At 35.2% G+C, this 64,572-nt stretch overlaps 4 protein-coding genes across 9 annotated transcripts; 1 reads left to right on the top strand and 3 right to left on the bottom strand.

Moving 5' to 3' along the window:
- Positions 1–6,479: 6,479 nt before the first annotated feature.
- Positions 6,480–16,771, bottom strand: LOC104234830 (amino-acid permease BAT1 homolog). Of its 3 annotated transcripts, XM_070160335.1 has the most exons (10): positions 16,566–16,771; positions 14,634–14,894; positions 10,620–10,751; positions 10,253–10,513; positions 8,584–8,602; positions 8,254–8,473; positions 7,984–8,165; positions 7,596–7,885; positions 7,391–7,520; positions 6,480–7,010 (listed from the first exon to the last, which is right to left on the bottom strand). In XM_070160335.1, exons 1-10 carry the CDS (start codon positions 16,727–16,729, stop codon positions 6,648–6,650), a joined length of 2,022 nt encoding a protein of 673 aa, XP_070016436.1. In that variant the 5' UTR covers positions 16,730–16,771; the 3' UTR covers positions 6,480–6,647. The 3 variants fall into 3 exon arrangements, with proteins under 3 accessions (XP_070016436.1, XP_070016437.1, XP_009786770.1); XM_070160336.1 differs by lacking the exon at positions 10,253–10,513; XM_009788468.2 differs by lacking the exons at positions 10,253–10,513; positions 10,620–10,751.
- Positions 16,772–22,593: 5,822 nt separating this feature from the next.
- On the bottom strand, positions 22,594–36,990 carry LOC104234829 (uncharacterized). Of its 3 annotated transcripts, XM_009788464.2 has the most exons (13): positions 36,779–36,990; positions 32,256–34,379; positions 30,942–31,145; positions 29,919–30,227; positions 28,711–29,019; positions 26,791–27,090; positions 25,415–25,874; positions 25,170–25,328; positions 24,882–25,061; positions 24,465–24,659; positions 23,978–24,076; positions 23,313–23,900; positions 22,594–23,186 (listed from the first exon to the last, which is right to left on the bottom strand). In XM_009788464.2, the coding sequence occupies exons 2-13, from the start codon at positions 34,376–34,378 to the stop codon at positions 22,827–22,829; spliced, it is 5,286 nt and encodes a 1,761-aa protein (XP_009786766.1). In that variant the 5' UTR covers position 34,379; positions 36,779–36,990; the 3' UTR covers positions 22,594–22,826. The 3 variants fall into 3 exon arrangements, with proteins under 3 accessions (XP_009786766.1, XP_009786767.1, XP_009786768.1); XM_009788465.2 differs by lacking the exon at positions 29,919–30,227; XM_009788466.2 differs by lacking the exons at positions 29,919–30,227; positions 30,942–31,145.
- Positions 36,991–42,137: 5,147 nt separating this feature from the next.
- On the top strand, positions 42,138–50,118 carry LOC104234828 (ceramide kinase). Of its 2 annotated transcripts, none has more exons than XM_009788463.2 (13): positions 42,138–42,455; positions 43,870–44,031; positions 44,113–44,280; positions 44,397–44,489; positions 45,685–45,777; positions 46,529–46,733; positions 46,830–46,856; positions 46,996–47,080; positions 47,344–47,493; positions 48,331–48,432; positions 48,836–49,213; positions 49,635–49,701; positions 49,791–50,118. In XM_009788463.2, the coding sequence occupies exons 1-13, from the start codon at positions 42,279–42,281 to the stop codon at positions 49,926–49,928; spliced, it is 1,845 nt and encodes a 614-aa protein (XP_009786765.1). In that variant the 5' UTR covers positions 42,138–42,278; the 3' UTR covers positions 49,929–50,118. The 2 variants fall into 2 exon arrangements, with proteins under 2 accessions (XP_009786765.1, XP_009786764.1); XM_009788462.2 differs by having other exon boundaries at positions 46,993–47,080.
- Positions 50,119–53,487: 3,369 nt separating this feature from the next.
- Positions 53,488–58,885, bottom strand: LOC104234827 (lipid phosphate phosphatase 2). Its single transcript, XM_009788461.2, has 8 exons — positions 58,600–58,885; positions 56,831–57,055; positions 56,628–56,715; positions 56,425–56,534; positions 56,240–56,333; positions 55,377–55,565; positions 55,214–55,273; positions 53,488–53,891 (listed from the first exon to the last, which is right to left on the bottom strand). The coding sequence occupies exons 2-8, from the start codon at positions 57,044–57,046 to the stop codon at positions 53,677–53,679; spliced, it is 972 nt and encodes a 323-aa protein (XP_009786763.1). The 5' UTR covers positions 57,047–57,055; positions 58,600–58,885; the 3' UTR covers positions 53,488–53,676.
- Positions 58,886–64,572: the final 5,687 nt, after the last annotated feature.

The raw sequence follows: 64,572 nt of genomic DNA, 5'->3' as shown, positions 1-64,572 counted from the left end.
TTATTTTTTATTTCTTTTTTTGCATTTTCTAAGGAAAGATTTATAAAGAAGGAACTAAAGGAAAATATTTTTGGATATTTTTTGAAAATTGGGGTCGAAACCGATGAGGTTTGCCTACGTATCTCACATTCGGTGAGAATCAGACCCGCGTAGTTCGGTCAAATTAACCGAATTAATTTAGAACAAAATTCTTTCCTTTTATTTTTCAACAAACAACTTCCCAAAAATAAAAGACTATTTTTCTATCTTTTTGTTTTTCTTTTTCTTAGTAAATAAAACATTTTCCCCTTTTATTATCGCAAAATTTCGGCAGAGTTTTGACAGTAATTGCGCATTGCTATTTTTCAAAGTAGAAAATTAGCCTTATACACTCTTATTTTTTATTATTTTTTTTTTGTTTATATTTTTCAAATACTCCAAAGTCAGGCAGCATGCATGTCCGAGACAAATAAATGCACGGAAATAAATAGGATGCAACAGGATGGTCTTTTCATTTCAGGTTGCTAGTCCTAGACGGACCCAACCCCTGTGTTGAGTCCCCTAAGTCAAATGCAACATGATGCAAATAAGCATTCCTACTAGGGATCCGGCATGAAGTCAAGTTATTCTAGGTTCGTAACCTGGGTATTTGTTCTAGACTGTGTACCTGAGCGGACAACTCGAGTCGAGGAGGGGGCTACGTACCGGGGACCCGCGAGATCGTCCGGCTTTGTAACTTGTACGGCCTCTTTCTTATTTCAGGTATTGACACTAACAGAATAGGGAGTCTCGACCAGCGAGCTTCTCCCCGGAGGTAAGAAGAGAAAGGTTTCGGCACGGTTTATATACAGTTCAGATAATATCAAAGTGGTAAAAGACAACATTTAGCACGTTATGCAAAAACCTGTAATAAAGATCAGATAATAAAGCCAAATATAACAATTATTCTAAGCTCGAATTCTTGAACCCTGAACCAGTGGTTCTAGGAGCTAATCCCCAGCGGAGTTGCCAGAGCTGTCACACCTCCTTTTTGCGCGCCCGGCCCGAAGGATAAATGCGCGAGGGAGTTTTTCCAATTTAAGTGACAATATTCGAAATGGGATTATTTATTTAATTCAGAGTCGCCACTTGGGAAAGGTTTGGCTTTTGGTGTTCCAAGTCACCAGTTTATCTTGAATCTCAAATCGAGGAAATTTTCGACTTTCCAAATGAAGTCTGCGAACCAGAAATTCTAAGTAAGGAATTCTGTTGACCCGAGGGAAGGTGTTAGGCACCCACGGATCCCGTGGTTCTAGCACGGTCGCTTAAATTGTTATAATGGCTAAATATTTGATTTTAATACATGTTATAACTTGTGTGCTTTTATTAAGTTTAAACCGCTTTTATTATTATTTTTTAATAGAATTGCAACGTCGTGAAAATGCATCTCGAACCACGTCGCAATCAATGCACCCGTGGTTGTTAATACATTCTGACTCCATTGAGATTTGGATTTGGGTCACATAAATGCGCACCCGAATTTAAGAATGTAATTTAATTAAAATCGCGCCTAAAGAGTCTAACGCGTTATTATCTTTGAGGAAGGCTGCGAAATTCGCTGAACAGCCCATCCCAAATTCTGAGTATTTTTAGTATATACATTTATGAGGGCCCCGCAGTTTGTGCATTTTATTGGGCGAGGCTCGACCCATTTTATTTTTAAAAGGGCAAGCCTAAAAGCAACTATGATTTTTATTTTTATTTTGTTTTGTCTCTATCAAAAAAAAATAATCCTAATTTATTCACTAAGATTATCTAGAGCCATTATAATCGGGTTACATGAGATGCACCCCCGAAATTTAGAAATTAAGCATCACAACTACGTCACGGGAACCGTACCCGTAATCACAATGATTTATTAATTGCACCTAATCAACGAAACTTGATTAATAACATCTACCAATTCAAACAAATCTAGCTTTCATTTAGTGACTTGAGAAAATAATTCTAATCAAACACACATAAATCAAAACAGAAACAAAAGAAACAATAGTAAAACATTTAGACAGATCTAAATCAAAATTGAAACATTCATCTAATGCAAACAAGAAATTAGAGGAAATGAACCTTTGATATGAATATTCTATCAATAGACTGAGAAGACAACCTTCTTCATGAAATGGATACAGCTCAACAATCGTTACTCCAAAACGAAATAAAGCCAAGCAAAACCATACGGACTAGAAGGAGACTCAAACGGAAACCTGGACTAGCGACTTTGACCGGCGACGAAAATCCAAACGCATCTGTTCCGATTTCTTTTAGCCGATTTCAGCAGATCTTTTGGCTCATTTTTTGGTGGTGTTAGGGGTGGATTTTATGGCTGTTTGCAACAGGTTTTTGCTGCTATTTTAGAGGTCGTTTTGACTGAAGAAACGGAGCTATTTTCAAGCTTGTTTTGATGTGTTTTGAACTGATTTTGATGGCTGAAATACTGGAGCTTCAAGGCTGGTTTTGATGGTGAAAAGTTCGTTGTTTTCTAATTTGAGAAGAAAGAAAGAAGGAGATACGTTAGGGAGGGGGTGTTCTGCCCGTGTATATCCGCGGTATATTGAGTGTATATCGAAGGTATACTCTGTCCGCGTTTTTGGGAGGGGGGTGTTCTTTTTCCAGAAAAATGGGTAGTGGTTGGGTGGTTTGAAGAAAATGAAGAGAGGAGAGGGGGCTGGTGTCTAAGGTCCTCTCCCGTGTGTGTTTTTGTTTGGGTTTTAATGGAGAATATTGAAGACCATGTGTGTGTTGTGTGTTGTGTGCATGTGCTAGCATGTGTGAGTTGTGTGTTGTGTTCATGTGCTAGCATGTGTGAGTTGTGTGTTGTGTTCATGTGCTAGCATGTGTGAGTTATGTGTTGTGTTCATGTGCTAGCATGTGTGAGTTATGTGTTGTCATGTGCATCTCGGCTGAAAATATTTTGGGCTATGTCCGAAAATTAGGCCTAAAATGAGTCGTTTGAACCCAAATATTATTCTTTCCTGGCAACCGAGAATAAAAACACGACCTTATTTAATTAATCCTACGTAAGCAGAATAATTATTAAAACAAACTAACAATTAAAACAAAAATATATATATATTTTTTGTATTTTTAAATTTATATAAAATAAAAATAAAGTACTATTTTTGTATTTTTTTCAAAATTTATGAGAAATAAATAAACTAAAATTTATATATCTTTTTTTTGTAATTTTTATTTTTGTGACGAAAATAAAGTAAAAAGAGTCAAAATAAGCTGAAATAACTACATTAAGGCTAAATTAAATATTTACGTGCTAAAAATGTGAAAGATTTGGGGAGGGACAAAAATCACATGTCAACACATAGAACTATCACATCTATAAAAGAATTAAAGTTTTCACTTTCAATGATATCCTAATTCCTAGCAGATCTTTTGACATTGGAGTGTAATTAAATTCTTTAATTGAAGGCACTAATAATGTATTGAGAGTCTTGTAAGGTGGAATATATATATTTTGTAAACAAAATTTGTGTAGGTAAGGTAATTTATTAAACATGAACATTTAGGGTAATAAAGTTTCCAATAATATATAGGCATAAACCTCTCGAATTTCTGTATCATGATGGCGACTCTATATCATAAAGACATAAACCTCTCGAATTTCTAAGTCGTAGCGTTTAAGTGCCTTTTTATGTTTCTTTGTTCATATTTTGAAAAATAAAAAATAGGCAAAATACATAAGTTAGCACCTTAACTATGAACTAAATCCCTGTTACACATTTTTTGTGGACGAAAATAACTTTACACACTCAACCTTTCCAGAGTGTGTCTAATATACACTACTTTTATATTTAAGCATTTCAAAAAAAGTGAGGTCTGTCACGCACCAATAATATAGTACTACGTGGCATTAATTTTGAAATAAAATAAATTAATGAAATTACAAATATACCCCTAAACTATTCTCCCTTCCATCCCTTTCTCTTCTGCACCGAATCTCCATTGACGCCAACACCATAAAAAATCCACAACTATCACCTTTCGATTATAAAGCAAAATTAGAACTCAAGTACATTAATCACGAGTTTGTGAGTCCAGATTCAAATCTAACACAAGAAATAGGATGCAAAACTCAAAACTTCATTAAAGTTGGTTATGGTCAAATCCATGGTTGCTCGATTCATGGTCATCTTCTCCGATAAAATAAAAGACTAAGTGTTTTGACAGTTGATTATGGCCAGAATCTGTGGCATTATTTAGTGCAAATAAGTAACCAAAGTGATGAAAGCGCAAGCAACAAACAACAACTTTATGAAAATGGCATGTAAATAACAAATAGAATCAATTAATTCTCGGCATCTTTTGGCTCATCTCTAATATCCCTCAACACCAAATTAATATTTTACCACATTAAATTTGTGTTCTTAATTTGTTACTACTTAATTATGATTCAAACCCAGATCTATAAAATTCTCTTAGATATAGATTTCTTTTAACTTTCTTTATCAATTTCTTCCAAAGCCCTTTTATATTATTGTTATTCTTAAAATGGTGGACAGAGAAGATGGTGGAAAAGAGGTGGGGAAGAAGATGAAAATGGGAAAGGAGGAAGGTCAGCAACATATTGATAGGGGCGGGGTTATGGGGAAGAAGAACAGGGAGGGGTGAGTTAAAGTGAAAGGAAACAAAATAATTTTAAAAAGCAAAAATTTAAAATTTTGACACGTGTCCTTTAAGTAAGAATTGGGATAAAAATTTCTACAGTTTAACGCGCTTATAATTTTTGTTAAACACGCGCGTGTCACGTAGCAAAAGTAGTGTGTATTCTGAAAAGGTTGAGTGTGTAAAGTTATTTTCGTCCACAAAAAATATATAATAGGGATTTGGTTCATAGTTAAGGTACTAATTTATAAATTTTGCCTAAAAAATAATACTCTTACACCAAAAAGAAAAAAGAATTACAAAAATGTGAATGAGCATAATGGAATTAACAAAAGTGGAACACCTGGAGAAAGAAGAAGCAGAGCACCAAAAAAAGAAGCAAATAGGCCAAAGTTACTCCCAAGACAATTGACACTTCGATAGCACAACCCTGCTCCATTGTAAAAATAGCACGGTATAGCCAGTTTTTGAACTGGTCATTCAAAAATAACCAGTGTTTATGAAGTCAATAAAAAATAGCCACTATTTTGCTGCAATAGAGACCGGTCCAGCATAATATACTAGAGTTCGGTGTACCTGTGTATAAACTCCAGCATATTATGCTGGAGCGGTATACTTTGCTGACTCCAGTATAATATACTGGAGACTGGAGCACCGGTGCTCCAAACTCCAGTATGTTATACTGGACAATTATACTTGCTGGAACTCCAGTATATTATGCTGGAGTTCTAGTGTACTTATGCTGGAACTCCATCATATTATGCTGGAGTTCCAGCATACTTATCTTGGAACTCCAGTATAATATGCTGGAGTTCAAGCATACTTATGCTGGAACTCGAGTATAATATACTGGCGTATTTTCGGGGTTTTGAACAGTGTTTTCGCTCAGATTTATCTTTACATGAAAAGTGGCTAAATTTCGATTACTTTTGAAACTGGGTTATTTTTGAACGACCAGTTGTAAATCTAGCTATTTTTAAATTTCTCCCTGCTCAATTTGGGCGAGGGATTTTTACAGAAATAGCCAATTGAATTTACGGTTTACTTTTTGTAGCTAATATTATACACATATTATACAAAAACTATACATGTAGTATATATCCACCAGCTATTTTAAGTCCAAGTGCTTGGGTAGGCAGCTATTTAAGTTAATTCTTGTTTGGGTACTCCCAAAAACCATTACATCATTTTCATTTCGCGAAAACTACACAATATAACCGCTCCCAAAAATTATAGCCGACAAAAATATATATATTTTGCGTATGTTAATAAGTATTATGGATATATATACATTTTATATTTTTTTTTGTATGTTAGTATTTTTAACCGACCGACCAAATATGTAACTCGCCTTAACATTTCGTCCCAAGAAAATATGCAAAACATCCAAAATGGTAAAAAAAAAAAAGGAAATTTGTGCTTGTCCTGAAATTTTCGGTAAATTTTGATTTTGGTCTCTATAGTATTTGTTCAAGCATATTTAACCTTCATTTATTTGAAATATGTACTTTTGATCCTTCTACTTGTCAAACGTCACAAATTAAACGAATTAAAATTGTTAAATCATTTAATTATTCCTGTGTTATGTTAAATTAGTGTTGTTACTCCAAATTTGAGGACTAATATAGTCATAAAAATAATATAAATATAACATATGTAAAGAGACAAAAAAAAATAGAATTTAATTAATTCAAGGTAAATATGCTTATAGAAGTATCACAACAACAACAACAGCAACAATATACTCAGTATTATCCCACACCGTGGGGTTTGGGGCTAATAGAAGTATCATAAGGACCAAATTAATATGTACTCTCAACCGAGGGATCAAAAGTGCAATTATCTATGAAAATGTCTGCTTTCATAAATGGTTTTCATACTTAATCTTCATTGGAGGAATTTAGTCCAAAAATGCAAAGTATTGTAGCAAAAAATATCACAGCAACAAAAAAGAAAATCTAGAGAGTATGATGCACACATCAACATTGTCTAATTACAAAGAATTCTAGTTTCTATGCTTCCTCACTAGAGTTTCCTATATTAGTAATAGGACCTTTAAACCAATGTCTAGCACTGAAGATCCATGAAGAAACAACAAGAATGAGAAGGCCACCGACCGCGACAGGAGTATAGTTGAGAGTTTGATCTGTAATAGGATAGGCAACGGGCAAAGAGAAGAGTACAGAAATGAGCGCGACCCAAAATATTGCAACCCAACCTACAACGAGCCCGTAGTTTCCCAGGTTAAAAGGACCTGGAGTGAAAGACTTTCGAGCTAGAGTCACTCGAAATAGGATTGGCAAGGCATAAGCAATATAGAGCCCGATTGTTGCTATTGATGTCATCGCTTGAAATGCTACCAAGCTTCCAAGAGACTATAATTCAAAGAGACCAAAAAAAAAATATTAGTAACTGGAAGGGCGCGAAACAAACTTACTTATGAATCAAGAAAGCATATTGAAGGGGAGCCTTGGAGCAACAATGAACGATAGGTCATGGGTTCGAGCCGTGAAAACAGCCACTAATGTTTACATTAGGATAGGCTGTCTACATCACACCCTTGGGGTGCGGCTTTTTCCGGACTCTGTGTGAATGCAGGATGCTTTGTGCACCGGGCTGCCTATGTATGTAAAGCATATTAAGTAATAGTAATGTTAATTCTTATATGAATTGTTTGTTCTTGTTTAACTCGGTTATCTTTTTGAAGGGTTCTGTGTGGTTTTTCAAGATGCAAAAAAATATGAAAAATTTGTACCGTCAATGCCATGCAAAATGCTATGAAGGCCGACATCCAGACTGCATTGAGCGGAACCTCCTGCTTGTTTACTTTATGCCAGAACGACGAATATGGCATCGCTCCATCTCTGGAGAATGCATAAGCCATCCTGCAAAAAAATCATCAGTGGCTTTTCTACAGAATCTGAGCTAAACAAGGAGAATCTCTGATCGAGTATATTTACCTTGAGTTGCTAGTTAGTGAGCTCATGCCACAAAAGAATACGGCAACAGCAATTATACCTAAGCAAACGATTCCACCAGTACCACTACCGTATCTACTCTTGAACGCATCATAAAAGATTTGCGCAATAGCATAACCGCCAGAATCATTGTTTTTATTCAACAGATGCGGGATATCTGTAACTGCAAAGGTTATACCAAGTATGTAAGCCCAGCCAGCAAGAACTGATATGCCAATAGCACTTACAATTCCTTTTGGCCCATTCTTATCTGCATTTTTCGTTTCTTCTGTCTGCAAAACAAAGTCAATAGAGAAGAACAAAATTTAAAATCTACTCGCAATCACTTCGAACAAATAGTTCCTAAGAAGGAAAAATAAGCAGAACCCACCATATGGGCAGAAGCGTCATAACCTGTCAACGTATACTGGCTCATGAGAAGTCCGAGGACGAAGATGTAGAGGTTATTGTTAATTCCATCTCCATTGTCAGTATTGAAATTAGTAAACACAAATTTAGCACTGGCTCTTTCTGTGGCGACCATTGGGATCAAAATCATAAGAAGAAAGACACCTGTAATAATCATTTATGCAGAGCTGAGAGAACACACAATTCCGTATTAAGAGGTTGAATAGAGAAAAGAAGGTCTACTTTAATGTACCTAAAACATTCCATGCAGCGGCTAGTTGTCCAAAGAAGGACAACCATGAGATAGGAAGACTGTTTAATATAGCATGTAAAAGCAGAATTCCGCCGTGGAGTGCGATAACAACGTATTTAGAGCCTTGGTATCCACCTCCATTTAATCCACCGGTGCTAAGGAGAATTATCACCTGAACTAACTGTGCCAGTGAAAAGTCTACACTTGCTGTGACAGCCCACTGCAATCAGATTTTCCGTTGTTGATTAGAGTTGTTTTATATGGTGAAGCAGCTAAATCCAGTTAGACACTCAAAATTGTGAATAGTGTATTAGTAATTCTTCATGATACCTGACCAACAATGTTAAACCTGCAACATGAAAATGAAAGGAATTTTACTGAGAAGGGGGCAATATGAACATAGAAGCCATCATTTTTATCAAAAAAATAACTTATGACTACTGAATATGAATGATCTCAAATTCCATTAAGTTTAATGTTGAAAGCCAGTAGATAATAGAAGGTACCGAGTCACAAATAAAACAGAGGTCAAAATCCAGGAGAATTCAGTATCCTCATATTTCATTTTTCTGTCTTTCCTCCTGATTTATTTATTGTCTTCTTTCCCTCCTAGCCAATGAATCCTCCTCCTGAGAAATTTAATGGCTAGCGGCGTTGAACTGAAACTACTAACTAGCACATACGGTTAAGGAACTTATTGACAATCTAGGCCCTAGAGCAGCTGCGATTTTTCAGGAACATTCACTCGTTGGCAAAAATCAAAACCATATTTGAATTGTGCATTTCTCACACTATGGATTGCAGAACAGCGTTTTGCTGAACTCAAGCATAACTATGGACTGAGTTACTATTTCCAAAATGAAAAGTGTGCTAATCAAATCATCAACCAATCGATCAATCAATCATATGTGCCTCAAACCTAAACTAGTCGGAGTCAGCAACATGAATCCTCTATGTATTCGGCTCCATTTGGACCCATTTTATCCCAATACACAGAGGATTCAATTACTATGATATGTCTCATTATTTGACTACTTCAACGTTGATTGTCAACTTACCACAACTCTCCTCCTTTATCCGCACTTGGGACCAGTTTTGTGGAGCTCACATACAAGTCCACATACTTGTATGATTAATAAAACCAAACTAAAACAAAAGGCCTGAGCTTCAATCAACACAAAAAGCTTGTTTTTGCTAGCCTACCCCCGCTAAGAGTGGAATGCCAGTGCCATGCTTTACTTTTTTTCATTTATAATGTAGAAATCCCCGAGAACCAGTGGTGCACGGTTCAAAACTAGGCGGATAATGTGTCCACGCTTGATTAACACTAAGAATACTTGTAAGAACAGTGAAACTATGCCCTTCTAAACAGTAAGCACACAAACAAGTTAAAAACTTCATAATCTAATGTACTAAGAAAATTGCAACTTGCTCTCCACCACATTGTGTTTAACATCAGATAAATTCTCCTCTATACACCAGACAATTTAAAATTGATAACTCCAAGATATCAACAAGCTGAATCCTACTAGAATTTAGGAAGTCGAAGAACTGAAAGCTATATGATCATAGAACCAGAGAAAGGCCAAAAATGGTACTCCCCCTGTCCCAGTTTATGTGACACTATTCTGTATCTATCAATCTGTTCCTGAAAGAATAACACATTTCTATATTTGGAAACAAGTTAACTTTGAACTTCTTGTTATACCCTTAACAAGAAGTTTTAATATCCACGCAAATATTATAGCATGTTAAGACCACAAGTTTCAACAATCGCGAAAAACACTATCGGATTTCAAAGTAGCACGATCTAATTCAAAAATTTCACCCAATTGAGCACGTCTAGCATATTTTTTTCACAGTAGCAGGATCACTGTAACTGACGCCAGTGAGTTCACATTATTTTCTTCTTAAACTTCATGCTGAGTCAGATTACGTCACATAAATTGAATATGAAAAATGTAAAGACTAAACAGGAAAACTAAAAAATAATAATTACCAGCCAGTGATCCAAGAAGCAAAAGGTGCCCAACTTGGACCAGCAAGCTTAGCACTCCAATAATAAAGACCCCCAGAAGTAGGATAAGAAGAACAAATCTCAGCCATTGATAATCCAACAAACATAGTAAAAGCACCAGCAATTAGCCATCCATAAACATAAGAAATTGGCCCACCAAAATTCAAACCAGTTCCCATCAATGTGTTCAAACCAGTAAGCACTGATACAACAGAAAACGAAAACGCAAAATTCGATAACACCCTAAAAAACCAAAAAAACAAACAAACCAGTAAGTAAAAATGTCTAAAAAATCAAAAAAATCGAAAATTTTAGTATTTTGGTTAAAAATCTGAAAGTGGGTATTTACGAAAGATTGCGGTTGAGTTCTTGTTTGTATCCTAGCTCGTGAAGACGTGCATGGCCTGAATCAATTTCTGCTTTTTCCACTTCGACACCCATTGTTATTTTTTTCCACTGCAACTTTGCCTTCTTCAAATTCCTTTTAATTTTGAGAAATAATCTATAAATGGTAGCTGGATTTTCAGTTATATATAGAAAGAGCCAAAGATTTACAGTTACATAGCAAATCAGAACTGTGTAAATAATTTTTTGTTTATTTTATTTTGGAATTTTTAGTGGTTTGTTGTGAAGTGTGAAGAGGGTGGTATGGTCAAAGAACGAAAACGGAAAGTGCAATAAATATAGGGAAAGATTTGAACGTTCTTTATGTTTTTGGTGACGTAAGTTGACAGTAGAGACCCATGCTGTATTTCCAAGATAGGAAATCATCTGAATTATTGGAAGCAATGATTTTCTTTGGTAAGAATATTCTCAAATCCTAGCGGGATCTGGATAGGGTAGTGTGTACGCAGACCTTACCCCTACCTTGGGGTAGAGAGGTTGTTTCCAAATAGACCCCCGACATCCTTCCCTCCAAGAACTCCCCACCTTGCTCTTGGGATGACTCGAACTCACAATCTCTTGGTTGGAAGTGGAGGTTGCTTACCGTCAGAGCAACCCCTCTTGTCACAAGCAAACAAACAAATACACTAAATCTCACAAGTAGGGTCTGGAAAGGGTAATATGTACACAAACCTTACCCCTATGTTATGAAGGTAGAGAGGTTATTTTCGAAAAACATTCGGCTCAAGAACAGTAAAAATGAAGCAACAGAGAAATAATTGCAACGACAAGGTAATAAGACAATGAGTAATAACAGAGATCCAGGGATACGAAACTACAAAAAAAGTACCAATACTACTGAAAATAATGACACATCGTATAAAAACAAGGGACTAGGAATAGGAAAATGCGTGACTAGTACTACTACTATTACTGGTATTCGGTTATATTTTTTTTTTTTGAACCAATGGTCTATTAGAAACAGTCTCTCTATCTTCACAAGGTATAAGTAAGATTTGCGTACATACTATTCTCCCCAGACCTCACTTGTGGGATTATACTGGATATATTATTATTGTATTCGGTATCCGCATTGAGGTTTGACTAAATTTGAATTCGCGCTGAAAATCCCATATTGGGGATAACCTGGATTCGCGCCAAAAAATCTCACATTAGGGATAAAATAATTCCTAGTAAAGACGACTCAATACTCAAAGCGCGAACCTGAGATCTCTTATTAACGATGGAGGACTACTTACTGCTCCGCTACAATCTTTATTGTGATCAAATTTTATAATTATAAATTCATAATTGTTCTGAATTTACATTCTAGTCGTTGTATGCAAAACAATATAATTTACTTTGTCCTGCATTTAAGGTAATTTGTTGAATTTCCTCTACAGGATAAATTTTGTTAATCTCACTATAAATAATTTTAAGTTACTAATGATATAAAATCTAAATTGGGGGTTGTTGGCAATTGGAAAAGTCAAGAGGGACTGTATATACTGCTGCTTCTCGCTTTGCAAAATTATAGGAGTATTTTTTTCAACGGCACGAGCAAAATTGTCAGATTCAAGACAAATGGAATTTTAAAGATTCCTTCAAATCTAATTAACCTTTTTTTTTTTTTTTTTCATAAAGGAGCTTTATTTTATTATTTTAATCTTTTGAGTACATCAATAAATATGACTATCAAATTAAAGAGTAAAGGCTCGTTTGGTATAAGGAACAAGGAAAATTAATTCCGGGACTAAATTTAAGAAGAGCTTATTTTATATTTGGTTGGGAGATTGTGGTATAATTAATCCCGGAATTAATTAATTCGGTATTATAGTGTTTTTTTATTTCCATAAAAATGTGAAATAACTAATCCCGGAATAATATCTTTCCAACCAAACGATCCCTAAAAGATAAACATTTTCCTCAAACCTTATCCTATACAATTACCATATATTATCAACCTTTTTATAGAGTTAAATCATATATGAAATTAGTCGAACTTTAGTTTTGGCATATACCTCGTATATGTGTAAAAAAAAATTAAATATAGAATCTAAAAGCTCAAATGGTCTTAGTCGAACTCAATAATTTTGACGTGTACCTCATATATGTGCAAAGAATATATATATATATATATATATATATATATATATATATATTAAAATATAGAACCCAAAAATCCAACGGTATTAGTCGAACTCAATAGTTTTGACATACACCTCGTATATGTGAAAGCATTCTACTAAATATATACAAATATTAAATTTACAAACCCAAAAAAAAACTCAAATGATCAGTATATTTAATAGAATTCCAAATTCATAAAATTTAAATTATAGATCTGTCAATTAGTGGGGCTAAAAATAAAGCATGGCCTTTATCTTATTACCGGTACAAATTCAAAACATAAAAGTTCTTTTTTTTTTAGTTGAAGAAATTCCAATCATTTAACTTTAATACTCCTAATAATAGTTACCTTAAAGTCTATATTTCAGGTCATTCTATTTTTGGCTAGACCTAAAATTGGGACTTAACTATACATTAGGCCACGTCACTTCCTTCTTGGTCTCTACATAGAAAAATTGGAGTAAGGGGAGTAGTGGCGGAGGCAGGATCTTCACGAAGGGGGTTCAAAAAAAAATAGCATCTAGTGGGAATTAAACTCATGACCTTATGTATATTTTGAACCCCGTTAACCACTAAACTACACTTTTGGATTGTGTTAAGGGGGTTCAAAACTTAATATATAGAGGTAAAAAACAGATTTTGCCTTATATATACAGTGTATTTTTTCGGCGAAGGGGGTTCACAGATTTTGCCTTATGTTTATACAGTGTATATAAACAGATTTCCGCCCCTGAAGGGGAGTTTGCTTTATTTAGTTATACCTGAAGTACAAATTGTGTTTTTGAGAAATTTAGTATCGAATAAGAATTTAGGGTACTAAAATAGTATTAAGTGAAGTATTCAAACTATTCTCGATATGTTAAACACATTCTAATAATTATTTCATTAATAAAATTAGCTTTCAAACGGATATAGGACAAATTTTGTAGGTTCAACTGAATTCATTATTTTCGACTTTATTATGTATACATATGTTAAAAAATCGCAGTTATTCCAAAGAGCTTGTCCTGACAAATAGACAGCAACTAATTTAAATATATTAATACACGTCAAAAAAAATATTACCAGATTAAATCAACTAATCCTGTGTATCAAAATTTTGTGTTAATTAAGATGAACATATCATATCTGACTTTTCTAACTCAAGATTGCATGGTTGAATGAATTACACTTTCATGCATCAAAGTATCAATTCATACATAATTCCTACACGAGCCATCAACTTTTAATCACATACTAAGCATCTAGAATACTACTACGACGACGACGATGGTGGCGACAACAACAACAATAATAAAAGCAATTACATCTCAATCTCAAATAAGTTGGGTCGGTTATATAAAACTTCGGTAAACATGTTTTTCGATTAAAATTCATCTCAGGCAAGCATTATCAACAACAATAAACCCAGAGTAATTTCATATGTGGGGTCTGGGGAGAATAGTGTATTACGCAGTCCTACCCTTACCCTTGAGAAAGTAGAGATGCTATTTCTGAAAAGATGAAGAGAAAAAAAAAGTAACAATAACAAGATAATAAAAACACCAAAGTGAAAGAAACAACAACTAGTAATAGAAATCTAAGAATAAAAAAAAATACAAGACTAACACTAATATTACTGGTAGGGTAAAGAAAAACGCTCAACTACCTACTAATCTTCTACCCTAATTAATTCTCGACTTCCACAACCTCCTTTCAGGCTGGCATTATACAAAATAAAAATTAAGAGCATTAAAAATTCTTTATATTTCCTATTAGCATAAAAATTTCTAAAATATGATTTTTTTTATTTTATTTTTTTTTTGCGCAAAAATAGAACAACAAGAGAGGAAAAGAAAAGCACACATACCAGCCAGTAATCCAAGAAGCAAATGGGCCGAAGTAATTTCCAGACAATTTAGCACTCCAATAGTAAAGCCCAGCTGAAGTTGGATAAGCTGAACATATTTCAGCCAAGGCCAGGCCCACAATAAGTGTCATTAATCCAACTATGGGCCAACCGTAAACAAGAGTTATAGGCCCACCAAAAGCTAAGGCCTGGTTGTATAATGTGGATATGCCCGTAAGAACTGATACAATGGTGAATGTAATAGAGAAGTTGGCAATGAACCTGTTTAGACAGATATCTCGAAAATTAAGATCATCTCGAAATTCTATAAATTCATAAAATATTTATAAAGATATAAAATTTTCAAGAAAATTTACATCATTCAACGTTCGAGAAATACACTGTTTAAGTCATCGAATTACGAAGAATAAACCAGAGAGAAGAATCAAGAGAGCAAAACAATTGTAATCACAAAGATTCACCAATAAAATTACTTTTCTCTTTAAAAAAACATGTTCAAACATAACAGGTGCGATGGTTATCACCTATTGTATTGTATTGTATCGTTACTTTAAATACAATGTTTGTTTTGATTGTTACTTTAATTTTATTGTATAATATCGTTAAATTCGTCGTTATGTAACAACGAAAAATGTCACTTTATATGACAACAGATTTGGTATAGTAACATCGTTACCTTACTTTTTTCTCTCATCTTGCCTTTTTTATTATTAAATAATTATATTTTATCCTTTATCTTACTTTTTTTTAATATAATAATACTACTATGTATCCTACTTTTTTTAATAATGTTGCAAGTTTATTCTTCATATTATTGGTGCATGACATCATCAAACAATGACAAACGATATATTATGAAACGACATATAACAACCATCCAAACAACCTATAGGTCAATTTTTCTAATTTGCATAAACTTCTATAAATAGAGTTACTGAGAACATGATGTATTAGTGAAAGATAGTAAGTAGTCGGTAAGTTAGTTGAGATGCGCGCAAGTTGATCTGAAATACTTAATAATAAATAAAACAAAAAAAATAAAAATAAAGAAGAAACTACAGACAAATTAGATTTACATTTTGCAATCTATATCATGTTCTAAGATTTTAATTTTTATTAGCCCCTGTCACTATCAGAGGAACTTTGTCAAGGACTCAAGGTTCAAGAAAATATCTATCTGCCCTTTCATTGTCAAGGTTCAAGAACTAAATATTTAAAAAAAAAATCATTAAAACTAAATAAAATATTTGCACAATCATACACCAAGGGAATCAATTGGAGCCAATCAAACTAATTTTTGAATAAAACTTAAATTTTAAATCTATGGAAATTCAGAATAATTACCCCTTGATATATGGCCAAGGAAGAAGAGAAAAACCTGTTTCTATGGATCCACTGAGATATTGGTTTCCACTCGAATTATGTATTAATTATACGAAGAAAATATCACATTCATTCTAAATTTGCGGACTCTATATTTTGCCAGAAAATGTATACTCCCTCCGTTTCAATTTATGTGAATCTGTTTGATTGGGCACGGAATTTAAGAAAAATAAAAACAACAACAACAACTCAGTATAATCCCACTTAGTGGGGTCTGGGGAGGGTAGTGTGTACGCAGACCTTACCCCTACCCTGAGGTAGAGAGACTGTTTCCAAATAGACCCCCGGCATCCTTCCCTCCAAGAACTTTCCACCTTGCTCTTGGGGAGACTCGAACTCACAATCTCTTGGTTGGAAGTGGAGGTTCCCACCTTGCTCTTGGTTGGGGAGATTGTAAGTTTACGTTAAATTGTTACCAAATTTAGAAATTGGTCATTTTTTTTTTGGAATGGACCAAAAAGAAAATACGTTCACGTAAATTGAAACAAAGAGTAAAGAAACCATAGAAAGAAGAGATTTTTTTATTTTTTTTAAAAAAAAAGAACTTACGAAAGGCCACGATAGAGTTCTTGTTTGTAACCCAACTGTCTGAGACGAGAGTCATCTGAATCACTCGTAAAAATTTTGTTTGAAATATCATCATTAATAACTTCATAATCATCAAGTCGATGATAAGAACCAGCTGCTGATGATGTTGAGGCTTCTGTTTTCATCTTTTTTTCCTCTATCTTTAATTTGCTTTAGTTTCTTGAACCAAATGATCACCCAATTCTGTCTATATATATAGTTTAATTCGCATGTGCCAATTAACTTAGTTGTCAAAAGTTTTGGGGGACCAATAAGTTTGGTATATCTGACAGTCTAACAGAAAAGTCGTCCGGAAAATAGAGAGTGTAATAGTTTGTTTGGTTGGTTGTTAATGATACAGTAACATATGTCATTTCATAAAGTATCGTATTGTATTGTATTAATTTATATATCTGATAGTCTAAGAGAAAAGTGGTCCGTGACGAAAAATGGCGAGTGTAACGTCTTGTTTGGATGGTTGTTATATGTCATTAATTTATGTTATACGTCATTTCATAAAGTATCGTATTGTACTGTATTAAATTATATATCTGATAGTCTAAGAGAAAAGTGGTCCGTGACGAAAAATGGCGAGTGTAACGTCTTGTTTGGATGGTTGTTATATGTCATTAATTTATGTTATACGTCATTTCATAAAGTATCGTATTGTACTGTATTAAATTATATATCTGATAGTCTAAGAGAAAAGTGGCCCGTGACGAAAAATGGAGTGTAACAGCTTGTTTGGGCGGTTGTTATACGTCATTAATTTATGTTATACGTCATTTCATAAAGTATCGTATTGTACTGCATTGTATATATCTGACAGGTCCGTGATGAAAAATGGAGAGTGTAACAGCTTGTTTGGATGGTTGTTATACGTCATTTCATAAAGTATCGTATTATACTGCATCGTATGGTATATCTGACAGTCGAAGAAAAGTGGTTCGTGATGAAAATGGAGAGTGTAACAGCTTGTTTGGATAATTGTTATACGTCGTTTCATAAAGTATCGTATTGAACTACATTGTATTGTATTGTTTGATGAATATGATGTTTGGATAAATTATATCGTACCATATCGTTTCATGATGTCACGCACCAATAATATGAAGAATAAACTTGCAATATTGCTAAGTAAAAATAGGATACGGAATAGAATTATTATATAAAAAACTAGGGTAAAGGATAAAATATGAGTATTTAATGTAACTGGTATCTATAAACGTGTGTTGCACGATAATAATGACACATGATGGTTTAAATATTTATTTATACAATATAATTTAATTAATGAGAGAAATTTTATATATAACACTGCAACAATCATATAAATGCCGAAAAGATATTGTTACATTAGCATAATACGTAAACTCAAAATAAAAGGACATCATTAGAACTTACATAAATGATCAATTTTAGTCATATTAAGTAGATAATTATGTATTGTAGTTTAAAGGTATCTAATGTGATGGTATCTTACGGAACACTTCTTTATAGACGGTGTTTTTTTATATATGTTTCCTTCTAATGTTTTGGTTACTCTGCCATAACCAGATCTATTGTTGTCGATATTGATATCTTTCTTGAAAGTGCAACAAATAATTATTCGTGTAAGAAAATATATTATGGTAAATATAGTCTAATATTTAGGATGTTTGTCCTTATGCTTTATTTATTATAACTACAAAACATAAACATACTGAAAATTATTTTCACACAAATTTAAAAATATATTCTTTAGTTTCGGAAGACGAAAGTTGAATTCGGGGATAAACACTTACTTAGAAGCACATTGACCAGTATCATAAGTTCTGCATGTATGACGTTATTGTCAAAACTTCTATATACTATATGTATACTATTACACAAGCTATTATGCGGATCTAAGTTTTCAGTAGCATGACGAGCATATGTTTCTTCAAAATCAACCTATATGCAATGGAAGATAAATTTTAACTTAGTCTATTATATATATGGTGACATTAACATACGTAAGAAATAATAAACTTGACAACAAACATGTATGGTAGAAGGCCATTTGATACTAACGTATTTAAATATTCTTCTTGGTAGTAATTGTTGGTATCATCTTCTGCTGAGTCAAACTGAAAAATATTTTGCTTTTACTTAGCATGATCCTTTTATTTAGTTGATCAACATATTCATTTCTACTAGCTAAGATAGCTCTTTAATTTCTATCATGTAATTTGCACAAATTGCATTTTAAACTAACGATGAAAATATTTTCCTTATTAAATGCACTACTATTATCAGTGGAGTTGATAACCAAGTGTTCTAGAATAACCAAATCATCTTTTATTGGGTGTTCTTCTTCGTTTCCGACACGAAGCAAGAAGTCATTGAATGCTGGATATGTTATTTCTTGTCATTTGAATATTTTCATTTGAAGTCATAAGTATAGTTTTGGCAAGCTAGCTTTTATAGTTTCTGCTTTGGTCAATTTTGGAACTACTGATCGTACTTGACAGAAATCACCTTCCAAGCTATTACTTTTCCACCAAACGGTTCATCGATATCCAATATATCTCTAAAACTCTGGGCGATTGTTTCGATTGTTTGACGCTTAGTCAAAAGCGCTTCATCTCATATTATCAATATCCAATATATCCAATATTGGTTCATCGATATCCAATATATCTCTAAAACTCTGGGCGATTGTTTCGATTGTTTGACGCTTAGTCATCGATATCGCGCTTCATCTCATATTATCACATTTGATTTCCTTATAAACTTAGTATTATTGCTCTACTTTGATATATTTGTGATGGTTATTTCAATTATTTGAAGAGGTATATCAAATCTAAAGTGAGTTGTATGACCTCATAATAAAATCGTCATCGGTACACCACTTGTTCTTATTGCTAACAATATCATGCCTCTTGATCTGACATTTGTAAGTAATGCATGACATATGAATATTATTTCGATTCCGCCGGAGGCATCTACAAAGGATAATCTCGCTATACTAGAGTCGGCTTTTTATAATATAGTCTTGAAAGCTTATTCTTGTCTAGTATTTAGCTTTGATTGTGCTTCCTCAAACACTTGTATGGCATTCTTAATATTATACTAATTTTTTTACTTTGTGATCTATTTTTTAATCTCTACCACTTTTTCTTTGGAATAAATTTATGTACCCTAAGATTTTTTTTAAGTTGAGAAATAATTTTACTCATATGATGAATTTAAAAATAATTTAATTGAATTATCTTACTAAATAATTAATTGAAAGATTTGATTGTTTGGTTTTAACATAAAATATAATTTATTTTCTGTTGATTTAGATTCTTAATATTAGTTCATCTCATATTTGAATATTTAACCATAATTATAATTTGTCCATCACAAATTTTATTTTCAAAGAGTAAAAAGATCGATCTGACATTCCACTTTTAGATCTTTATGTTTGCAAAATCATTAGTGGTATTGGCTCTTACCAATCTCTTCCTTTTTTCTCACACATTTATATTCTTAAAAATTTTCTTAGCTATTCTTTAATAATTGGCTATATATTTTTATATTACACAAAAAAATTAATTTTAAAAAATAATTATTTTAGTAGGAAAGCAGTTCAAATATAATATAATATAATAATATATTATCGTGGGGATTTGTTCTCAATTTCAACACTTTATGCAGTCCGTTTAGCATTACTTTTTTTTGGTATTGAATATTATAGAGTAATAAAGTATTACCAATATAGAGGATTCTTATGAAAATGATTTTATTAAACCTTCCTACATATTTTTAATAAGAATTCAAAAGACAAGATTGTATTAAATTTAAAATCTTAAATATTAAAAAAATTACCATAGAAGTTATTATAGTCCAAAAAAAAAGTTATTACAGCTATGTCTTTTCCCTGTGAGTTCTCCTGTTTAATATTTTAGAGTTATTTTGTTCTATGAATATTATATTCATGCTTTTATAATAATATAGATTCTCCTGTTTCTTAATGGATTTGGACAATATAATAAGTTTTTAAATTAAATTAATAATAGAATTTTTAAGAAGTATATCCTAAAAGTAATAGTATTACATGGCTAAAAATGTGCCAATAAAATAATTATACTAATAGAATTCCTAAAGGTAATCATGTAGGATTGCTAACATGCATGTAGTATTATATCCTAAAACTAATAGAATTGCAAGGCTAATGTCTAGAATTCCGATTATGTCCTTTTACTGTGAGTTATTATGCTTAATATCAAAAGGTTATTTTTGTAATCCAACATTTTATTCACGCTTTTATAATAATATAGATAAAGACGGGCAATATAAGAGAAAAGAGCAAGGTAACAATGCCACCATAGCAAATCCGTCGTTATATAAAGTGACACATTTCATCGTTACGTAACGATGAATTTAATGATACAATAAAATAAAATTTAATTAACAGTCAAAACAAATATTACATCTAAATAACGGTACAACACAATAACTAAAAACCATCTAAAACGATATTCTAGTATGTTATAAAAAATAACAAAAGATTTTTTTCTTTTGGTGTGTAGGGGTCATTTGAATATTTTACTCGAGGCTACAAGTGTAAAATTTCTTATTATGATCGATATCATTTGTTCCTCTCAGACTGTGATTCTTTCCTCTGTTAAAAAAAATCGCATTAAAATTTTAGTATCATTATCACTCTTTTTATTCTTATTGATTCTCGTATCTTGGTGCTTCACCTTTATTGATGTTATACACCTTAAATATTAATTCGATGGGTTACTTTTTCTAATAGAATGGAGTTGTGGATGCATATCAATTATCATCTATTATGAGCTTATCCGAATTCAATAGTTTTAGCTTAAATTTTGTATGTATATTAAAAATATCTCACTAAATGAGTACAAATAATATACCTTGAATCTAGTTAATTGAAAATTTGAACTCGAACATATAAAATTTAAATCGGGAATTCGCCTTTGAATTAATACTTCTAAATTTCTAATTTAGCTAACATATATATATTCTTCTGCTCTACCTTCCATTCCTTTGTCTTTTATATTTTTTTGATTTTTTGTTCTGACATATGTGAGGAAGATATATTTGTAGAAATATCATGTGGGGGGGGGGGGAGGGGGGTTGATAGTGCACCAAACCACCACCATGATCCAATAAAAGAAAAGGAAACAAAATATAGAACAATATATCTTTAGATTCCCATTAAATGAAAAATTTTGTGGAACAAGATATTTTGATGACCACCCGTTTAGTTTAGAATGACAACTTTGAAGACTAATTCGAGTATGTAAATTTTTTTCTAACCTTTCTAGAAACTGAACTAAAACCAAAACTAGATGACATCTCTAAAAGTTGATGATAGTTGACAAATGATTTGCTGTAAAGTGGATTTATTAAGTTTATTACTCTCTCTAAGGAATAAGAAAACTTTTTAGGAATATGTACATAAGGGTAATTTTGTAAAAATAAATTAAATTTTTTCTTGATTATATAAATTGACACTTATTTTGAACCAAAATAAGAAAATAAATTAGTCACTTATTTTGGGTGTCCATGTTCATCCGAAGACAAGCATAGCATGTTTTCTTTTTCTTTTTCTTTTTTTGGTATGAGACGGCATTTGTTATTAGAAGATGAAAAATGAAAAGGACAGGAAACAATCTAATGTTCTTGACCATGGAATTGCAAATTCATTTGTTGTACATATTGATTACAACCCCTAAAATTTTGATGCAATGCTTTACAATGTAAACAAGATAACCAGATCCATTTTGGAAATCACCTCAGGTCTTAACAATTAACATGGTATATAACGAAAACAAATCATAATCTACCAATAAATTACTAAAGAGGCTAGAATTATAGCAGTAAATCTTAGCATGCCACGATTTTGGAGCATCAAATTTGGTTTACACTTCGATACCAACAAATAAAGTCTGAGGAGGATAGTGTGTACGCAGACGTTACCCTGCCGATACCACTTTACCATTAAACTCAGTACTAGCATTTAGCAGGATAATTAAGCAAGCAAGGCAATCAATAGGATTATTACACATATGTTTTGCAATGAATACCAATATGAAAATGTTATATCTGTTGTTTTAAAACGTCTTATCACTACTAATAAGAACCAAAAATGTTCCAAACTATGATGAACCAACGCTATATGTATAGAGTAAAAGAATGGCCTATTCCATCTGTAAAATAAAGCAATCTGTCTCGCTCCAAGCCAAAACCAACAAGGTTAAGGCACTAAAATCTCGGGCTTCCTCGCTGCTTCAAATTGGTGAAGAAGCCAATGTTTCCTAGACAAAATAGAGCAATAACAACCAAGCAAGAAATAGTTAACCAAATCCACTGCTGCAATTTCCTTCTGCTTCTGTTGCGAAGCGGGGGAGGAATGGTGGATTTTGTCTTGATCTGCTTTGTGTATTGAGATGGTTTCTGAGGTTTCTTAGTGTTCGCTTGAGGATTCTCAGTAGCCTCGGGCTCCTTGACAGTTTCTCTCAGGCTGGTGGAAATCAGAGCAGTTTCACCATCATTAGTTTCGGTCTCTGTTTCACCTACAGCACCCTTCTTCCGTTCCTTCTTACGCAGTCTTTTCTCCTTCTCCTGTATTAAACAAGATATGATTTAAACTTCGTACATAAACAATGATAATTTATAGAGACGGTCCTATTACTTAATAGAATATGTGAAAGAAAACCAAATTCTGCTTTGAATTAACTGAAGATTTACCTTCAGTCTTTGTTCTTCTTCCTTCTGGGCTCGTAATTCAGCCCTCAGTTGGGCCTTTTCTGCATTGCGTCTTTTCCTTTCTAATGCCTCCTTAGCCTTTGCAATCTCCTCCAACCGCCGTTGCTCTTTCAACCTGGCTGCTTCCTCACGCTTCCTCTGTTCCTCCTCCTTTCTAGCAGCCTCCAGCTCCTGAGCAGTTTGCAGTTGCTCGGCCTCTTTTGGCTCATCAACCACACTCATCTCTCTTTGAATTGGTTTCGGAGCTTCTTTCGTTTTCTCAATCGGGTTCATTTTTTCTGCTGCTTGCAGCTTGATATTGTCATCCTTACTTTCATCCTTTAAAACTACTGCTTGATTTTCTTGCTGAGAGACCGGAGCTTGTGATACAAAATTAACTTTATCTACACGAGTAACCAGCCTAGCAGCTCTTTGCTCCACGTAACTGGGAAGTACAGTTGGCTCCTCATCAGGGCCAAGTGTACGACCATCCAAGGTCCCAAATCTCCTCAACGTACTCCTTGTATTACACCTGATGTACTCCTTTCTGAACTCATCATTCTTATTCCAAAGTTCCATGTACCTTTCGACCTGACAGAGCAACTATTAGAGAGAAGCGAGAGTGGAATTTCACTGGAAGACAACTCTAAAGAATAAGTTGCTGATACCTGATTCACACAGAGATGATTAAGAGCCTCCATTTCTCTGTTTCGTGCATGATCACTAGCCAAAGTCGCTTCATCCTTGTATGTCCGGAAATGAACATTCTGCATTTTCAGGCATTGTGAGATTCGCTAAAATTTTGCTAGTCAAATATGGTTTTTGTTTTTCAGTTGAACGGTAAATTATCTAACCTCTAGAATTATGCAACCATAGAAAATAAATAAATAAATAACAGGACCAGAGAACTTGTACTACCAACAAAATTGCACATAAAAGAAAGAAAGTCAAAAGCCCGCCACCTTCAAGCATTAACTAACCCAGTGTAGGCATAACTTGGGAAGCAAAAACATTTGTGGTTGTATTGTGAAGTAAAAACTGTAGAAATAAGTTTCTCTATCATCGGAGCCCAGAGGTCAGAGGATGAAGAGTATCGGATCCTGAGAACAGATTATAACAGTTCAAGGTCCAATCTACTCGGATGTGGTTACAAACCTTCTCATAGAATCCCTTTTTTAAATTCCGCAATTCTTCATATGCTTCTTGTCGGATATCATCTGCAGCTTTAAACTGCGCTTGCAATTCTTTGAGCTTTCGACTCTCATCTTCATATTTCCGGCTAGCTGCCATCGCAATTGTTTCAGCTTTTGAGGCCTTGACTTTAAGGTTATCAAGCTCTTTCTTCAAGATCTGCACACATTTGTCTCTAGGTTAACGCAAATTAAGAGGAAAAGAAAATCATAACACTAAGTATCAAAAAGTGACAGCTTGACCAAAAAATTGCTGCTGTCAGGCATCCAATATTACTCTTCAATGCGCAATGTTAATGACACCACTTGATATCAATTATGTTTACGATAAGCAGTAGAAGGTTGTATTCAGCGGAACATTAAAGCATCTTAGTGGCCCCACCCTCAATTGCTCTTCGTTTACAACTCTCTCATCCAGAGCCTTCTGCACTTCATCCTGCCTGCCAATGTTGGATGAAATCTGCCCACGAAGCTGCTTCAGTTGCTTGATTTCACGAATTAGGAGCTTTTCCTCCTTCAAAGGTAGAGTTTCATGCCCAATAATGTGTTCCATATTACAAATCTGCAGGGCATAGATCATGCAACATAAATAACAAATTCACAGAACAGAGAAACAAAACACTCCAGTTTGCTGATTAAATCTTTTTACTGGGTTGTCCCAAATCCATACCCTATTATCAATCTCATCAATGGCAACTGCATTCTTTGCTTTATCAATCACATCTTGAAGAGTCGAGATCTCTGCACGCTTTGTCCTAACTTGCTTTCTAGCATCTCTCTCTTGAGTTTTGGCAGCTTCAAATTCAGCACCATGAGTTTGGCAATTGACCTGCTCATGAAAAAGGCATTTCCTACTAAGGTTTACCAAGCCACAATAAAGAGATTAAAATATATTGTTGAAACTTGGAGACATACTCTTTTGTTTCGGATTTTTTGTCTAAAGGCATCCCTGTGCTGCGTCTTCTCATCAACATTTAGCTCAGCTACTCTGATACGTTCTCGGAGTTTTTCATCATCAAATCTAGGCATCCTTATCAGGAAGTTAAATCCCTTTGCTGCACTCACATTCATATCCCTTACAGCCACAGCTTCCACAGAGGAACACTCAGCCGAAGTGGTCAACACATCATTAGTACTTGAAATTTCAGCATCCCCAATTTGTTCACACATTAGTTTGTCATCATTACTCCTGTCTGAACCACCTCCCATTTCTTCAGCGCCTGCAATCTCTATGCTCATGTTAGCTGACTCTTGATCAATTTCGATTGGGCAAGTCAAAGTCTCGCTCCCAAATGTCACAGCATCATTGCTAGGAACATCTCTAGTGCTTGGAGCGGAAGTATTTCCCGCTACAGACAACTCTAAGCCAGACATCCTACAATCATAAGAGCAGATGAAACCTTAAACTTTCTAATCATGATAATCATTTGAAAAAAAAAACATAAGTTAAAAGAAACACATATAGAAATAATATAGCTAAACAAGCAGATAAAAATATAGAACTTAACTATGCAATTAAGAAAACTCAAAATTGAAAAGATATTAACATTCATCACCGAAAACTAAAAGGTCACAAGGCAGCCTAAAGTGCATTGCTGGTCTACCTCAATACGCTGCTGCAAATTAATGCACTGGAACCATGACTGACATTGCTGCCATGACCATTTGATACTCGTGCTCAGAGCATCAACTATTTCACCTCAAAGTTCAGAAAAAATAGCTCACAAGCATGAGAAACAGATTCCTGTCCTGAGAGGAGCACTAGTTGAGTTGCTGATGAACACTTTTCACCAGAATCAGTAAACTACAGAAGTTTTATTTTTTGATGAAATTAACTGTAAAAGGTTTATTGTTACTGAAAGAAACAAGTTTTATTACCAGAACTGTATTGACCTCAGAAATTCAATCAACTTAAACTTTTACCACACATGGAAATTTAAAGGATGGATCTAAAGGGAAAAAAAAGTTGGCTTGTTTCAAAATAGGTTCGCCAGCAAGCAGGATTAAATTAGCCTTCTCAGGAAAACACAATAATTCATCAAACTGTGCAAGTTTTAGAACCAAAACCATGTTTTATTTAGTAATTCAATCAACTTAAACTTCTATTCAACCTGGAGATAACTGATAAGTAAGATTAAGTTTCTTAACTGCCAAAGTCATGAAAGGAAAGGAAGGTTCTGCAAAACCAAAAACATTTTGCTTTTGTTCCAGATAGTTTTATCCAGCAAAAGGGGATTATTTTTACGTTGAGGAAAATCCTCTATTCACTGTTCAGATAGTCAGATGCTCACCTTTCATCAATATTTGTGCTCGGTGGTTTTTCAGCATCTTCACTTTCATGTAAAAATTTGTCATCACTGTTTTGGCCTGCAACACTAGATTCACCTTCTTTCTTAATGCCAGTGAACTCTATAGCCGTATAAGGCATGGGCACCATTTTACTCTCATGAACAGGCTCATTTAAAGAATTTCCAGATACAACATCGTGACACACATCTTTAATACTTGAAGCATAAGAGTCCCCAACTTCACACAATTTTACATCAGCTAAAACAGACTGGTCAATGGGAACTTCAGCATCACCATGCACCCTACAAGACAAGAGCAATAAGCAGCTTAGTTAGTTGTCTCCATTAAATATACAGCAACGGAAATTCCAACATACCATAAATGACAAAAAGACAAGCAAAAATAACAAGATGACATGGTAAACTATATAAAGCATTGCATGCCTGGACATGACAAATTCAAAAACCCATTAGCATCAACCACCAAATCACAAGAAGAAATTAGGATACTACAAGAACATAAAACTAAAGAAAATTCCCCTATATAGGGACCTAATTATAAAGACAAGAACAAACTTCTGGTGAAAATGATAAGTGATTATGGAAGAAAATCCCCTCAAATTGAAACATTAATTCCTTGGTTTAATATAAAAACGCAAGATTGTGGGACCATCAACATGGACAGTACCTATTTATTAAACTACATATGCTTGCACTAAGAAATAGGTAGGCTGAAAAAGGCTTGTATAGCAATAAAAGCATATTGAGTTCTCCAAAAGAAGCATTTGGTATGCTGTGCATATTTGCCAACTTTTTTATTGGTAGAAAAAATGAACAATATAAGCACAAACAAATTCACAGGACTGTAAAAGGTAAGTAGGTAGCCCTAATAAGCCGCTGAATAAAAGGACTTCCTTGAGACAGCCAATATTATACCAGTGATCAATGTGGGTTCCCATATTGAAGAGAGTAAAGGTGATTTTCCATGCAAAATACCAACCGTAATTGCCAATGTAACCGCCCATAATTGTATTTTTTAAATAAAAAAAGAATAAAATAGCATAGGCAATAAATAAATAAATTTCTTCTTTCAACAGGAGCATTCATGAAATAACGGATGAATGATACTTGGCTGGAATAACTAGAAACCAAAGGTTTATTATCTAAATCATGAGGATTCCAGCTAATGTAAACATCATGCAACCTCATTAATATTCAAACTAATGTAGGGACACTCGATGCAAGTGTATATGTCTAAAAAAATAGTTTTATTTCTATTAAATATAAATTGCTAAATAATTTCAAAAAAAACAATATCTTTAAAATTTCTTTAAGGAAAAAAATAGACATAGGAGTTCTTCATATGGGTTTTATAATTGTAGGAAGTAGTACTATAATTGATAAGGGACTTAATGGAGGCCTTCTACAAATAATCACTCACGGATTAATTGCTGCTGCAATTTTTTTCTTGGAGGGAACAACTTATGATAGAATCCCCTTGTTTATCTAAAGGAAATGGACGGAAAAGCTATCCCAATGCCAAAAGTATTCTCGATGTTCAGTGGCTTATTGAGAGTTGGAAAGTGGAGTGTGGTAGAAAGACCAATTTAGTCCTATGAATTAAAAGTGGAACTTGAGGGCAATTGTGAGTTTAAATATTCAAGAGCGACCAAGAGACCAACTTAGCTATCCAGAGAGATTGGGGTTATTAAAAGTTCGGATAAATAGCACACAAGAAAAACAGACAATCCACTATCTCTGAAACTTTCTTATTCAGAACAAAGGAACAAATAAGACAGAAAAAAAGGGGAATAATAAAATTACCCAAAAACGTATAGATTACACTAGGATAGCCTCTTCTATCTGCATAGATTATATCATTAATTGCGTAAACGGAATATGTTCAGATAGTTCGAAACGTACCCCACATTATCTGAACCGATGTGCGATTTTTCAGTATCCCCGCAGTTCTCATAAAGTATTCTGTTGTTAATACTGTTGTCCACACTATTCAATACACCTTCCAAATTTTCAACTCCACTACCCTCTTTGACCAAGTTAGGTCCCAGTTGAGAATCATCAGCACAGCTATACAAAGCTTCATTTTTGACCCCAAAAGCATCGTTGCTAGACATGTCTTTAGTACTTGAAGCACAATAATTACCCACCTCAGAAAAGTTTGAATCAGCGAAAGTAGATAGGCCTTGGGAAAACTCGGTATTACAAGACATCCTACATCACAAGAGCAAATAGTCAAACACTGAGTTTAATCAACTCTAAACAAACTATTAGAAAATGAAACGTTTTTAAACAAGCAAGAAAAGTATTCTTCTTCCAAGAGCATTAACTATAACTTAATACATTTATCTGCTAATTACACCTGGTATAAGTCGAGAATTGAGAGATTGGATTGCAACCCAAGATTTAGTTTCTTTTCTTGCTCGACTAGAATAGTGGATATTAATTACCTAGAGCCTTGGACTATAGTCTATGTGAATTATTCATCACGGAGGAGAGTATGGCCTCGAGCTATTATGGTTTGACAATGTGGTAGTATATCCCCTTATCCCATTTACCTATCTACACATACACACGCGCGTACTCAACCCGGACTGTGCTCGCCCCCCTCCCTAAGAAACCATCACACTCATACCCCCCCCCAACCCACCCAAACGAGACAAGAGGAATTGCTCCTTTTTCTTTCGGTTTTGGGTCGTCATTATATTTACTTGCCTTTTCCCAGTTCATTCATGTCTAAGTAGAAGTTTAAATGCCATTACTGAATATACTAATTCACAATTCTGAACCTAATTACTAATTTGCATATCAATCACATATACATACCATATTTGTACGTGCATTAAAGACTTTAAGTCGCATGAATACAGATGAACAATAGATACAAAAGAAGATACGTTCATTACTTAATACTACTTCTCTATTTGCATCGGATAAACTGTTCCGGGTAGCAAAAGGGGAAATATAACCTACTGACTTATATACTTTACGTCACCATCAACCCAGAAACATTATTTTATAAATATGTGTCTTTATTTGGCGAGTTTTTATCCTCAACCACCAAGTACAATTGAAGTAAGAAAAATCTCTATCTTTGTAACCCATGTACTCACCCTTCAGCAGCTAGACTACTGCAGTTGAATCTTTTGCCATCCTCAATTTCTTCGCATATCAATTTATCATCCCCACTTCTGTCCACACCATTAGATTCACGTTCTACTTCTTTACCATTGGTCTCTTGAACCATGTCCACTGGACTTTGACCATGAGAAATACAGCTATCACAAGTTTCATTTCCCCACGCAATTGCATCATTGCTAGACATGTCTCTGCTGATCGAAGTAAAAGAATTCTCTACTTCAGACAGTCTTGCATCAGCTAAAATACACAGGCCACGTGAAAATTCAGCATCACTGGACATCCTACAGTCAGAGTACACATGGAAGGATCTTCACATAGCTATCCAGAATGAATCTACCAATTAAGTGAAGTATATATGATCACTAGATAGTAAAGAAGCGAGACAGCATAGTCCGGACTTCATAACCATTTAACTAAGGAAACCAATTAACCAGCAACTTTCCATATGGATTCACATACTGGTCAATAAAATGTTGTTTGGTAATACGAATTATGACCAGCGATGTATAAGAACCTAGATGTTAATGTATCACATCCAATCTCTTTTTTCTGCTAACGGTGTTTGCCTCCTCCGGATATGAACATTGGTCTCCCATGATCCATTCTAGCTTCATTGACTGCTAGGCCGTGCATATCACACTCAAAATCTAAACAAACTTTGCTTCAGCAGGAAAATAAAAGATTTTATTTTCGGGGAAGAGCACCAATTCAAATAATCATTTTAAAAATAATTTGCTTTCTCATTAATGGCTAATGAGAAAGAGCTATATCTATTGATATCAGTATGGGTTTACTTTAAGTTAACGTGAATTTCAGTGTTTACGTCTAATGACAAACAGAGATGGCATGCACTTAATCAGAAACCTCTTCTTAGAAACAAAGGGCAGCCAAAGGGAATTAATTTCCTTCCATCCAAAATCCAGTTGAGATATTTTCAGATTAAGTGTCTCGTCTTTAACAAGGGGAGACTGGGGCTTCATAAATTAGGAACTCACCCTTCACTAGCTAGACCATCACTCTGCAATCTTTCAGACTCCTCATCTCTTTGGCGCATCACTTTGTCATCTATATCTTTGTCACCATTAGAGGCACTTCCAATTTCTTCATTGCATATAGTCTCGAGGACAGTGTTGTGCACATTTTGAACATCATTAACCGGGTTATTCGTGCTCTCCTTTCCAAATGTGACAGCATCAATGCTGCAAATTTATGTCAGCTAAAAAGATGAAATGTGGGAAAATTCAGCATCACTATGTTTTCTAGTAAATAGAATCACTTAGCGGACAGAGAATTAATGTGAAGCCCTTCAAGTTGGTTAATCAGTTTAAAATCCTGGCTCAATTTGAAAAAAGATAAAATATCACTGCACTCCGAATATCAAGCTACTAAACAAACATCAAGTCTAACCCTCAGGTTGGCCGGGTGGCAATTGACTTGAGCCTTGGGGTTTGCTCCCTTTCAAGGTCTCAAGTTCGAAACCCACTGGGTGCAAACAATTTCTGAGGGTCATCGGACTGGGTAAAACCTGAATTAACCGTGATGCACTTGCGGGAAACTCCTTGCCGAGGGCCTGTGCACCCCCGGGATTAGTCGAGTCTCGAAGAGACTCGGACACCCGGTGCAAATCAAAAAAAAAAAAAAACATCAAGTCTATCATGCAAATGGTACCTAGCCCAGTGTATCCATTCTTATACTGAAAACAAAGCTTCCACCAAATGCAATGTGGATATAAGTCGCATACATCCAATAGAGCATGACAGTGAAGGAAGAAACATAAATAGGAAAGTCACATCCCCAGCCTCCTCCCTGCACTCATATCTCTTAATAGAAAAGGTGATTGAGGATAGAACCGTAAATATCTGTCCGCAGACTACGAAACCTCTCATCAAAAAATCAGAAATGAATCAGACAAATCTTTTGTTCTTCAAAGATAAGAGAGTGTATCTGAATTCTCAATAATATCAAATATAAGGACATCCGTTACAGGCTGCAACATAAACTTCACTGCAACCTGAATATAAATATCATATCTACTAAAAAAATGGTAAGAGTAAAAAATTAAAGATATTGACTTGATCATATTCATCTTAATTGATCACAGATCTCACTTTAGCAGCAAAAAGAACGGATAATTTCCCGCTCATCTAAATCTGCTCACAACAGTACTAATCAACTAATTGAGTCTAAATTCATCCTTTGTCCCTTTTTTGTGATGGGGGGAGGGGGGGCAAGCAGGTCCAGAGACTGCTTTTACTAAATCATGCCAAATGAAAGATAAAGGCGAAAAACATAAATGGTTAGGAACGCACCCTGTATGAACTGGAGTTCCACTATTCATTGCTTCAGCATCCTTCCTTTCTCCACAGGTTGAGTTTCCATCAGTCCTTTTGTCTGCGACATCAGATTCACCTTCTATATCTTCAGTTCTTTTGATTTCACTGACCACATTGGATACACTCTGAATTAGGCTGTCTGCATTTTCAGCATTTGTGCTCTCTTGGCATGCTAGTTTATCATCATTTATTTCCTCTGCACCATTAGACTCAACTTGTATTCCAATGATCTCAGAAACATTGTTAATTTTCTCTGCACCATTAGACTCATCTTCTAATCCTTTGATCTCAGTAACAATGTCGGTAGCCAGTGAACTGTTGCTACCAGCCTTTTCAGCATCCACACTCTCATCGATTTTGCTTAAACCATTAGATTCAGGCCTAGTTTCTTCAATGGCTGTAATCTCTGTAACAGTGCTAGGTGCCGCTTGGCCATTACTCTCTACCTTCTCAGTATCTGAACTTTCTTCACATACTAATGTGACATCACCATCAGAATCACCTCCTTTTTCACTGTTTGTGCTCTCTTGGCATGCTAGTTTATCATCACTTATTTCCTCTGCACCATTAGACTCTACTTGTATTCCAGTTATCTCAGAAACGTTGTTAATTTTCTCTGCACCATTAGACTCATCTTCTAATCCATTCATCTCAGTAACAATGTCGGTAGTAAGTGAATTGTTGCTACCAGCCTTTTCAGCATCCACACTCTCATCGATTTTGCTTAAACCATTAGATTCAGGCCTAATTTCTTCAATGGCTGTGATCTCTGTAACAGTGCTAGGTGCCGCTTGGCTATTGCTCTCTACCTTCTCAGTATCTGAACTTTCTTCACATACTAATTTGACATCACCATTAGAATCATCTCCTTTTTCTGTGTTTGTGCTCTCTTGGCATGCTACTTTATCATCACTTATTTCCTCTGCACCATTAGACTCAACTTGTATTCCAGTGATCTCAGACACATTGTTAATTTTCTCTGCACCATTAGATTCGTCTTCTAATTTATTGATCTCAGTAACAATGTCGGTAGCCAGTGAGTTGTTGCTACCAGCCTTTTCGGCATCCACACTCTCATCAATTTTGCTTAAACCATTAGATTCAGGCCTAATTTCTTCAATGGCTGTAATCTCTGTAACAGTGCTATGTGACGCTTGGCCATTGCTCTCTACCTTCTCAGTATCTGCACTTTCTTCACATACTAATTTGACATCACCATTAGAATCACCTCCTATTTCATTAGTTCCTTTGATTTTGGTGACTGTGTTGGGTGGCTCTTGACCAGTAATGTCTCCGCTGCTGTTCTCTACAGAACTAGATAGACATCCCATTTTCTCCAATGTCGTCATCTCCATGGTTGAGTGAGGTGCCCTTTGGCAGCTGCTGTCTGCTTTTTCAGCTTCCCCACTTTCTTCACTGCTGCCATCATTAATTCTGCGAGGGTCACTAGATTCGCCTCTCATTTCTTCCATGCCTACTGTCTCAATAACAGGGTTGACAGACATTGAACTGTTGATATTCGCCTCTTCAGCATCCACACTCTTATCATTTTTCCTTGAACTAGTAGATTCACCCTTAATTTCTTCAACGGCTTTTATCTCTATAACAGTGCTAGCTGCAGTTTGGCAACTGCTCTCTACCTTTTCAGTATCTGCACTTTCTTCACATACTAATTGGACATCTCCTTTAAAATCACCTCCTATTTCATTGACACCTTTAATTTCTGTGACCATGCTCGGTGCCCCTTGACCATCACTTTCTGCATTTTCAGCATTCTCACTTTGGTCACTTTGTAACTTGTCTTCATAGTTGCCATCTGCTTTTGCAGCTTCTACACTTCCTTTACGTAATTTTTCATCATCATTACTTTTGTCTGAACCACCAGATTCACCACTCATCTCTTCAATGCCTGTTATCTCTGACGCTGTATTACGTTTCATTTGACCATTATCAGCAGGGCAGTTCGAAGCTTCTTTTGTAAACACAACAGCATCATTGCTAGATGAATTTTGGCATGGAACAGCTGGATTCCCCACTTCTGGCAACTTTTCATCAGTTAAGATGGATGGACCATAGGGAAACTCAGTATCAACAGACATCCTACAACCACAGCAATGATGTTAGGCTTAAATCCTTTATCCCCCGGAATAAACTATCCCAGATGTAAACCATCAAAACAGTTAAAAATGCATAAGAGAAATTGAATGGTCAAAACTCAAAAATAAGAATAAGTGAAATAGACTGAATGAGCTAAATAACCAGTGCACTCCTGGGCGCTAGAAATGCCCAAATTCATTGACAATTATTTGGATGTCTCAATAGATTCGTTCCCCAAAGCTCCATCCCTACCAATTTCACAAGTCCATATGATTTGCGGCACAGAATCGGTTGTGAATTTGATACTTGCTTCTCTTTAAGTCTCATCTTTCTTTTGATAACCTTTAGGTTTTGTCTTTTTCATCACATGAATAAGACATAACTTCTTAACATAAGAATTGTGAAGTAGAAATCATAATTCTATTGGTTTGAGGATATCGTCCTTGACCTAGAGGTTCTGTTTGCAAACCCGAAAAGAGAGATTGGGATGTTGGAGACTTAGGAAGTATAGTATAATTAAGGCTCACTTTACAGATAGTCAAGAAATACATTGTTCCATCATGCATAATTGAAACAAACAAGGAGATATTATAATCAGGTTTATCTAATATTTGTCAACCTTAAACAGGTTTATCTAATATTTGTCAACCTCTTTTTTTGTACCAGATGAAAATATTAATATGCGAAAATTTTACTCAAATATTTTAAGGTAAAAAACAAGGCAATAATCTAGCACATTCTCAGAAAATCCCCAAAAATACATTCCAGACAGAATAAAAAGGAAAGCAAGAAGAACCACATCAGACTAAAGTTTTACTTCAAGATGACTACTCCCTCTCTCTGTCCGACAATTTATGTGATGCACTTTCCTTTTGAATTTGTCCCAAAAAGAATTATACCTTTCTATATTTAGAAACAATTTAACTTTAGACTTTCCATTTTACCCTTAATGAGATGATCTATAGCCACACTAATATCTATGGCTTGTTTTTTTCTTATCAGTGATATCTATGGCTTATTTTAGACCACAAGACTCAAAAGTGTTTCTTTCTTTTAAGCAATCTAGAAAAAGATGCTATTCCATTTAAGATACAAGATGAATCGAGGAATCCAACCAAATATGAATAAATAGACAAAAGCTATTTCTTTTATGATTCCTTCTCTCACTTCTTGAAGACTGTCTTTTTCAGCGCCTCTTCTATAAGAGGAGAAGCTTTCTTCACCCCAACGTATGGCAGGCCCTTCTTCAAGAGTGTCTTTCCCAGTTAGCGTTGTTTCTCGATTGCTGCTAGGGCGCCAAAGTCAGCTCTCTCCCTTGTTACGTTCCCAGTCAAAACATCACATAAAATTGGACAGAGGGAGTACTAACATTGACTTCAATGGATTTACTGAAAAACACATCTGATATCACAGACCAGAAAAGAACATTTACTAAACATTAATCTCAGACCATCTCCTTGAGCTTTTCTTTTCTGCTAAATTGACAAGTAAATAACACAAACTTCTTTCAAGTCGAAACAATGCCTATTAACTTAAAATCCTATCTTTCAATTTCATTCAAACTCATGATTGAATTCACAATGAAGCGTTTCTGTGGTGCCAACAGCTACTAATATTGACTTTTACAGGAGTTACTGAAAAACAGATCCGAGATCACATACCCAAAAAAAAGGTAAAAGAAGAGCAAAACACACATTTACAAAACATTTTACTCAGATCATATCCAAGAGCTTTCTTTTGCTGCTAAATTGACAAGTAAATTACAATTCTTATGAGTCAAACCTACGCTATTAACTTAAAATCATATCTCACAACCTCATTCAAAGTCATGATTGAATTCAAAACTAATTAGGTGTTTTCATGGCGCCAATGACACATGATTACCAAAAAGCTATTCTTTTTCAAGTGTAAAATTAAAAAAATACTAAAATTAAATCCAATTAACCTTTCATGTCAACTTCAAAAATCACAGATCACATGTACTCACACAGATCATCATCGCGATTCGCCACCAATTCAAACACAAAAATTTATACCGACAGCAGCGCAAAACTAAAACTGGTAATTACAAAAACATGTTGAAACGATGCATGTAAAAAATTCAATAGAAAAAATAACGAATTCTAATACATACACATTTAATTAAACTTAGATCAATGTAAACAGATCAAACTCTCGAATCAAAACAGTAAATTTTACTTTTTTACCGACAAACAGTGCAAAACTATAAAACTAAACCGCTAATTACAAAATCAAGTTAAAAACAATGCATGTACAAAATTCAACATAACAAATAGCGGTTTCTAATACATTCACATTTAATTACAAAGAATTAACCTTAGATCGATGTAACGAATCAAAAACCTCAATCAAAACAGTATTTTTGTCTTTTCTTATAATACCTTGAAAGAAACTGAAAGTGTCAAACGGCAAGCGGCAATGTTGTACGGAAGAGACTCTGCTCCGCCGTGTTCCGCCGTAAGCGCCTGATCCGATCTGTGTTTTCACGATGCTTTGTTGATGTTTTGATGCATGAATTTGAAGAAAGAGAGCGAATTGGGAATGAATTGTGTTACAGTCCCGTTGGGGTTTAACCGTAAAATGAGTCCAAGTTAGAAAAGAAATACACATCTGGATCTAGTAGGAGCGTAGCTATAAGGGTATTTTTGACTTTTAACTGAACATATACAATTGATTATTGATCTACGCGGGTAGATGTGGGGGTATTTTCGACCTTTTACAGTAAAATCAAGTACAAATTGATCTAGGAAATCTAGAATTGATCTACAATAGATTTAGAGCCCTTTTGGACATTAAAAAAAATTTAACTTTCTTTCAAAATCACTGATTGGTCATAAAATTTTTAATTTTTATTTGAAAATAAATTTTAAAATTTTTCTAAAATTTAAAAAACTCAAAAAAACTGTTTTTCAAAAAATTTACTCAGATCACTCACAAAACTTCAAAAACAACCCAAAATTATATTCATGTCCAAACACAATTCTAATTTTCAAATACCATTTCAAACCCAAAATGTCATTGGTCGTCTATTGACGCAGGGCTTTACCTTCTAGTTGTATTATACCAGCCATCTATTTCGTATTTCGTATTTCGTATTCTGTATTTCATATTTCATATCTCTTATATATTGTTGTTATTTTTAATACGCATTTTTATGGTACTAATATATCATCTCCTATTGCTTTTTGAGCCGAGGGTCTCCTGGAAACAGCCTTTCTACCCTTCGGGGTAGGGGTAAGGTCTGCGTACATATTACCCTCCCCAGACCCCACTTGTGGGATTACTGGGTCGTTGTTGTTGTTGTTGTTGTTGGAAAAAAAAATCAATTTCTTTTGGAATTTTACAATTCTTATGTCCAAACGCTCACTTAATATTCTTTACACAATAATATTTTTTGTCATATTAATAATTAATATTTATTGTATAAAATTTTGCAAAATTAATCATAAGTAACTTGTTTGTGTAAATAATTTATAAATGTTAAGGCATAGAACATATTTTTTTAATTTTGTTTTAAGTAAAATCAACAATTGATGATCTAGAAGGGTCGAAGTAGGGGTATTTTTGACTTTTGAATAATTAAAATGGAGCTAGAATCTGATTACACTTGTTTTAACTATGCATTATCCAAATTTAACAGAAAATTATATAATTATTACTGTTTCAGATTTGGTAGATATTAAGATATTTTTGACTTTTTGAATGAAATCTACAATTGATCTAGAAGGGATAGATGTAGGGGTAACTTTGACTTTTCAACAAAAATCAACAATTGATCTAGGAGGATAGATGCAGGAATATCTTCTTACATTTTTGAGTAAAATCTATGATGGGATATTCTTTATTTTTAAATAAAATTTGTTAATTAGTTAATTGATCTAGGAAGTTAGATGTAGGGGCATTTTTGACTTTTTATGCAAGTAAAAATACAGTTGGATTTTGATTAGACTTGCTTTGACTATTTATCTGCTTTTAGTTACACATTATCCAAATTTACCAGAAAATTATGTCTTCATTACTATTTTTATTTGGTTTAGGTTCAATAATTTCTTTTTTCCATTTCCACCAACGGAATTTTATTTTTATTTTTTTTAAAAAAAAAAAGAAGAAGAATCAGATTAAGAAGCAATGTGAATGGGAGAAATTAATTGTAATACCACTGTTACTAGTCAATTAGCTTAGGATTTAAATATATTTGTTGTTATTGTTGTACTGTTTCCTATTATTAGAGTTAGAAAATATCAATGAATAAATAATGATGGATGTGGATGTGATCATTATGTTTTCTACATGCTTAGTGTAAAAAAAATTATTGTAAAAGAAAATCTAAACAATCTTGTATAATATAAAACTTCTTTTTTATCTTATCTTACATATACCTTATAATATAAGAAATCTCATGTATGAACGAAGATTGTGGTGGTGTGATAATTACTTCTTTATTCTTAATAAGATGTCTCGGGGCTGAATACCAGATACCGAATGAAAAATAAAAAACAAAAAAAAAAAAATCACTTGTGCTTAAGCAACCTGTCAAAACCAGCTCATTTGATTTGAAGTACGAAGGAGCAATTCTCCATCAACATTTTCGTAAGAAAAGAAAAAGAATCAATAAAATCTAACTTCAAATCATCACATTGCAACCGACATTAAATGTCATTTGAGTTATAATCAAAATCTTTTTGAATATGTAAACTTGCATATTATTATGAAATTACATATATAAATACTTTTGAATGAATAATGATTTCGCTGCTATAACTTTTTAATACTTACGTAATCGTGGGCGTAAGTCGTAACAACATGAGTTATTTTTCAAAATAAAATGATTGGATTAGGCCAATCTCATATTCAATGCTATATCTTTCCAATGATCATTTTTATTAGTAATTACACAAGTTTTAAAATCATATTTTTGTGGTGAAAGTTTTTCTATATCCAAGAGCCTTGTACAAGGAGGTGAATTTGAGAGACGCACATCTTATATCATACTTTAAGAATGAGAATCCTCAACAGATCATATACAATTTTATTGAATATTCTTTGACATGAATCATGATATATTAACGACCATAAACAAAATTATCGTCCTTTATATAAGTAACATGAACTTTTTAGCAACCCTCGCTCTTATTTGGAGTAGATCTTCTCTAACTATTACAATTGAGTAGCTTTCCCTCTTTTATTTAAATGTGAGGTTGGAATAAAATTAATTGTGCATAAGATATGTCGATTTTGTTCATCTTAAACTTCATTTGGCACCCATTTTGCTACAAATCCTGTATTATATAACGCAATAATAAAACATAAATAGAATAGTTAAACTTAAATTTGTTCTAAGTTGGATAATTATCAGTATATGAGGTGTAAAGAACGTGATTCTAGTTAGCAAACTTCAATTATAGTTGCGTTGTATTATGTTTACCATTTATTTGAAGAGAATCAAGCTATTAATAAAAAAAATCAATATATGACCAATGAGACTTGCTTTAGTATTAAAGCGCTCTCAGTGAATTAACAGTTTTAAAAATTTAGGATATGATGTGACTAAAACAACTTCATCGCGATTTCGTTTTGCTGACCAAAGGAGCTTAACTCTCTTTAACGACTTATCATTTTCTATAAATCTATTTCTCGAATACTCCGTGAACTTAATAATATTCTTAGGGTCACACTTAGATGTATCAAAATTTAGCTCAATCGAACGTTAGCCAAGAGAAACATATCGACTCATATGAATTTAACATTTTAGTCTATTCAAACTTGGATGGATTAAGCTGAAAATAAATATGTAATGAGTCAATATAGGATGTATTAACCCATTTAAAGGTTCGATTTGGTTTACATAGATAGCGAATGGCATTTAAGAATACTTTCATGAGCTCGGCTAACCAACCAAGAGGCTGTGAGTTCGAGTCTCCCCAAGAGCAAGGTAGGAAGTTCTTGGAGGGAAGGATGTCGGGGGTCTATTTGGAAACAGCCTCTCTACTTCAGGGTAAGGTCTGCGTACACACTACCCTCCCTAGACCTCACTAAGTGGGATTATACTGGGTTGTTGTTGTTGTTTCATGAGCTCGGCTAAACACGGAAGAAAAAGATCTTCTTCTTTTTTAACTCGAATTAGACAATTAAACGAAATATAAAATTAAAAAAATAAGTGAAAAAATGACTATGATTTGTTTAAATTGTCCGAGCTGAATTATGATCAACTATTTATTTCAACGTTCAACTTATTTTGGCTCAAATACTACTTCCTTGGTTTTAATTTAGATGACTTTTAAGCCAAAAGCCATAAGTTGGTTTTAATACTTGTATTAGTTATATATCATATTTGGTATTATCCTATGTATAAGTAATGAATAAAAAAATATTGCATTAGTAATACCAAGGACATTAATGCATGCATTAGTATGGTTAAAGACAAGACTGTCCTTAAAGTCCTTTAAAGCTAGAGAATATTGAAGGCATTTTTGTAAACAACTATTTTTCTTTAAAATTATGCAATGCATTTATAATTTTAATACACCACACCAAACAATAGATAAGAAATAATATATGTATAACTAATGTTTGCATTACTAACTCATGCATTACTAATCCATGTATTACTAATACACATTATCCCATATTATTCTTATACACCCTACCAAACGATCCCTAAGACTTTAGAAACATATGTCCTAAAAGTTAAGGGGCAAAAGCTTCTCATTACGGGCTCGTTTGGTATGACTAAAGTTAAGAAGAGTTTATCCTATGTTTGGTTAGGAAAATAATATTATGGTATAATTAATCCGGGATTGTAGTATTTTTTTATCCTAATGGAAAGGTGGAATAGTTAATCCCGGGATAACATATTTCCAACCAAATAACCCTAAGGGTAAAATGAGTAAAATAAAATGTTTAAAAATCAATTGTTTCTAAATACAAAAGTGTGTTATTATTTTTGGGAAGGATGAAAGTGTATCATTTTAATTGAAACGGATGGAATATTTTATACGAGTTGGATCATGATATTTTCAATAATATAAATCATTTTTGCTTGTCGGAATCTAATTTAATTTATCATTTCAAAGAATTATACTGTTTTTAATCTCCAACTCCCAAGTGGAAAAGGTTAAAAAAAAAAAAATCATTGCACACCATAGATCACGCTGGTGAATGGGGACCATAGCAGAAAAGCTATAAGGGGCCGTTTGGTACGTGGACAAAATAGTACAGGGATTATAATCTCGGTATTAATTTATACCACATAAAAGATGGAATAATATAATCTCACAATTGATGATATAAAGTGGGATAAGTGAGATAAGATTTGAGATTATATTTATAACTTGTTTAGTTAGAGGTACAAATTTAACCCAGAATAAATTTATACCTCCAACCAAACAAGGTACAAATTTACCTAAACCAATCATCATATCGGTCACTAGGCCCCATTGCTGGAAAGGCTCGGCTTCAAAACCATACGTGGAGCTTCCGCCTCATCTCCTCTAGGGATGGAGGTAGGCCCATCCCAGACTTGTGCGGTTAAGATTGTTGTACACGACCTCATAAGAAAAGAATGAAAAAAAATGACGTTTTCAACTTATGATCTTTGACATAAAGAAATAAGTAATAATGAAGGGGACATTTTTAAATTATCTCCTAGCTATATTCCACCTAATACCTTATACCAAACGACCCCTAAGGATATTAGCAGTCTTAGACTTTTGAGATTTTAATTAAACATTAAAATTCAGTTGTACCCAACAAAAAAATCGAAAAGAAAAATTCCAAAAAGAAAGAAAACAAAAACAAAAAAACTGGTTCAGCTTCTGGAAAATTTTGATCACCAAAAATTGCCTTTTTTTCAAATCAAGAAAATTGGGTGGATTCATTATTATGGAGAGAAACCCAAATGAAAATGATTTTCTTGAAAACAATTTACCAGAGAATATACCCTTTAATTCTCAAGACTCAATTTTTAGCTCAAATCTATTCTTGGATGGTGATGGAGAAATTATTCTTACTCAAACTTCTGATAAGTTGCATTGGAAATCTATTGAATCTGTACTTAATGTAAGTTTTTTTTTTTGAATTTTGGGTTTTATTGTACCTTTTTTTGTTTTATTTTGCTATAAAGTTCCCATTTTTTTTATTTGAGCTTGTTAAGCTTATGGTATTTTGCCCTTTTCCCCATGTTTTGATTTTAAGAAAATAGTTTAAAGTTACATTTTTTTTCTATGATCAGTTTTTCAGATTCTTGTTATTTTAGGAAAAGAGCCATTTTTATTGTTTGGTTGATATGAAACAGTTTTGAGATTGGAGCTTTGGGAGCTCAAAGATTTGATTTTTAATTATTTAATTTCACTTTTCATTCTTGTTTTTACTTGTGTTGTGTATTTAGCAATTAGGAGACTCACTTGAACCGAGGTTTGCTATGTTTGTTGCTAATTAAACTGTGATCCGGTCCTTCCCCAGGCCCCGCGCATAGCGGGATCTTAGTGCACCAGTTACTGATTAAGATGATCTTGTTATGGTTGGATTTTGCTAACCTGTGACTGAAATACATGTTATAGATAATCCACAATGTCAGAGTCCGATTTGATGATTGAACATTGGAAAATATTGTGCTAATAAATTGGAGGTAGGTGTGAGCTGGCCTGAAAACTTCAGCACCTATACACGAACAATGGTGGCATTCGACTATAGTGCTAAAAAATTAGTGTGAGCCCTATGAAGCTAACATGCTTAGAGAAAAGATAATTGGTATATGCCTTGGCGTAACTGTAAAGTTGCTGCCATGTGATCAAGAGGTCACAGGTTCGAGTGGAAACAACCTCTTGCAGAAATGCAGGGTAATACTGTATACAGTAGACCCTTGTGGTCCGGTCCTTCCCCGGACCTCGCATATAGCGGGAGCTTAGTGCACCAAGTTGCCTTTTTTTTTATTAAGTAAGCAAAGAAAAAGATAGTAAAAATAACAGTTTTCTTTAGTTCAAGTGGTTTTGTTGGCTTGTTTTATGCAATTTGTTGAATTAGATTACCTAGTATACCAATTTCTTCTCCATCGAAGGTCCAAATAATTTGATCGACTGAAATTTGAACTTCAAATTGATCCTCCAAATTTGGCAGAATGCTTTCATGCTATGTAGTCTGTGGAAGTTGAGGCTACCAATATCTAAATCTCTGTAGTCCAAATTGTCAACCTGTAAATTTACTTGGGAAGTTATGTGAATGAGTACCTTATAATGTTTCTGATTAAGCTAACATGGCCCCTAACCGTGGCCGTAATTCTGCTTTATGAATTTCAATCCTAGAATTAACCATTAGTTTTAATAATGTGTTTTTCTTCACCTTCATAAAGAGGAAAAAGAAAGTGCTTTTCTTGACTTTCCTTAATCTTTAGTAGTCTTTAAGTTCTTCGATATGTTGATAGTAAAGACGTTCTTCTGAACTTTGGTAATGGTGTTGACTGTTCAATGTATTGCAGGGTCAGGATCCATCATCTTGTTTCGGCATTGAACTTGTTTCTAAGAGCGAAACCACATTGTGTTTTAGTGATATATACTCTGCAGAGTTCATTGATTTGGGTTTGGTACACGAAGCTTCCTTCCGAAATGCTAGAGGACCTCTCCTGGGCCAATCATTTGAGGTTATCATTATTTAACAAAAGATTAAAGGTCTAAGTATGTCTCTTTGATCAAGAGGTAACAGTATGTATATGTGGATGCAGATGTACCGATTTACAATACGCGGAGTCCAGAAATCAAAGACGCAGCCTTCTGTTTTGGTTCCATCCCTTTACACTTTTGGCCATAAGGATGCACAAACATGTCAGATGTGGGTTAATCGGATTAATGATTTTCTAAACATGGATGAGGCAAGGCCCAAGAACCTTATGGTATGTTTAGTAAGTTTTCGATTACTACCATTAAACATGTCTGTTTGTTGCTCGACGGAAATTAACTTCAGATTGAAGTTTAAGTTTCTTCAGACTTTTTCCTTTGTGATTAGTAGGTTTTTGTTCACCCAAAGAGTGGGAAAGGACTCGGATGTAAAGTTTGGGAAACAGTGGCCCCTACATTTTCTCAAGCGAAAGTGAAAACGAAGGTAAACTTTCTTGGAAATTCAAGTGTTTCACTATTGATGGATGTTTTGAATTTGCATTTCATTCTAGATAGTCTATGAAAGACTATGCACTGTTCCTTGACCCTAAAGTATTTTGTTCCTTGCTCTGTGTCAACTCTCGACCAAATGATGTTCTCAAGAAAGAGAGAAATGTCTATAAAGTTTGCTACTGTATGAGCCTTAACTAATCAACGTTATAAATTTTGTTTTTCTTTTTTCAAAAATAATATTTAGGCGTGTATTCACCTTTTGCTTTCATCCGTACAGTAAAAAGAACTAGTGTAATAACAACTACGCCTCAATCGCAAACAAGTTAGCGTCGGCTGTATGAATCCTCACTGACCAGTTCCCCCATTTAAAATTCATCTCCAGCAAACATTATACAAAATAAAAATAAAAATAAAAATAAGAAGTACTAGAAGTTCTTTATATTTCCTATTGGCATAAGCATCTCAAATCGGGCTGAAAGACTCCTAGAAATTATAGGACGTGAAGTAAACATATTAACAGGGCTAAAATATATTCCTAACTAATTGCAGTGTGTAAAAACTATGTTGCCCCTTATAAATGTAGGGAACTGAGGAATTCCTGTGTTGCATCCATGTCGTATACGTTTTCTCTGTAACAATACAAAGCCAAAATGTACACACATTTGTCTTTGAGCCTATGCACATATATGGAGATGCCTTCAAAACATCTTTGATTTCTCTCTAGGCAACGTACGATGGCGAACCATATCTTCCTGTCCTCTTTTAGCTTTCTCCCTGGCGAAACATCTTTGATAATTCTTGGACTTCGTAGATTATGGCTGTGATATGACTGTAAATAGTCAATTGGTCAGGACCTTTTTCTCAAATCCGTTTGTCTTTTCCTAGAGGGAAAACTGTAAACGCTATTTAACTGTATCTTACTTCTTGAGTTCACTGGGTTGTTGTTGTTGTTACTTCTTGAGTTCGATATGATCTTGGAATAACCAGATTGTTTCACGAGTAGTGGCTATGGATCGGGCAAATTGTTTAGATTGAAACACAGAGAGTTTCATGAGTTGTGTTTCATGTGACTCTATCCGCTATTTGTAAACTGAACTTTTGATAATTCAGCTTTAAAAGTGGATATTTGTTACTGTTTACATTCCAGTTTGTACTCTTTGTTAAGTTCGCTGTATTCTTTTTATCAGGTGACTGTGACAGAAAGGGCAGGCCAAGCTTTGGATATAATGTCCTCCATTACAAATAAAGAGCTCCGTTCATATGACGGTGTAGTAGCAGTTGTAAGCAGTGAGAGATAGCTACGCTTGTCTTTAGCTTCTTTTTTTGGGAATTTTTGATCACGTAGTTCTCTTAATCTGGTGCCTAACTTGAGCACTCTTTTGAAGTGTATAAATATCATTCACAAGATTCTTAAGGATTTGGAGCTTTTGGCTCTAATTCGTTATATGAGATGCATACAGGAAAGTGGAAATCAGTACACTGATAAAAAACTATATTTGTCCAACGATTCAAATCTTTTTTCATATACATTTGACGAGTTTGAGAGATAATTGAATGTTTCAGGTTTTCTCCTTGTTAATCGGCTGACACATTGTTCCTTGATGAAAAGTTGGCTTGAGCTCATTCTCTTGAGAAAATAACCTGAAACACTGTCGTCTTAGCAGACCATGACTAGAGTCACTATTAATAATTAGCAAACAGATGGAACATGTCATTAAAATTTCTACAGATGCATTGAAGTTTCCTGCTACAATCATCTGTAATCATAAGTTTGACTGACAAGGTTCCTGTTGCGTTTCAGTAGACTCTATAAAAATGCAATTTTAATTCCCCCCCCCCCCCTTTTAGTCAGTTCATTGTGATGCTTGTTTTCTTTGTTTTACCAATGTGGTGGAGTTGCAAGGGATTTCGGCTTTTTAGTAGTTCTTGCATTTCTTTACGTGGTGATTGGAAATCTTGAGTTGTTCCGTTAAAACAATAAAGGGGGGAAAGTGAAGTTAAATATGCTAACATTGTAATTATGCATTTCAGGGCGGTGATGGATTTTTCAATGAAATACTGAACGGTCTTCTCTTGTCGAGGCACAAATCTTCATATCCACCACGCCCTACTGAAATTAACCATCCCGTTGAGAAAAATGGCAACGGGCCTGTTCTTGATGCCAATGGGGATATCAGGGACCCATCCGATAGTGGTGAAGATGAATCTCCTCTTCTAAAGCAATCAACAAACCTCAGTACGTAAACACGTAAAATTCTCTCCATAACTTTGTTTTCTTTGCATGATAAATATTTGTGAAGTGTGCTTATGAACAGTGTATCCGGAATTACAGGAACCGGAGAAGATTCCTGCCAAACAGGTTAGTTAATTTTAAGTTTTTCCTTCGCTTCTTCTTCCTTTCCTTTGAAACCAGCCTAAGTGCAGTCGCTCTTTCCTCTTGTGAGGAACTCTTTTTACCGGTACAACATCTTTGATTTACCCTTTTGCCATCTCAGCAGCGGAAGATCTCGAGTTTTCTTTCCCAAATGAAAAATTCAGATTTGGAATTATTCCAGCAGGATCAACAGATGCCATTGTAATTTGGTAAGGTCCTATACCGATCCTTCTCATTTGGTATAGTTGAATGGTAACTTTGAGTTTAGAGGCATCTTGTGAAAGTTGTCCTTGTGTTCAACTGACATGAGTGTGAGCTAACAACAAATAGCCTTTATAAGTGTAACTTTGATGTATCGCTTCTTTACCAGCTATGAATGTTGTAGACCTCGTAGATATTTATTAACTTAATATGCATGTGGATTTGGTTTTTAAAATCCTAGAGTTATGCAGTGGACATTCATTTTCTGCAGTACTACAGGGGCGAGGGATGCTATAACTTCTGCATTGCAGATTGTCCTTGGTAAAGCGGTGTGCCTTGATGTAGCTCAAGTTGTAAGATGGAAAAAAACTTGTACATCTAAGGATGAACCCTGTGTACGTTATGCAGCTTCTTTCGCTGGGTAATTTTCATCTATCATTCGTAAACTCATGTGTTGTTTCAAACCAGCAGCTCTGTAATTTCTTCATATAAGCTGATACTTACAATTATTGTATGGTGCACACTTCTGCCTTTCTTTCTGGTTTATTTTGAATCCGCCTATATCCAGGTGTAGCAGCTTACTTTGTTTTAACTTACTGGTAAATATGTGGCATTTAGTTGAAAAGTGAGCAATACATGATCAAATTTGCAGGCTTTATCCTACTGAATCCTTCTTTTCTTTGGTTTGCTATGCCTGTGATAATCTATGGTTTTACATTAGGGGGTTAGAACTCTGCCGCAGACAAAAACCTGATATTCAAGTGGAGAAGTAGAGGGTTGGACCCATTATCCACCGAGTTTCAGACCTTGCGCCACTGGCCCTCGAGGATTTATCGGTTATAAGAAAAAAAGATAATATATGGGTTTTCTTTATTAACCAGCTCAATGTTTTCACTATGTGGGACATATTCTGTTTAGTCGTTCACTTGTGAACTTGTTATTTTAAGTGGTTACAATTTCACTGAACCATTGCTCAAAGTATTCGATGCAATCTATGGTCCCCTACTGACTGGATGTTACAGTATGCTCATGAGCTTTTTAAACTTTTGAGTTGGTCAATAACTTTGCTCTTATAATCTGTTAAGGAAATCATATTATTTGCCACATCTGGTTTCTTTTTCGCCCTGTTTCAGTTCCCTTTTACTATAAACTGTATTAGCCGTCTGCCTAAGCAGTCCATGCAGGGATAACACATGCTTCTTTGTGAACTTAAGATTAAATTCCTTTTCTCCTTCATAATCATTCACTCACCTATCAGGTATGGGTTTTATGGAGATGTAATCACCGAGAGCGAGAAATACAGGTGGATGGGTCCTAAGCGGTATGATTATGCGGGAACAAAGGTGTTTCTACGTCACAGGTATGATCTATGGACAAAATTTTTTGGTGTAAGATGGAATTTGACATATTAGAAGACCGACTTGAACTTGGATATATGTCTTATGTTGCGTCTTAGGAATGGCAATAGTCTCACATGCTACTATTCTTCATCTAAGCAGAGGCGGATCCAGAATTTAGGTTATGTGGGTTCAACTTTTAAGGTTCTTAGCATTGAACCCATTGTATTTTTAAAGTTATGGGTTGATATCTACTATTTATTGCAATTTTAATGAACTTTTGCACATAAATTTATGCTCCGTGTCCAAAGTACTGGGTTTATTCGATACACTGGATCCACCTGTGCCTCTAAGCTTAATTCTCCAGAGCACTCAATTTTATATACTTCTTAATGTAGTACAATTTATAACTTTCTCTTTCTTTAGATCGTATGAAGCAGAAGTTGCATATGTGGAAGTTGAATCGGAAAAGAAAAACATAGGTCTTGAGAAAGAGTCGTCGGGCAACTGGACAAAGGGATTGTGGTCCCTACTCAAAAAGTCCGAAAGAGTAGCTTGTAGTGCAAACTGCGGTATTTGCAAAACAAAAGCAGGCCACACATCGGCTAGATGTCCGAGCTTGGAGCCCTATTCAAAAGACTCGAGATGGTTAAAGTCCAGAGGGCGTTTTCTTAGTGTTGGAGCTGCAGTAATCTCTTGCAGAAATGAAAAAGCGCCTGATGGTCTGGTGGCTGATGCACACCTTTCAGATGGTTTTCTGCATCTTATATTAATTAAGGACTGCCCTCATGCATTTTATTTGTGGTAAAAATCTCTCTGTCTTTCTCCCTCACTAAATGGACCTAGTTGTTAATGACTAAACTCATTATTACTACATGCAAAATTGACGTATTCTGAATCAGAGGCGGAGCCAGGATTTGAAGTTTATGGGTTCTGAATTTACCACGGAATCCATAGCTCGTCTGGATTCACAATTAAGTATTTATATATATTTAATGTTTTCCAGTACAAATACAATGTTTACGCAAAAGTGACTGGGTTCTATCGAACCTACACCTAATAGGCGTAGCTCCGCCTCCGTGCTCAATAACTATTGATTCTAATGATTTGAAAATGGAGAAGAGATCAATTTGGTTCAACTTGGAATCTGTTGTCCATATTCTTTGCACGGGCATTGCTATCTTTGCCTGCTGACTTATGCACGACGTTTGTCTATTTTTTGCAGCCACCTTCTCCAGCTAGCAAAGAAGGATGGAAACCCGCTAGATTTTGAATTCGTTGAGCATCACAAAGTAAGAATTTCTGAAAAACTCTTGTTCCACCTCGTTATCTTTTTTATGAAGCTATTTTATCATGACATTTTCTGCATTCTGCTAAGCAGACTCCAGCATTCACATTCACTTCCTTCGGCAAGGAGAGCATATGGAACGTTGATGGCGAGCTCTTTCAAGCTCATCAACTTTCAGCTCAAGTATTTCGCGGGCTTATTAACTTATTTGCTAGTGGCCCTGAAGCCTAAAGCAGCTGAATTTCTTCATATACATGTCATTATTATAATGTTGGAAAGCTATTGAGTATTCCTTTAATTTATTTATGGGGAGCCAGTGGCTGTTAGAAAACTGCTAAATTTTCTCACAAAGCAGTTAGGAAATGTTGTATATGTGAAAATAAACGCAACTTAGAAATATAAATAAAGTTCATCTTGAAAATAGGTTCAATATATTTCATGGTATTATATGAAGTCCCTCTTTAAGAAAGATTTTGAGGGGACTTAGTGATCCATGATTTATGTTTATTTTTCGTTTGTTTTGAAAAGTTTATCTATTAATTTTGATTTTTTCTATCAGGTTAGTCAAAAGTACTAATTACTCTTGTTTGGATGGAGCCTTTTCACTCTACTTTAAAATTAGTGTCACCATAGCTCATGTTATGGAAGAAATAGGCATCATCCTATTAAAGGCAAAACAACAAAAGGATGATGCCATATGTAACAGATGAGGATGTAATTCATCCTTTCTAACAGAAATCCCGCTAGTGGGGTCTGGGGAGGGTACTGTGTACACAGACCTTGCCCCTACTCTGGGATAGAAAGGTTGTTTCTCATATACCCTCGGCATCCCTCCCTCCAAGAACTCCCCACCTTGCTCTTAGAGTAATTCGAACTCACGTCTTGTTGGCTTCCCTAAAGCAGTGAGCAAAAAGGTAATGTCCTTCCTGCTTTAGTTTAAAGATCTGCTCAAGAATACATGATATCTGCCAAGGGCCTTTTGTGGTTCTGTTTATAGTATTGATCAACATTTGAGAATCAGATTCCACTAAAACCTCATTATATCCATTGTCGAAGCACCATTTGAGACTAATCAAAATAGCTTTTGCCTCAACAATATTATTTGTGCAACTGCCAAAAAAAGAGTAGTAAGCCATGATCAAGTTTCCATTATGGTCTCTTAGGCATCCCCCACCTCCTGCTGTACCTGAATTTCCTTTGGAGCAGCCATCAGTGTTGAGCTTTAGTTGTTCATCTGGTGGTTTAATCCATTTGACTGGAATAATATTAATAAGAGGTTTACACTTTTCCACAATGTGGTATAGACTCTTCCAGTCATGTTATTTCCATTAGAAAGTTTCTTTACTGTCAAAGAAGGTCAAAAGGAAAAAATACTTGATTTCTTCGTATCTGTCTAAGTCTTGGTGGATAGAATTACTCGGTGATACCTGTGTTAATGGGAGGTAGCTAGTATGAAGAAGCCACCATTCGAATTGTTTTTCCAGTTGTAACTTTTTTTCCTCCAACTTTCTTGCTTCCTTCTAAGCCTATCATTGTATTAACATAACCATTGTGAAAACTTGAAACCAACTTCAGGGGTGAAATTAGCTTCCAATGAAACTTAATGGGGTTTTGTTTCATTTTCAAAACAACTATCTGTTTCTTGTTTCCAAGCCTAATAACTCTTATCTTCCTCTTATTGTTTTCCCTTTTTGCATCTCCTAGTTTTTGGTATTTATCCCCCTCCAAAATTTCTTTAGGTTATCCAAATATGAAAACCCAAGAATTGTCATTCATGTGATTTTGTTTACCACGACAGATCAAACAAGAACTTGACGAGCGAAATTCACTGACAAAAAAATAAGAGAATTTTCTTGGTTATTCTAGTGAGTGAAGTGGAATTATAGCGTATAAATTAGAAGTGTAAAGAATTGTGTGGATTTTTAAGGTGTGAGAAGGGAAGTATGTATAGATGAATGGAAGTGGAATATTATGGTTGGAGTAATTTATTATAGGAATGAAACAATGATTAGTTAATTTGATTATCTGATTAAGAGTAGAGCACAAAAATTGACTACATGCGATACTTTTGGTGAATGTTTTGTTTTCAGCATTATAAAATTTGTATCTGAAGCTTCATCATAAATATATTAATAGAATTAAACTTGGCTATCCATATTGACTTTTTCGAACACGTAAAAGAGAATGTGGGATGAACATACATATTCATAGAGAGAGCAAATGGAGAACAAAAGTTGTTTCTTCGTCAATTTAATAAGTTGATAGTTTCCGTTTGGCCTGCAAAGATAAATTATAGAGAAAAATGATCTCTTGTGACATTTTATAATTCACATAGAAGAAAATAATTTTTAGAAACATAAATAGTATTATTTATTAATTTTTGTGTTATTTTTTTTTTTACTAATCTCCTGTAAAAAGAATTATATAAAAGAACATTCACAATGGCCATAAAACCGAGATTATGGGGTTGCCTTCACTGTTATAGTGAGAACGTTAAAGAAAATCAGCATTAAAAGGAAAGTATAAATTTAATCACTTGTATTATTTACCGTCATGAAGAGACAAAGCAACCAGGTCATAGCTTTTTTAGATATCCGGCAATTTGTTGTCTCATTGTTCCGGCCATTGAGAGAGGTTTTATACTGTTAATATTTTAAGATATTAAATAGGACAGGAAGAAAGGGAGAGAAAAGGAAAGAGGCAAGTAATTTTTTTTCCTCTTCTTTTTTTGATTAGTTTGTAGAAAAAGTGAAAAAGAAGAGAGAAGAATAAGGTCCAAAGAAACAAAAAGCCTTTTTTTTGTGGGTATAATCATATAATATCCGGTACTTACTTGTCCGACTAATTCAAATTCACGACACAGCCCATTAATTAAAGGGAAAAAAGCTCCTAAAATATTCGAACCAGGTGACCACCTTGTTTTTCTCCAGCAATCCACAACCAAAACAAGATATAGGAAATTTTGCCACGAAGAATAAGTCAATTAACACTAAATTTCCTTGATAATCTTATACGAGTTGATCAGTTCTCTAATTATCTACGAAGACAAGCTTTTGGGTCAGAAAATTCATACGAGAAGATGACAAATTGGTGCCAAAATTTATGTAACCAACTTCTCGAATATGAAGATAAGATTCAACTGGAGAGAAATAAACAAACCATTCAGTGATTACTAGGTCGTCTGCTATTAAGCCAATTGAATAGGTCTAATATAATCATTAACACTTGCTGCCAAGGCTTGCGATCTCTTCTACTTGATGTGTAAATGGCATGATTTCCGTTACAACTGAGAGCAGATACTCCAATAAGTCAGGTACAGATTGACAACTTTGAAGACCATCAAATCTTAACAGAGACGAGCACCATGTGATTTTTTCCAAACTCTCTAACCCTTGTAGCTAGAGTTAATCAGTACATGTGCCCGTGAAAGGTAGCATGTACCCGATGGAATATTTGAGGTAAGCACAAGCTGATCTAGACATCACCGTAGAAAGGAAAAAAAAAGGGGGGTGGGGGGTGGGGGTGGGGGGGAGGACACTTTAGTATACACTAGAAAAATCCACACTTGTTATCATGAAGCATGGACAAGACGACCTCAGCCCTTTATCCCTTAAACCAAAGGTCATGACCACAAATCTTGGCCATAAGGCCGTCTTTATAGTCTTTTCACTCTTAAGTTTATTGTGATGATTGCCGTGTAGGCATAATATGTTAACTTGTCTATTAATGAAAGAAATCAAGGAAATTACCTAATCTTGAGAACTCGTTAGTAACCAGTTACCACATCCGGTTCGTGAAGTCAAATATTCAAATTTAAGAAACAAATGTAAAGCTACAAGGGTAGAAGTTCACAGAAGTGGAAGAACAAGCAACCCCTGAAAGAATCTACCTGTTTGATGAGAAGCAAACACATCCTACGAAACTAACAGAGTGCGGCATACCTATTCTGATCTATACAGTTAATGCATGAAACATGAAGTCAATGCCTCCATCTGCCATTTTCAACGTCATCATCAAAGATTGGTCCGGTCTCACGTGCACAGAGTCCTGATACGGCAATGCCATGTTGAGGTTGAGCATACACGCTGTCAACTTCGGGTTGCCTTATAGTAAGACAACCTGGATTATTTGCCGTAGACTGTGTACCACTGTGCTGTTCTGCCAGCCTCTGTAAATGCACATGGGGCATCCTACCTGGAGGGAAGAGGCAATGTATCAAAATGTCCATAAGGAGTTCAACTAAGTACTCCAGTAATAGTGAAAATACGGATCGTTTAACTCATAGGAAGATAACAGCAAAACGAACAAGCAGGACATTTTATAGAAAATGCAAGGGACATTCTACTTTAAGGATAGGACTATGAAGCTCGGAAACTATTGTGGTTTGCATAAAAATATTCCATCCACAGCTCGGAATTTGCATAAAAATATTCCATCCACAGCTCGGAATTTTGTCCTTCAGCTGGACAAAGCAAAAAAATATTTTATCTCTTGCTGCTAGTTTGTGTCCACAGCCTAACATTTCTGCTAGTTCTTAATTTCTATTAGATACCCTTTAATGAGTCCATGTGTCCATATCTTCTTATGGAGATAAATAGACAAACATGCAAACCAATCTTGAATTCAGTAACATTACATATTTCTACATCATAAATTGTTGTTTAAAATTATGCAGGTCAAATGGCTAAACGCCTCATAACTTCTAATTTACATGCAAAATGTGGATGGACCAACCACTCTCTAATAGCAGATGAAAAGGACAGCACCTGTGCAGCCCCACCCTTGAGGATGGAGAGGCGTTCTAATAGGAGAAAGTATGCTTAGAGTTTGCAGTAATAGAATTTGAAGTTATCTGATATCCTCCAGACAGCTTCCATTACATATTATGAGTTTTTGCAAGAGAGTGAGAATTTAACAGAGGAACTCATTTGCACATCTTTCATATTATTTTGTGCAAAATACAAAATTGGCCGGCTGGCCGATATTAATTGCATTTGTTAGCCAAAAGTTTATAAAATATGTATATAATACAAACAACAACAACAACAAACCCAGTATAATCCCATAGGTGGGGTCTGGGGAGGGTAATGTTAATGCAGACCTTACCCCTACCTGGAAAGGTAGAGAGGTTGTTTCCAATAGATCCTCGGCTCAAGAAAAGGTGGCAAGGAAGAAAAGGGCTGGATAAGAAGAAAGAGGGGGAAGAAAGAAAGAGGGGGGAAGAGGAAGACAAAAGAAAAATATGTATATAATACACATACATAAAATAATACACATTTTGTCGGCTATTATTTTGGGGAGCAGCTAAAAATATACATTTCTCTATTATTTTTTAGCTAACTAATACAAACTCATTCTACACATGTGGCAGTCGAATTGACTTACAGTTTACTTCACAAAAAATCTATAATGCTTAGCATTAAGGATTTTAACTAGTAAACAGGCTCTTTCTTTGTTTTTGCTGATACAAAGTAGGATTACTGTGAAAAGAGATAATGACGATAGTTAGCAAGTACCATCTATATCATACGGTGGGGGAAAGAATTGTAAGTAACAGATTGAAGCCACAGTCAATCCTGCACAAATGGCACAAAGAAAATAAACAATAAGTATCCATAACCAAGGCAATAAGAAACAAGAAAACTAGAAAATTTACATGTTCATCAATATTCTACAGACCTAGGAGACCTCCAGCAAATACATCCTGCCAATGGTGCCAGTAATCATCAACCCGGGAAACTGCAACTAATGCCGCAGCCAGTAAGGGCAGGAAAACAAGGCAGAGCTTAGCAACATGGCCTCTTTGATCAAATGCCTTGATTTTCCCAGACAGGTACCAAGCGAGGAAGCCAAGACCAGCAAAAGACCCTATCACATGATACCAACATATGCCAACAAGCTTCAGTTTTCTCTAACAACTCAAAATTTACTCAAAGCAAGCCAAGACCTTTGAAACCTTACAGCCACATAGAGAAACATAATAGTTCATATTGTCATATCCGAGTAAAAATTAAAGCATAAGCCACAGTCACCTATGCACTTGCAGGAATTCCGAGTTAGATGTTTACTTAAGTGGATTATCCCAGCATAAGCCATCGTCACCTATGAACTTGCTATTTAATGTGGCTGAACTATTAAAAAGTTATAGGTCAAACACATGAGTAAAATAGGATAGGTAGTAAAAAAAAATATATTGTTTGGCATTTAACAAATCATTACACATATTTCGCAGGTACTTGACCGAACTGTACCGACGACGGAGCATATATGTTTCATTGTTCCAGTATTTTATTTTATTTAAAGAGCAGTTGAACTAACTACAAGCAAAAGAATCTAAAATCTTGCTGAGAAATCCTGTGCTGAATGGAGAAGATAAAAGTATCAATGAAAAGGGGAAAAAATAGTTCACATAACCGAGCAGTTTCATTGGAAAAAGGACAAACTGACAGTATGTGCTCATTTTGTTTAAAGGGTCGAGTAAAGGAGATAATCACAATTTTCTGATGCCAACAATGCAATTGACAGAGAATAGTTATACTCACAAGAACTATGTCCGCTTGGGAAACTTTTATGTCCTTCTTTTATAACACTTTTAATGCCAGTACATTTGACATTGCTTGTGACTGTATCGAACACCTACACACAGAAAATTATAATTGACAGTTGCAAATGCTGTTATATCGGTTACTGGTACAGAAGGGAGATTCCAAGCAATGAATAAACACACCCCTTTCCCATCAGGGAAACACCGCCAAAAGAAGTCCGGACGGGGTCGACCAACGGCATCTTTGATTGCATCAGTAAGAACTGAGGTGATGAGTACAGAGTACAGCAATCCTAAACAGAGGTACACAAAGTAATCAGTCTGGTCTGGTTGTATATACTTGCCACCAGGCAAAAGCTGATAGTCACATAAGGGACAAACATTACCTAATATAGCTTGATGTACATCGTAGACATCCTTTCTGATGAAGTAAAAGACAAGTATGACCAGTAAAGGTAAGATTATGGCAATAATCTGTTGAAAGAAATATGGATCATAAACTGTCCATTAAAGAAGTTTAAAAAAACACATACTACTTTTATAACTATGTATTGCCCCAAACACAATTTGTCTTAAGGATTGCACTTACCGGAACAGCCCAAAAGGGAATGGTATTGTCTTTCAAAGGGTATCTTAAATCTGTCATCATGTCAGATCCAACAAAACGGTGAAACGGTTCTATCACATTTAAAACTATATCGATCACCACAAGTAGGAAGAGAATAAGCCAGTCGTGCATGTGAAACCTTGCTACTTCCACCCCCTGGTTTCTGAATGTATGGGCGCCCAACTGAATCTCTGGCATTTTTACCAACTAACACAAGCAAAATATCGGTCAGTAAAACTTGTATGAGATTGATACATAAGTAGCAAAACAGAGATAGCCTCTGGTACCATATATTCAGAGAGATACGAGATTAATCATTTTCCTTTATAGTCAACGAGACTCAGTATTTTCTCTACTGCACTTAGATACAGAAGAAAAGCGGCACTTTTGGAAAAAGAAAAAGATATGACATGGCTACAACACAATCGCTAAAGGAACAGATAACATCTAAGTGTTTTAAGTTCTGATGGCGAGCACATAAAAATATAAAAGGCAACAGCAACAACTAAGCTCAATCCAAAGCTAGTTAGGCTACACTATATAAATCCTTACTATCCATTTCCCTCCATTTAGTCCCATATCATACCAATAATCAATGATCTAGGTTCCAACCCTAGAAGCACATACAAATGCAAACAAAAAATAGAAAGCTGAAATTAGAAGTTAGTAAACCTTCATAAGAATTAATCATACGCTAAGAGGTTGCACACGGTAAAAATAATAATAAAGGTGCATATGAACCTAAAAAGGAAACAATTCACCTATAAGTTCAGAGTTACTTAATAAATTAGTTGCATCGATTGCAAACTGATGCATTAAGCTCCTATTTCCTCATGCAATTGAACATTTCAAATACGAAAAAACACAACAAATTTTCTCATAATGTAGTTCAAACTCTGAAAAGAGTAAAGCTACATTAAGCTCTCCAAGTTTAGCAAATCTATCACTTTGATGATAGAACTTGCTGTCAGTTGTTTTACTTAGTTACCCTCTCTCATTTGTTTTTGGTTTTACTTACCAGTCAGCACCTCATCCACTAAAATAACATCAACCTAACATTGCAATGTAACTCTATCCCCTATAAACCAGTTCAAACAAAGTCTATAGAAAATAAAGCAAATCAATTAATTATTCACTTAATTATTCAATCAATCAACAGATCCTCTTAGGTTATGAAAGTGTTTTTATCCATACGAATCCCGCAATAGAATGTCTACACAAATTTCTCTCTAATTTCATCCCTTAGTATTTCAATTTTAACTTTACATTCTCATTTTCGGATATTCCTAACAACAACACTTACGTAGACTAATTTCCTCAAGCTTACAACCTTAGCATTAACCGAACCAAATAATTATTCAATCAATCAATTAACTAATCCGTCTAGGTTCTGATACTTCTGAAAGTGTTTTTTATCCACACACACAAAAAAAAATAAAAAATCGCGTAATAGAATGTGTTCACAAACTACTCTCTAATTTCATACCTTAGTACTTCAATTTTAACTTCAAAATCTCATTTTCCTATCAATAATGCTTACGTGCACTTAAATTTCCACAAGTTAACACAAATTTCGTCTTATTACAACTAAAATAAAACACAAAAACCAGCAAATTCGGGAGTTACTTTTCCTCCGTAACGCCATAGTTAGCCAAACAAAACTACTAAAGGAGTTAAACTATAGCATTAAAAAAACGAGAACGAAAAAGTACATTATTAATATCAAAATAAAAAATGGAAGAATTTTTCACCTGGAGGATGTTCGAGAAAATGCGTGTGAGAGCGAAATATTTGGGAGAGGTTTTTGGAAATTCAAATAATTGGAGAGATAAAGTGAAGAGAAGCGTGAAACAGTGGGGATAGGGAGCAAAGCAAGCGTCTTCCTTTAGTCAAAAGTAGAGTGAGGATATAAAAAGCGGATGGAATTTGAATTTAAATTTGATAAAATATGAAAGCGTTAAGCAAGAAAGAGCCAGAAGGGCTAATAATTAAATAAATTTTGCATTTATCCTCCCCTGGAAAAAGGTGCACTAGGATATTTTTTCTTTTTGGAAAAGCTGAGTGAGGATATAAAAGTGGACTGAATTTGAATTTAGATTTGATAAAATATGAAAGCGTTAAGCAAGAGAAACCAAAGGGGCTAATAATTAAATACATTTTACATTTACACTAAAAAAGGTACACGGAGATATTTTTCCTTAAAAATTGAGATGCTTTTCTCGAATATTTTTTTATTCCTTGTTTAATCAAATTTCAATCTCCAATTTACAAGCTCATCAATTAAAAGAACCCAAGTTGAAGTTTTGAACTAGTCGAATTTTTTAGCAATAACTTATAATTCTGAGAATCAGTTTGGATTCATGCTGGGGCGTTCGACTACGAAAGCAATTCGTTTGGTAAGAAGATTAGTGAAGCAGTACAGGGAGAGGAAGAAGGACTTGCATATGATGTTTATTAACCTTGAGAAAACGTACGATAAAATCCCAAGGGAGGTCCCGTGGAGGTGTTTGGAAGTTAGCGGCGTTCCGGTAGCGTACATTAGGGTGATTAAGGATATGTATGATGATGCTAAGACTCGGGTGAGGACTGTGGATGGTGACTCGGAGCATTTCCTTGTGGTGATGAGGTTGCACCAGGGATCGGCTCTTAGCCCGTTTTTATTTACCTTGGCGATGGATGTACTGTCGCGACACATCCAAGGAGAGGTGCCTTGGTGCATGCTATTTGCCGATGATATAGTGTTGATTGACGAGACGCAAAGCGGAGTTAACGCGAGGTTGGAGGTTTGGAGACATACATTGAAGTATAAAGGTTTCAAACTGAGTAGAACCAAGACAGAATACTTGGAGTGCAAATAACCAAGAGAGTGAGTTTTAAGTATCTCGGGTCTATTATCCAAGGTAATGGGGAGATTGACGAAGATGTCGCGCATCGCATCAGAGCGGGATGGATGAAGTGGAGGTTCGCTTCCGGTGTTTTATGTGATAAGAATGTGCCGCCAAAACTTGAGGGTAAGTTTTATAGAGTGGTGGTTCGACCGGCTATGCTGTATGAGACTGAGTGTTAGCCAGTCAAGAACTCCCACGTGCAGAGAATGAAAGTAGCAGAGATGAAGATGTTGAGATGGATGTGTGGGTGTACCAGGAGAGATAAGATTAAGAATAAAGCTATCCAGGACAGAGTGGGAGTAGCCTCCGTGGAGGACAAGATGCAGAAGTCGAGGCTGAGATGGTTCGGACATGTTAAGACAAGAAGCATTGATGGTCCTGTTAGGAGGTGTGAGAGGTTGGCCATGGAGAGTTTGAGAATAGGTTGATGTAGGCCTAATAAGTACTGGGGAGAGGTGATTAGACAGGACATTGCACTACTTCAGCTCACTGAGGACATGACCCTGGATAGGAGGGTGTGGAGGTCGAGAATTAAAGTAGAAGGTTAGTGGGTAGTTTTTAGTTGTTCACCGATAGTCTTAGTAGCACGCATATCCCTTCGTATTCTAGATTTTTAGTACGTTATGTGGTTCTGTTTGCCTCAGGTATTGTATTCCCAGTTGCTATTATTTGGTATTACTTATACTTTATCTCTCCCTTTTCTTTTCTCTTCCTTCTTTCTCCCTTCCTTGCTTTCCTCTTCTTCTTCTTACCCTTTATGAGTCGAATGTCTATTGGAAACAGTCTGTCTAGCTGCATTAAGTAGGGGTAAGGTCTGCGTATAGACTACTGTAACGACCCGATCGGTCGTTTTGAGCTCCGGCGCATCATTCAGCAGTTTGAGGCCATGAGCAGCTTCATCTCAGGTATATTGACTTGTGTGTATGGTCAGAATTAAAATTCAGGAAGTTTGGAGTCAAATCTAAATGGAAATTCTCATTTTGAAAGCTTAAAATTGAAGAAATGAACTAGGATTGGAATTTTGAGTAAACGACCTCGGAATTGGGATCCGAAAGTTCCAGCATGTTCGTATGATGATTTCGGACTTGGGCGTATGTCCGGATTTGGTTTTGGATAACCCGTGAGCATTTCGGCGTATATTGTGGAAGTTAGTATTTTAGAAGAATTTCATAAATTTGGGTTGGAAGGCATTTCAGAGTTATAGATGTCCGTTTGGGATTCCGAGTCTGGAAATAGCTCCATATGGTGATTCTGGAGTTGGGAGCGCGATCGGAAGTGAATTCGGATGTCCGGAGGTCATTTTGAAGTCATTTGGCTAAATATAAAAATTTGAAGGTTTTTGAGAAAATTCGACCGGAAGTGGAAATTTTGATATCGGAGTCGGAATGCGATTTTAAAAGTTGGGGCAAGTCCGTAATATCGAATGTGACTTGTGTACAAAATTTGAAGTCATTCCGGAATGATTTTGGTAAGGTTTGAGACACTTAGTCTCTTTTAAGGAAGCTTAAGTTGAAAAAGTCAACCGGATATTGACTTATGTGTTAGAGAGCTCGAAATGCAAATTTTATGGTTCGGATAACGTCGTTAGGTGATTTGGGACTTAGGAGTGTGTCCGAAATATTTTTATGATGACCGGTGTAGAATTAAGCTTGAATTGGCAAAGTTAGTATTTTGGCGAATTCCGGTTGATAGGTGAGATTTTGATTCGAGGGTCGGAATGGAATTCCGAGAGTTGATGTAGCTTCGTTATGTCATTTTAGACTTGTCTGCAAAATTTGAGGTCATTCGGACTAGTTTTGACGTGTTTCAGCATCGGATGTCGAAGTTAGAAGTTTCAAAGTTCATAGGTTTGAATCCGATGCGAATTTGGTGTTGTGATGTTGTTTTGAGCGTTACGAAGGTTGGAACAAGTTTGAACGATGTTATGGGATATGTTGGTATGATTGGTTGAGGTCCCACTGGCCTCGGGTGAGTTTTGGGTGGTTAAACGGACTATTTCATCTTTGAAAAAAATTGCAGAAATTTTTAGGCTTCTGCTGTGCCCAGAAAATTTCAGGCGCGAGGTGTCCAGTTTGGAAGCTCATATCTTGTAATCTATAAAAAATAAGAAAAATTGCAAAACACGAAAGTTGTAGCTGTTACATTCTAGTTTTCAGAAAGTTAAACCATTCGTGATTTGGATATTATCTCAGAAAGTTATGATGGATCGAAAATGGCTAGTAGAGCGATTTCGACAGAATTTACGGATGCGATTTAGAAGCTCATATCTCGGGATATATAAAGAGTTATATGGTGTACAACCTATTAAATTAAAGATCTTCGAGTCTAGTTTTTAAATCTTCAAACCATTTGTCATTTGGATATTTATACAAGACGTTATAGGTGGTTAAGAAGAAGATGTCCGACAAGGGAAAATTTTAATAGGATGTACAACTTGTATAGCACAAGTGCAAGGTACAACTCGACGAAGCACGGGCAGATTCTTTAAAACACGGATTTGGCTTATTTCTTTCATTTCTTTCATTTGGCTTGGATTATTTTGGAGAGAATTTCAAGGGGGATTTCATCAAGCATCAAAAGTGAGTTGTTTCTACTTATTTCCAAGTTAAATACATGGATTAGAGCTGAAAACTCAAGTAATTTATGGACAAAAATGGTGGTTTAGGGCTTGAAACTTAAGAGAATTAAATGAAGATTTGAGGGGTCATTTGAACTTCGATTTTGGTAAATTTGATATGTACGGACTCGTGGCGAGACGAGGAATCCGGTGATGTAAATTTAGTAATTTTTCGAGAAGTGGGCCCGGGGCTCGGGTTTTGCAAATTTCGTGATTTTCGAGTCTTTTCGATTGGGTTATATTCCCTTAGCCTATTGTAATGTGTTAATTGTGGTTTTGTCCAAATTCGACGCGCGAAGAAGCAAATTCGAAAGGCAAGGGCATCGCGGAGTAGTCTTTTGGCTATGTTGAGATGAGACACGCGTTGTATGACGAGCGCGGGGTCATTTACTATTGGGGATTGTGACTTGGTCCATCCCAGTTGATATTTTTACCGCGTAATTGATAAAGATTTATTGTTTTTCACTATGATTGGGCTTATTGCCATATTTGGGCTTCGTGCCAATTATCTGAAATCTTTTGTGAATTTACATCACTATTTTCCTCACGAATTGAAATATTATTTGAACTCAGTCCAATTGAATTATATTATTTTGTGAACTCAGCTACATTTATACTCAACTCGAGATTTAATGATATTTATAATGTTGTTGAGCTGAGCACTATTGTTTTACTGATGCCCAAGAGGCTTATGATTATTTTCTGGACTGATTGAGGCCGAGGGCCATACGTGAGGATATGTTGAGTGATGTGAGGAGGCTTTCAGGCCTCGAGTGTTATATGAGGAGGCTTTCAGGCCTATTGATATTGTGCTTGGGCTGTAGGAGCCCCTCCGGAGTCTGTACACACCCCCAGTGAGCGCAGGGTACCCAGGTGAGTTGGGAGTGGGCCCGAGAGGCCGTTGCTTGTGTGTGGTGAGTTGGGAGTGAGCCCGAGGGGCTGATGTTGTGTGCTGGTGAGTTGGGAGTGAGCCCGAGGGGCTGATACTATACTGAGATTTACATATTGAGCCCGAGGGGCAAGCTTTTGATTTATCCTTACTGTGGAAATTATTTGTCTTTACTGTTTTAAAAGAAGAATTATCTGATACTCACTATTTTACTGTATAACTGATTTTACTGCTTGGGATAGCGCTATATTGTGCCGTTATGAGATTTCATGTTTTCAGTCGTTATTTATTTTTATTACTCACTGGGTCGGAGTACTCACATTACTCCCTGCACCATGTGTGCAGATACAGGCAGAGCTGAGTTCGCTCCTGAGCGCTGATTCTTTCCAGGCCAGGCGGTGACTAGGAGTAACGAGGTAGCTGTTGACGTCTGCAACCCCGTTTTCTCCCTTATCTTTGTTATTTATGATAATTCCAGACTTTGTAAAATATTAGTAAACTCTGTAGTAGCTCATGACTTGTGACACCCCGATTTCGGGCTGAGTTGGGATGGTTTTCCTTGTTCTATCACGTTTATTTCGCATTTAAGATTATATTGCCCATGATTTAGACTTATTCCTGCTAAGTAATTATAAAGAGATGTACTGTTTTGTTGATTGGCTGGCCTTGTCCTCACGAGAGGCGCCATCACGACCGGGTTGGGATTTTGGGTCGTGACAACTACCCTCCTTAGATCCCACCTGTTGGGAACATACTATGGGTGTCTAACGGGCCAGGTCAGCCCGTTTTCGGACCAGCCCAGACCGGTTAAAACCAAAACCGGCCCGGACCCGTAGAAGGGGGCCGGGTAGGGCTGGGTTAAAGGGTAGGGGGTTTGGTCTGTTCACCTCGGGGCTACCGGTTAACCGGATCGGTCAAACCTGGTCAACAATTTTTACTGTACAGCCGGTTAACTGTCCCGGCCCGGCCCAGACCGGTACAACGGCTACTTAATTTTATTTTATTTTAATAATAGGGCCTTTGAATTTATTCTTTTTTCGTTAATTTACTTGTTGTTAATTGTAAACCTTTCAATTTGTAAGTTTGAATTTTGAAATAAATGTAGCACTTGCAATTTGTAAGTGCATTTTTTTCCCATTTTCATTGTATTCTTTATATTAATATAACTTACAATAGTTATACAAAAACAAAATACAAAAAAGAAAAAATTAAAAATTATGCTAACCCGGCCCGGCCCCTTGTACCTGTAACCCTTAGGGCTCATTTTTTACCCGGATGAACCCGAACCCATTAAAGACGGTAAGCTCCAACCCGTAATCGGCCCGGACCA

This window comes from Nicotiana sylvestris, chromosome 10, assembly GCF_000393655.2.
Source record: "Nicotiana sylvestris chromosome 10, ASM39365v2, whole genome shotgun sequence".
Classification (NCBI taxonomy): Eukaryota; Viridiplantae; Streptophyta; class Magnoliopsida; order Solanales; family Solanaceae; genus Nicotiana; species Nicotiana sylvestris.
This window is presented reverse-complemented; position numbering and strand designations above follow the sequence as displayed.

What these genes read in the sequence shown, in the direction of transcription:
- LOC104234830 (XM_070160335.1), bottom strand. Translation starts at nt 16,729, where the DNA reads ATGAAAACAGAAGCCTCAACATCATCAGCAGCTGGTTCTTATCATCGA. An exon ending in GAACTCAACCGCAATCTTTC is followed by an intron (nt 10,514 to 10,619) that starts GTAAATACCCAC and finishes TTGGTTTTTTAG; the next exon opens with GGTGTTATCGAATTTTGCGT. An exon ending in TCACTAACTAGCAACTCAAG is followed by an intron (nt 7,521 to 7,595) that starts GTAAATATACTC and finishes ATTTTTTTGCAG; the next exon opens with GATGGCTTATGCATTCTCCA.
- LOC104234829 (XM_009788464.2), bottom strand. Translation starts at nt 34,378, where the DNA reads ATGTCTGTTGATACTGAGTTTCCCTATGGTCCATCCATCTTAACTGAT. An exon ending in AGTAGTCTAGCTGCTGAAGG is followed by an intron (nt 29,020 to 29,918) that starts GTGAGTACATGG and finishes CTTGTGATGTAG; the next exon opens with GATGTCTTGTAATACCGAGT. An exon ending in AAGAAGAACAAAGACTGAAG is followed by an intron (nt 23,187 to 23,312) that starts GTAAATCTTCAG and finishes TGTTTAATACAG; the next exon opens with GAGAAGGAGAAAAGACTGCG.
- LOC104234828 (XM_009788462.2), top strand. Translation starts at nt 42,279, where the DNA reads ATGGAGAGAAACCCAAATGAAAATGATTTTCTTGAAAACAATTTACCA. An exon ending in ATGACGGTGTAGTAGCAGTT is followed by an intron (nt 45,778 to 46,528) that starts GTAAGCAGTGAG and finishes TATGCATTTCAG; the next exon opens with GGCGGTGATGGATTTTTCAA. An exon ending in AGAAGATTCCTGCCAAACAG is followed by an intron (nt 46,857 to 46,992) that starts GTTAGTTAATTT and finishes TTGCCATCTCAG; the next exon opens with CAGCGGAAGATCTCGAGTTT.
- LOC104234827 (XM_009788461.2), bottom strand. Translation starts at nt 57,046, where the DNA reads ATGCCAGAGATTCAGTTGGGCGCCCATACATTCAGAAACCAGGGGGTG. An exon ending in TGTACATCAAGCTATATTAG is followed by an intron (nt 56,535 to 56,627) that starts GTAATGTTTGTC and finishes ACCTCTGTTTAG; the next exon opens with GATTGCTGTACTCTGTACTC. An exon ending in CCCACCGTATGATATAGATG is followed by an intron (nt 53,892 to 55,213) that starts GTACTTGCTAAC and finishes TCTTCCCTCCAG; the next exon opens with GTAGGATGCCCCATGTGCAT.